The sequence below is a fragment of the Rissa tridactyla genome, chromosome 2, assembly GCF_028500815.1.
Source record: "Rissa tridactyla isolate bRisTri1 chromosome 2, bRisTri1.patW.cur.20221130, whole genome shotgun sequence".
Lineage (NCBI taxonomy): Eukaryota > Metazoa > Chordata > Aves > Charadriiformes > Laridae > Rissa > Rissa tridactyla.
The window spans coordinates 69,280,546-69,352,634 of record NC_071467.1 but is presented as its reverse complement, the minus strand read 5'-3'; positions in this window follow the sequence as shown (position 1 = coordinate 69,352,634).

Here is a 72,089-nt window from a genome sequence, read left to right as displayed (position 1 = left end):
GGCTGGGAAGTTGACTTAAATTAATGGTGTCAATTGTATTCCCTAATTGTGTTTTTCTCATCTTCTAGATTTGTACTTGACATCCTGAGCTACCTTAACTCAGCAGAACAGACAAAAATTAGAATTGAAGATACAAAGCAGTGCGTTTTACTAAATACCTATTGAAATCAGATCCTAAGCATCTTAAATATGTGAAATGTTTGGAAACTTTTCATCCTAAATGCTATTTATAAAATAAGTCACTAAAATGTTAAAACACATGCTGATCAAAGACTCGCAGAAAAGAACAGTAGACTCTCATTCTTATACTGACTCATATTTAGTCTGTGATGCAGAGTAAATGATTTCATATGCTTGCAGACCCATTGACCTACTTGCAAACTCAGACTAGTTATATTTGCCACTTTTGCAGAAGCCTTTTTGCTGCTTATGGATGGGAGAGTTCTGTCCATAACTAATAGTATTTTAGTTTACGGAACAGAATTTGAGGTAAAGAAACCCTGAGTAACTTACTAGAGGTGGTAGTTACTGCCTCTAGAGGTAGAGAATTTGCTGTCAGCCTATTGAAAGCTTACTAGTTGCATACTGCTGGCTTGCTGCAAGACTATTAGTAAAAGGAGCAAATGAATGCAGGAATGTTTTTGTTAGGTGGGCACATACAGTATGAAACGTGGTTTATTAATAGTTTTTATTTTATTAGATGAAAGCCTGGATCATGTAATGGCACTTGGGGAATTAATGCACAGACCTTTTACCATCTTATCAAAGTGATCTTCTTTCAGCCATGTCTTTCAGCACAATCGTCCAAAAAAACCTGCAACAACCCTTTATTTAAATAAGTATCCTGCTAGCCATGAATCCAATTCCTTTATTTTTTCACTTGTCTGTTCACCATGACCACCAAGGCAGCAGTTTGTTCAAGAACTAGAGGCTCTGGCAGACCCAACAGCAGATCAAGACTCAGAATGTGTCATTTCTTCAGAACAATGTGCTGTGTATTTAAAATAATGGGAAGTTCCCAGTTCACATAAAATTCTATGAGCATTTGTCTCAGTACAGCCTTTAGGTAAAAACACCTTATTTGAGCCTTATAATCAAAGGCATTGAGTAAAAATTTTTGGCTGCAAGTTTGTGGTTCTTTTTTTAAATAAAAAGCAAGAACATCACCAAAGCAAGACAGAAAAGCAGATGTTCTGCTAAGCTGGGAGTTACTCCACAATTTTTTAAATATTCAGTTTTCTGATAATCTAAGGTACTTTATACACTCACTAGAGTTAACTAGCTCTTGTTATAAGCTCACATAAGGAATTCAGTGAATGTTTAAAAATCAGGGAAAATAATTCAGCAAAAGCTAAATAATGTTTAAATACTTAAACATAAGCATTTCTTTAAAAAGGTGGTTTACCCCCTCATTTAATGAAAATGTAATAAGGCTTGTAAAAAACTGCCCAGATTGGTGACAGGAGTAGGGTTAAGAAGGTTTGGATTGGTCACTCTAAATCTGAACTCTCATAATTTGTGTTTGTGGAAAGCAAATTCCACACGTAGTAAATTCTACTAGTGCAAAAATTAATTCAGGCATCCATTTAGTCGAGCAGTCTGTCTCTGCAAGTGGTAGAGATGTTTCAGAAGACAGCGTATAAAATGCTGCACTGTTCCATAGAACTTCTCCCTACCACCAGGTCACTAGAAGCTGATTTATGACCTTAAGTGGATAGTTTTTATAACTTAAATTCATGTGGTTTTTTTTTTAATTATTTATTGTCTTCTTATAAAAATATGAATCCTATAAATTTAAAGGTCTTGGCCTTGACATCCTGTGGTGGAGAGTTTCGAAAGCTAACAACGTGATGCATTCATTGTAGATTGTGACTAATTAGTAAATGAGTGAAAATAAAAATTCAGTGATGTTTAACTCCCCAAATAGTCAAAAAAGTAATCAATTTTTAAGTAATATGTCTAAGATATATGCTGATTGAAATAATATGATCCAATGCGGATGTCAGTGCATATTGGAAATTAATTTCTTACATGTTTATAACTTTTTTTACTGTGGTTATGACACACCTTCTGAAGGATTTGTGACCATTAGCAAGTGCACAATGCCATATGTCCTCATGCGCATGGCTCTGATTCAAAAAAGGAAATAAGAAAAGTCTGAAGGACACAGATTCTGAAATGAAACAGGCAATTCTCACAAGATGTCCATCCACATTTTTCACATCTGAAACATTTATAGAGTTCAGAATACTTCAGACTAGGATCCAGACTTGTAAACTGAGACTTCAAGGTTTTTGAAATTTGGCCATCTTCACTTAGTAAGCTTCAACCGGGAACCCTTTAATATTGACTTCATGTTTCACTTGAATAGCAAAGACATATGGTATTCTTTTCACATTGCCATTTAAGCCACCTGTCCACCAAAAAAGCACATACATAGGTAGAATTTCCACAAACCTGGGAGTGAAATATTTTCCTTAGCATTTAGGATTTACTTAAAAAATGTTATGCTCTATTCTGCAAAAACAAGATTCTCCTACACTGTGATGCTGTGGCATAAGGACAGACCTCGATCCTGGAGATATACCTCAAGCTATATCTCCACCATATCCGGATTTTTATGCCTAATAGTTTTTAAGGAATCTTATTGAAATAGCTCCCTTCTATTATATTTCATGCACTGAGAAAATATTAGGCTATAGATACTACCTTGTCTCTTTGGAAAGCTCTCAAAACCGCAGGCTTCTAAAACATGCTGGCTTTCCTAGTTACCATAGTGTTTATCTCATTCGAGTAACAAAGCTTGAAATCCTTTAATAATACCAAAAAAAAGGCGAGAAAAAAAAAGAACCTCTGATAAAAGGATTTTGAGTCTCCTATAATAATACAATTCAAACCAAATTGTTTTAATTCAAGTATTTAGAATGCAGTAACATATTTCAAAACCATAATGCGTTTGTAGATAACCCAATTTCTTTGTGTATAGAAATCTCAAAAGAGAGATGTGAGTTTGTTACTTAGTTTTGATCATTTATTTTGTATAAGTAATGACTATAACCTAAAATACTGTGTGGTGTTTTTTTTTTTTTTAATTTCAGTAAAATATCTTCTATTCCATGTTTAGCACATGAAAAGACAGGATTTTTTTGAAACAAACACAGTAACTGCAACTTCTCTAGAAGGGCTTACAGTAAATGGATTTGATTTAGGTACAGTACAGTGACAGCAGCCTGGATGTGCAGCTGACTGGGTACTTTCTACCTGCTGTCCTTGATGAAGCCTAAACAGGGTGATGAGATATTTCCGGAATAGCAACTCTGAGGATGATCCTTTATGACAGGGGAGAACCCAGTCTCTCCTCCATGTCCCTCCATGCAGGAGCCTTCATATGGGTCTCACATGGAAGAAATCTGCTGGAAATGCCTTTCCTACCAGCCTTTTGTTTTTTCAAGGTGAAATCTACAATCTTGCCCATCTCGTTCCATCTGTGTGGATGGAATATTTTAAATGCTGAATGTTGATTTTACTAAACCGCTATCGATCTGTCCATCCATCCATCCATCATATTTGAGAAGCCGTGGCAGTCTGGTGAAGTTCCCGCTGACTGGAAAAGGGGAAACATAATCTCCTTTTTTAAAAAGGGGAAAAAGGAAGACCCGGGGAACTACAGGCCGTCCAGTCGCACCTCTGTGCCCGGCAAAATCATGGAGCAGATCCTCCTGGAAACTATGCTACGGCACATGGAACGTAAGGAGGTGATTTGTGTCAGCCAACATGGCTTCACTAAAGGCAAATTGTGCCTGACAAATTTGGTGGCCTTCTATGACAGAGTTACAGCATTGGTGGATAAGGCAAGTGGAACTGACATCATCTACTTGGACTTGTGCAAAGCAATTGACACTGTCCGGCATGATATCCTTGTCTCTACATTGGAGAGATGTGGATTTGACAGATGGACCACTTGGTGGATAAGGAATTGGCTGGACAGTTGCACTCAAAGAGTTGCAGTCAATGGCTCGATGTCCAAGTGGAGACCAGTGACGAGTGGCGTGCCTCAGGGGTTGGTACTGGGTATTGTGACCAGTGCTATTTAACATCTTTGTCAGCAACATGCACAATAGGATTGAGTGCACCCTCAGCAAGTTTGCCAATGACACCAAGCTGTGTGGAGCAGTTGACACACTGGAGAGAAGGGATGCCATCCAGAGGGACCTGGACCAGCTTGAGAGGTGGGTCTGTGCAAACCTCATGAAGTTCAACAAGGCCAAGTGCAAGTTCCTGCACAAGGGGCAGGGCAATCCTAAACACAAATACAGACTGGACAGAGAATGGATTAATAGCAGCCCTGAGGAGAAGGACTTGGGGATGTCTGTGGATGAGAAGCTCAATATAAGGTGGCAATTTGCACTTGAAGCCCAGAAAACCAACTGCATCCTGGGCTGCATTAAAAGAAACGTGGCCAGCAGGTCGAGGGAGGTGATTCTCCCCCTCTACTCGGCTCTGGTGAGACCCCACCTGGAGTACTGCGTTCAGCTCTGGAACCCCCAACATAAGAAGGACATGGACCTGTTGGAGGAGTCCGGAGGAGGGCCACAAAGATGATCAGAGGGCTGGAGCACCTCTCCTATGAGGACAGACTGAGAGAGTTGGGGTTGTTCAGCCTGGAGAAGAGAAGGCTCCGGGGAGATCTTATAGCAGCCTTTCAGCTCCTAAAGGGGGCCTACAGAAAAGATGGGGAGGGACTCTTTATCAGGGAGTGTAATGACAGGACAAGGGGTAACAGTTTCAAACTGGAAGAGGGGGAATTTGGTTTAGGTATTAGGAAGTAATTTTTTACTGTTAAGAGAGTGACACACTGGCACAGGTTGCCCAGAGAAGCTACGGATGCCCCACCCCTGGACGTGTTCAAGGCCAGGTTGGATGGGGCTTTGAGTAACCTGGTCTAGTGGGAGGTGTCCCTGCCCATGGCAAGGGGTTGGAACTAGATGATCTTTAAGATCCTTTCCAACGCTAACCATTCTATGATTCTATAATAAACACTTTTTTATTTAGTGGTTGTTTGTTTGGTTGTTTGTTTGTTTTTCTTGGAGTGGATATTTTTCTTCCCCACCAAAGTTTTCAGATGTGCTCAGCACCTGTGTAGTGAAGGTAAGTCTGGGAGAGGCAAGGATGCATATAAGCCAGGATGGTCTGTTAAATACAAATAAAATGTTGGGATATGGGATAAGTCCTTGACCAGAGTTTAATTAATAGTAGAAGACAGAAGGATGTCTCTGTATTGGATCATGCATCTGGAGGAGAACTTTTTCCAAGGGATTGCATGGCCTAGCACAAGTGTCAGGGTGTTTGTCTCCCAGGCTTTGTCTCACAGCTAGGAACGGGCAAGGGCCTGAGAGGAGGAGAGAGGAAAATCTGCCTGTCTCTCCTCAAAAGGTAGAACAAAATAAATACCAAAGATGGCATATGTGGTGATGCTATGTCAAATACCAAAGGTGGTATATGTGGTCATACCCTAAAGAAACCAACTGTAAGGTTATCCTGGTTCTAAAGACACCTTGGAGGTTGAATCTCTTCCAGGCACAAGTCTTTAAGTACTGTGGTAATGGATGAGTGGAAATTCTTGCCAGCTCCCCTGTGTCCTGCTCAAAGTCTGACTGAATGGACTTAGCAAGGGAGAAAAACAATGTGAAGTTGAAGGGGAGGGTGGAGGGGGGAATTGTTTCCCTGCAGCCCAAAGCTATGATGTGCAGAAGTTATGCTGCTGTAACCAACCACTACAGAGCTCCTCGGCATAGTGGCTCTACATGATGCAGAGACATAATAATAGTCATACTCACAACGTGCTCCTCCCAGCTTCCTTTTTGGACCCTTTTGGAAAAAGACAGAAATTGTGCAATAAAATTCAAGGACACATGGAATTAGAGGCTCTGTCTGCAATTTGCCCAATGGCACCCTTTTGGCCTCGAGATCCTTATGTGATGAGATTTAGTATTTGGCATAAAAAGATTTAAGGTTTGAGGGGAACTTCTTTAGCATTTGTAAAGCTTCAGGCAGTAAATACAGACTCATTTAGATTGTTTATGTGCCTGAAGTTTGAGAAAGAACTGTATCAACTGAAAAAAATACATTACAAAACGTTATTAAAATATGCATTTACATAAAAAGCAAGTTTGTTCCTGTCTGGGTGCTTTGTTTCCTGCACATGGAAAAGACCACATTAAAATAAACAAATGAGCATTTTAGTTAAATGATCATACTCAGAAATAGTAGAAGAATAACTTGACAGCAAAGATACCCCCTGCGAGCTTGCTCATAGCATTGCTCCTGGCTGCTTACTCTGTCTTCTCCCACACTCTACCTGTAGTAGAAGAAATTGTATACTCCAGACATGACTGTCGTAGGCCTTTTTTTCTTAATTTTGCTCTAGTGACTGCAATAGGCTGAACTACAGTCTAACTGCATTGCTACTCAGAGAGTAATATATCAGAGGATAAAGAGGAACATCCTATACAGTTAAGCTTCTAAAATGCAAACCAAAACATCATTATTGCACTTTCTGCAGAGAAATAAATGCCTCAGAACTTTTCCAGCTATTCCTGTGTGAGGCTATCTCACAGCTCTGAACAGTATTAAGATGGAAATGAATCATGAGTACATGGATGAAATTGCTGGTTGGACATTCTCTGTGAAGCCGCCTTTATTTAGGAGTTTCCTCTTCTTCAAGCCACCAGTTCCTACTTCTGTTTACCTTCTTGACACATTGTGGGACTGCGTAAGGCACAGGTTCAGCTGGTGCATTTATATGTACAACAGAGGTAATTACATAGGTCCTAGTCCTGCAATTGAGCCTATCTGGATGGTTTACACAGGAACAGCTAGGTCAATTTGTACTGTCAGGTCAATAATTACTGTTGGGCTGCAACTCTTTGTACTGGATAAGGTATCTTTAGTTAATCTGGAACATGAAGAAATCATCTTTGCAGTCTAAAATTTGTCCTTAGCATTCTCATATGTAAGTAGCTTTATAGCAACACATACTATTCTAGCAGCCTCAACAGAATTATTCAAATTCCTGATGTTACTTTGATGAGAACTGTGCAATCAGGATCTAGAGAAAATGAATAAAATACGTAAGTTATCATTTAGCTCCACCATTCAGTGTCATATGGAAATTTTCCAGTGAAAAACACTTTAAGTTTCCACAAGTGAGAATCAACCAAGGAGCTTCACCATCAGTCAAAGAAGCTTTCTCAACTGAAAGCAGTGTTCTCCTATCTGCGATGAGAATACCCATAATCAAGACTCTCACATTTACCCAGGATGGGGGTTAGCTTCGAGCATCAGGGGAATTCAAGAATGGGCCACAGTGTCAAACTACAGCAACGGGTCACTCTGTATGAGCACCTTGCGCTAGAGTATCCTCCTGGGGTGGAGCCAGGAGATGGCATTACCTAGTAGGCATCTTCATCCTTGTGGACCAACTAAAACAGACCAGACCACTTGGAACTAGCTGTGTTCTTAATCCCATAATAATAAATGCTCTGACTGCTCATCCCTACTCTCTGCTGGAGTTACCCCTTTAGTACTTGGTCATCAGAACGATCACCTTTAGTGCTGAGTTACTGGAAGAACCGTTTCTGAGACATTCCTCAGCTGCTTCAAGCAGATTCAGACAGGTTATGGCACACAATCACATTAGTTGTTTAAATAATATGTCTGATTTTCCTTTAGATTAATTGGAGAACATCCTCACGACTTGCTCCAGCATTTGACTGTCAACGTTGGTAAATTCCTGGTGGAAGATAAAGTTAGGGATGGTAAAGATTTCCATTCTTACAGCTAGAGGCAGAAGACATAAAAAGGGAAATGAAAGAGCAGTTTTGAGGATATGAGTAGCAACTAAAAGGTGGCCAAAACAAGCATCTCCATGGCAGAGGATCTCCATGTAATAACAACATAACTGGTACATGCACACAGTACAATGACCAGTGAGCAATAACAGGAACCATTTCAAAACTGAAAATGGAGTTACAGAAAATGAATGTGGGCCTGTTGTACCATCACAGGGCTCTATCTTTCAGAACTAGTTGAAAAATTGTAATAAAGCTATCAGTTTTGTTAAGAAAGTACAGTCACACATTCAAATGTACGTTTTGTATGCACAGATACTGTATTTTCAAAGGTAGCATCTGCTTTTGGAGCCATACAGAAAGTGATGAAACTGTAACAGTAACAAGACAGAATGAAAAATCTGGGTTTGTACTTTTACCTAAACTCTGCAGGTATATTTACGTATTTGTGTTGGTTTTTTTTTTTGCTTTTGTTTTTTAATTGCATTAAATGTATAGTGCAACTTTTATTTACTGACCAGAAATATTTTAATTAAACAATATTAGTAAAAGCCGAGAAACTGCACAAGTATAGCATTCTTTGATATTAAATGAATGCATTAGATGTGCCGCTTTTCTACTACAATCTAAGTAGAATACTGTTTGATCACTAATAAAATACAATAACCATTCCACTCATGAGATTAGCCTGAGAAATCACTTGCTGTTATGGGCTGAATTATTCTGTTAATCCATACTCATGGGATTAACAGCGATTATATCCTTTGGGAAATCATGCAGCTTTCTAAATATATTTCTAGTTTTCTTCAGAAGTACTGGTAGGAAAACAAGAAGTGAATGGAATATACGGAGTGATTTCCCATGGTCTTTGAAAAGCAATTCATCTAATTGTATTACATTTACATAACTCCTAGGCCTTTTGCTTAAAAAGTGGGCTTCCTTTAATCCATCTGTCGTACTTTATTCTACTACAGGATAGAAATCACAACATGCTTCAGAGAGTTAATCATTAAAGACTATGAATTGGAGTTTTATGCACAAAAGGGCATAGGTACTGGCACAAATACACATTATATCGTCTTATCACACTATCTGCTACACATTTAACCGCCTTTGATCTTATCTAATAATAGATATATTGCTGAAATAATCACCATTTAAATATATTAGGTTGTTTGACATAGGTACTACACACAAGGAAAATCAATAATGATTATACAATCACTAGATACAATGTAAACTGCATACCGCAAATGTCTTTACAGGGTTAGATAACATCACAGAAATCCTAATGAAAGTCAATAGCCATTAGTTTTTAGAAGCAGCACTTGAACTTTTGGGATTTTTTACAGTAACTAGTCCAACCTTAGGTGCAAGATTTTAAAACAAATGGAGATCAAAGAAAGAATGACAAGTAGATTTAACAAAAACGCCTCTGGACCTGGTCAATATTTGCTGTGCTTTTGAAAAACTAGTAAATATATATTAATCTTCTGTAGTAAGTGGAATCTATGCTAGCAATATTATCCAGAACCTTCAAGTGAAAGTATTATTTTCAAGTCTTTTTTGCGATGGTAGCTGAGCTAATAGCCACCACCTGTTAGCTCTCACAAATTAAAGCCAGTGTGCCTACCTAAGAGATAAGGTTACTACATGGAACTCTTTAGCAAAGCTTTATTCCACAATCTTAAGTTGCACAACAAAACAAAATGACAACAAAGCCTACAACTGCTATTAAATACATGTTCAAAATCAAAATGCGGCTTGTGAGTAATGCTTTATTCTGTTCAGCCCATCTGAAAGTGCACTGTAATATTCTTGTTATACTTTCGGAAGCTACATTCCTGTCTAATTTCAATGTATACATACTTGACAGGATTTAATATTGACGAGAAAGAACAATATTTTGACTTGAATGGTGCAAAATTAAAATTAAAAAAAAGTAATCCTTTTGTAGAGAAACTGTAGCGGTCATGAGAGAAAAGTACAAGGTTTTATCAGAAGCTGAGAATTAAAATAATTTCACATGTTTTGGCATAGCAAGAACACGAGGACTTTCAGCAAGAGGTGCAGCATTTACCTTTAATCAAAGACAAGTGCAGTTTTATCTCTACACAAAATCAATTGGTAGTTCTTGGTACTTGCTAGATGTAAAAGAAAGTGCCCAATATAATTACACTGACATAAAGGTCCTGCTGCTTTTCTCACCAATAAGACATAGAAGAGATTCGGTAGATAAGCAGGCTTTGAAAATAGTTGCAGAGCTGTAAAACAATTTTGTCTCAATTAACTGCTATTTTTAGCAACATTCAGAAGGCAATACAGTATTTATTCTATATCTCTATGGCTTTGAGTCAGACAATTTTCAAATCTCAATGTATAAGTAAACACCAAAAGAGGATAAAAAAAGTTTTGTAAAAATATAATCCACTCATTCCTGTCTTCTTTTAAAATTAAAAGATTTTGGAGGTATAGAACCAACAGTTTATAACCCTTATCTTCTATCCACTCTAACATGGCTGTCAAATTTACTGTTTAAGCTTTTCTTTGTAATCACACTATTACGCACTTCATCACCTTCCCCACCCCCATCATTCGATCTAATGGTTTTAAAGGGAAAGGAAATTACTTGTCTTCACTGCCAGCACTTGACACTTTTATGGGTCATTTGTAATGAAGCTATTCTTTGGTTTTAATGGAGACCTTGATTTGGACCAGTGTGAATAATTGTCAAAAGGTGATTAATTAAATAATCACCACCACCCTGTAAAATGGATCAACATATTACATTACACTGATCCAAAAGTTATTTTATTCCTGCATTAGACTTCAAATTCTATGCATTTAAACAAGCCTTAAACTGGGCCATATAATTTACTACACATTAATTATACATATAGTGTGGCTAAAGTAAGGAAAAGTGTTTTACACCTTTTTTAACTCTGTAAAATATGCTGCTAAGGCTTATAACAATAAAAGATCCTTTGGGGGACTAATATTCTTGACTGACAATACACACACACATACACACACTCACCTATGTATATAAATTAAATAATATTATCTACATAAACTTAACATTTAGAAAGATCTCCGTGTTTTAGAAACACACAGTTTCAGGTGAGACATAGATTTTAAACCCAACTCCACCTTTAGCTAAATCCGAACAAGAGACAAGCATATGGTTAATAGCCTGTGCAGAAGATGGATAGATATGTACTGTTAAATCATGAAATATTATTCTTTAGTTTAGACAGTCCTGTGCAGGTTTATGCACTGCTAACTCTTCCAAGTAATAAACTTTGTTAGAGCCATAGCTTTTGTTATAGCTTATTGCCTTCAGTTCCTTTTAGACAGTTGAAATACTGTTAGCAATACTATTTATAATTTGCTCACGGTCTATATAAATGAAATGTCAGGATTTTGAATCACAATTTTTGAGACTAAATAAGATAATGCAGCATTTTGGTTGCTGAACATTTCCAGAAGAAATTAAGCTTAAAAGTATTGCTGTTTAAGGAATAAAAAGGCACCAAGCGAAGTACATATATAAATAGTCATTGTGGGAAACGGGAGAGAGAGAATTTTTTTTTTTTTGGAGCACATTTCTGCACTTGTTCCAGTGTCTACAAAATACTTCAATAGACTGACAACAGAGTCACATTTCAGAAAAACATTAAATAGCACCAACACGTTAAATGATGATAGAAAAGGCAATACTTCACAGAAATATGTAGGTGTCTGCTGTACACAAAAGGCAAATAGCTGTTTTGAACTGTGAAGACTATTTAAAGGTTTAGTGTACACCTTGGATTCCTGCTGCCTACATAAGTACAGAGACCTAAATCCACTGCATACTGGGACTAACTGATCAAAGCAGTAGTTAAATCTATCCATGGAAAATCTAAGTAGTCTTTGGAGGCAAGTCTTTGAATGCAGATTAGTGATTTCATTGAAGTAGTCAATCAACTGCTTTTTTCTGGTTGTTAAAATGTCACCGAGTGAACACAGTAGATAAAAAAATGATGAGCAAAAAATAATATTTCAACTTGAACAAACTTGCTATTTGTAGACTGGATCACATGAATCTGCTTCAGTCAAGATCATTTCAGAGGTAGCTACAGGAATGAATCCCACAAAGGGACTAAGTTTAATCATCCAATCCCAGACTGTATTGATTTTGGAACTACTTGCAATGACTATATAAATAAGCCATTTCTTTGCAACTGTATCTGGAGCCGGTCATGAACCCAAAACCTTCACAACCTGGTCCAAAGTGAATTATGCCCTGCAGAAATAAATTAATAAAACTAACACAGCTAGGCTTCTCTACCAACTTATTTTCACGTTTCAAGAGCTTAAAAATATAAAATCAATAATCATTTAGTCATAAGGGTAAATGAAGCGACATAACATCAAAGTATACCCTTTAGCCATTCAAGTCATTCTAGGTAATTTATCTCATCAAAAGGCACTGGTAATAATCCTTTCCACTCTGAGACAAGCCGCCACACAGCTGCTGTATTATCCTAGAGTAAACAAGTTTGGAGAAAATATTAAAAATCAATATCTGTTTCCTTCTATCAGGCCAGATGGCATCCATCATAAATCTGCCTTTGTAAAGAGTTCTTTAGGTTTAGCAGCCAGAGTGTGAAAGACAACTGAATTAACAATATAAAACTCAGGCCAGTTTAATAGGAATTGACAGCTGGATTTCCTTAAACTTACAATATTGAGGCAACTGAACAATTTGCTAAAATTAAACAGACATGGGAAACAATCCATTGCATTAATGTGCTATCTAAAGGAGGCTTTGACTAATCTTAGACACTCCAAATAGTAACATTAACTTCACAGAATCCATAACAGCACAAACATAAAAGACTCCCAATTGTCATTTTTTGCATTCCTGTGGTTCTCATGCCACAAAACACAGCAATCACCTCTCCTTTGAGGGTCTGCCACACAGTCCTATTGCTGTCAGGGAGCACTTACAAAAAGTTTTGAAAAAAGGAACTCGATTACAACATCCTGAACACAATAGTTGCAATTCTCAATCAGATTTTGTAGCAGCTGTTTAAATCACTGTTGTATTGAAAAAACAAATCTGCAAGTTCATCTTGGCCCTTCACGTACAGCTTGAATGTCAAATGCTTGTAGGCTGCTGACTGCACCACAAAACAGCTCTCCTCATCCTTCGGCACAAACTAGGGCCTCAAAGTGAAAAAGACTGCAAAAAAGACTGTCATATTTCATGTTTTGTATCCTGCTATGGGATATTTTCTTGAGTATTGTCAAAATGGGTTATCACGTGTCCCTTTGTAAACCTGCAGAATGGGATGTGCTGGAGAGGGCTCTTAAACGCTTCCAGTTCAGACTGCACCAGCTTCCTCTTACTGACATGTGGACTACTCTGCTCAGTCAGCCTCTTTCATCCTCCCCTGCTGTTTTTACTTAAACAATCTTCTGTTCCTTGGGTTCATCCAGAATGTGGGACTTCCAACCCTAGACTTCAAATGTTAAAGACCCAAGAAAAACTCACCCTGTCAGTGTTCAAGGTGACATCACTGCATGTGGCTTTTGGATGGATTTGAGAATCTGTCTTCAAACAGAAACATTGCTGCAAGCTTACTCACAGTGTGGCTAATCACCATGCCATGATACAGCTTGATGCCAACTCAATTTCAAGGTTTGAAGCCATAGGAATCTAGGTGTCTTCTGGTTCACACATGACAGAGATATTTATGTGCTGAAGGGGCTTCAATTACTCACCGACTGTAGTATAACTTACTTGTGACATTATATTCCAAATTTCATCAGAAACTTATGCTTTTTAATCAATCCATCACTTATTGTCAGTCATCTGTATTTTCCCAAAGTAGATGCACATTCATTTCTCTCTGTTGGAGAATGACTCAGACTTCACTACAGTACTCTTCCTTATGCCTATATAGCCCCAGAGTGTAATAATTTACAGTCTTGCCAAATCTGTGGCCAGGAGCAGATGAATTATTTGTTGAGCTTTTTGTAGTTCCATATTTGGCATTAGCTAATAAAACTATTTGCATATTTTCAGTTCAGTTACACAAAATCATAAACATCAGGTGATAAGGCAACATATCCGCTCTCAAGAAAACCTGAGAAAAAGCATAGCCTGTGCAACTCTTTTCAGTCTTAGGGGGAATAAATGGCTGAATACTCCGGGTGCTGAGGAAAGGGCTTGCGAATGGAAAACTGGCAGGTGCCTGGGGCTGAGGGCAGGCTTTTTTTTTCATAAGAATTGGGAAAAGCTGCTGGGATTGATACTGGCCTCCTTGTCTGTCTCTGGCAGTGCAGCCCAGCTGCTGTTTCTTCTTTCAGGTACAGCAGACGTAAGGGATAGAATGATCATTTGCCTGGTTGCCCAGAGGATTCACTGGCTCTCCTAGAGCAGCTTTGATAGGGCTGTGGTAAATTCTTCATTTTAAGTCAAAAGCGTGAACTCTTCCAAATCTAAAACCTAGGGGTCCTGTGTCACACAAAGGACAATACCACGTGAATGCCAGTGGTCCCGTCTGCCATACAATTGTCTGGCTGGCAGAAGGAGCAACTGTCACCCATCCTTTAGTCTCAGCTGCGTATGCCATGGTTTAACTTATTTGCAGGAGCCCAGGGCAGACTATCAAATAAGCCAGCATCATTCCAGAGATAAGAGACTTGGAAGGCTTCCAACTTTTGGGATTCTTCTCCCACTCCCATGCTAGCTTCTCTCCTTCTCACAAAGATTCCCGCTTCCCTCTGCTCTCTGATCCTGTTATTGGGTTCACAGCACAAGTGACTTTGTAGTGAAATTTGCTAGCATAATAAGTTTCAGTTAGTAGTTGAGCTGGAGGGCAAAGAGAGTCTTGTGACATGATAGCATTTCCCTATGAAATTGCACCTACAAAGAGAGCTGGGACAGAGAAGCGCAAAGCTGTGGGAGGAGGGAATAAGCTTGAAGAAGCACCCAAAGAAAGCAAAATTAAAAAAAATGTGGTCCTCTGAAAAAGCCTGAGTAGAGATTGGCAAGATGAGTTAGATGTTTAGCACAGATCTGGATATATTTCTGGGAATAGGATCTAGATATCAGATGACTGTAAAGGTACTTTACAGTATCTAGGTGATTCAGGGCAGTGTTCCTTATGCATTTCCAGTCTCCTCTTTTCAAATCAATATCAGTATTCTCATTCACATAAAAGGATACAGAATGAAGGACTGATTGTGCCAGAGAAGTCATTAGATTTAAGTTATTTTCCCTTCCCGCAGATCTTCCATAAGATAAGATGGTTACATTGAAGGTAATTATATAATATATGATCATTTAAATAATAAAGATGTGAGACAAACATGCTGGTTATTTCCCCCTGAAAACTATAATCATTATACCATACTACATTATGTCAATGCTAAAGGCAATGGAGTTAGTTAGGTTTTTATTAAGCAGAGTTCTATAATTAGTCTGCCTATTTTATTTTCTCCAAATAATGTTATTATTGATGTTATCATTCCTCTGAACTTAATGGTAGACAAATAAAGGTAATTATTTCAATAAGTATTGTCAGTATTAAACACTTTATTAGGTGAAGTAGAAAGATTAGACAAGTTTCTTCTAAAATACAATGGCTGAAATAATATTCTCTAGCATTATTATTCTTATATATTTTGAATTTGTTAAAAGCACTACTAACTCACATGATTCTGGTAGGTATCCTGAGTTAAAAATGTTTCCAGTCATTCACTCTAGAGGGCCTAAAGTTTTGGCTTAATATGGTAACTTACAAATGACTAGCCAGACTTCAGATGCCTACCTTTCAAAAAACATACTCCTCGCTTTTGCTGCCAAGTTCAAGTTGTGTGAACTGAGGACACAACATTTGGCACAAATTAAAGATCTTTTGAGCAAAGAATGAGAAATACACTGTAAAAGGGTAACAACTACCCCACCTTGCATTTACAGTTGAGAACCATTGACATTTTCTTCATTTTGATTGACAGAAATTCTGAATTTGTGTCACAGATACTGAATTCACCTGAACTTCAGAAAGTAAAGACATAATCGTCAAGTTTTGATGTAAAAAAGATACACACAATGAGAATATCATGCAGTCTCTTATACATGAGGGACATGGCAGATGATTTAAACAGAACTTTTCACAATCCTGCACAAAAATTGCAATGGGCAGATGATCAAAAGCTCAGAAAGAATAAACACTTCGTCTTACCTAGGAATTGGCTCCAAGTTAACAACATTCTGTGGCCCAAGAGCAAAAAGGCTGATAACGGGCTCAAGGCTCAGTATAACACAAGTTTACCTTCATCACTGAGGATGGATACCTCTGATGTAACTTTGTCATTTATAAGTATGATGTCTAGTCTTGATGCAGTCATCCTATGCCCCCTCTGTGGTCAGTGGAAGAAAATGGGCATCTCAAGAGATGCTAAGATAAGCATCTAAAATAGGACAGCCAAACTGCCCTTAAGAAGCACCTACTTCTCTCCATTGATTGTAAGGGCAGCCTTAAGTAAACAGCTCAAATGTAGACATCAAATTTTGTCTAAAACTCCATCAGAATCTCACCATGGGGAACTGATATTCAGCCTAGAGACCAGCTAAATGTATTTGCCATATCTAAGCTTAATCAAAAGCAACATTATCTCCATAGATAAAAAGACTGAGACAATGCTAAAAGTCATAAGGAAGCCTTTTTTTTTGCGACTCCTTCTTACATAGAAGCCTATCAAAAAGGATAATTTTACAGAAAATAACAATCTCTACAATCACAAATATTTATTTATACAAGCTGATGGTATTGAGCATGAAAGTTACTTGTACACTACAGATCACAATTATAACAGAAGTCTTTATGCCTCAGTAGACAAAACTGACCAAATTTGCATTCAACGGGATGTTGTCTTGTCAGCTTGAGAGCTGAAGGTCTGCCACAGCAGTGTTCAAATGATGCAATTGCTACATTGAAGAAGGTATAGTCTGGATCAGTTGGGTGGTAAATTGAACAGAAAGTCGTTGTCATGGGAGTCATGAAAGACCTCAGAATTTACTTCTTCCAGAATGATTACGGTTAAATCCATGATAAGCAATCATGCTTCTGTGAAAAAACCCACAGTTTTGAACTCCAGCCCTTTTCTGGACATTATTGCTCTACAAAAGAGTTTATTCCCTGTGTTGCCTGTGTTCCCTGTCTTTCCTGTGTTTTCACTTTGTTGGAAAGTTAGTCATTCACCACATGCTTACATCTAATTTGTTGAAATACAAATCTAGAATGGGTTTGTATAAACTGCACATGGTTGCTAAAGATCAAAAGTGACCACCCTTCTTAAAACCAACTATCCTCTCTGCTCCTTTAGCATTTGGGCAAAAAATATTTCCAAACTTTAAGAACAGCCTGATATTTAGAGACCTAAATGATATCAATCTCAACCTCACAGCAGCTCCTGTTTATCGTGCAACCCTCTTAGTTTCAATGAAACTCTCTCTTGGGGAAGAGCATTGCCCGCTGTAATCTACCAGCATCAATCAGTCAGTTGGTGAACTAGTCAAAAGCCCATCAAAGCTAGCATTAAAGTAAGGCATCACATTTCTTCTTGTTGCAAAGAAACCTGAAGTACCTATTCCTAGATAATTCTGGGCAATTTTATCACCAGTTCCCTTGATACAGGCACTCTCTACATCTCCTACAATCCAAGATTTCTTAATTTACTCACCTTAGAGCATACTAAAATTATGGTTAATAATTTAACAGAAAAGTTTAAATTCAATTCATGTATGCACAAAAAAGCATGTATATGGCACAATCCTAATTTTAAAATGGAAAATAAAAAATTCATATGAACCCATAGGAGAAACCGAACCTTGTTATTTTTAGAACTTTTTTAATGAGCATGAACTCTTTTGTACTTTTGATAAGTATCATGAAAAATTGAACAATCTTAATTTCCACTTGTGGTGATTCTTTCATATTAGACATTTATTTACACAAATTACTGGTCCTAAATTGAATTATATTCCTGCAACTCCTCTGCTTATTGAATACTTTTAATCTTTAATAGAAATAGAGCAGCTTTCCATTTACACAACATACCTGTATTATGAAATCGGGACATAAAACAATATTGTTTTTAGATGACTGAAAAAATTAAATGACAGTTATTTGATATACATACACATATATAATCTATAACTATACTATACATGAACAGATTAATATTCTTTATTGAAACATACTTTTTAAATATTCACTTTTCAACTTGTCAGAGACATAGGTTACACCTGCCCAAAAAGCTGTGAAGTTCTATGTCAGCAGAGACATTTAGAAAAAACTTATAATTGCTTATCCTATTGCTTCAGTTGAGATTTTTGTCCACAATCTATTGTCTTTTACATGAGAACTGCCTCCTTTGCTATCTACAGCAAGACCAGTTGTGTTAAGACTGGTCTGACTGGACCTCTGCATCTGGAGAGCATTCAACAGTATGAAAGTTTTTTGTATGACATAGCTGGACTAATGGTTTGGGTTGGAAGATCATCTAGTTCCAACCCCTTGTCATGGGCAGGGATATCTCCCACTAGACAAGGTTACTCAAAGCTCAATCCAACCTGGCCTTGAATGCTTCCAGGGATGGGGCATCCACAACTTTTCTGGGCAACCTGTTCCAGTGTCTCACCACCCTCACAGTAAAGAATTTCTTCCTAATATCTAATCTAAATCTACTCTCTTTCAGTTTAAAACCATTACCCCTCATCCTATTGCTCCACTCCCTGATCAAGAGTCCCTCCGCATCTTTCCTGTAGGTTCCCTTTAGGTACTGAAAGGCTGCTATAAGGTCTCCCTGGAGCCTTCTCTTCTCCAGGATGGACCAACTCAATGCCCTCAGCCTGTCTTCATAGGAGAGGTGCTCCAGCCCTCTGATCATCTTTGTGGCCCTCTGGACTTGCTCCAACAGGTCCTATCCTCCTTATGTTGGGGGGTCCAGAGCTGAATGCAGTACTCCAGGTGGACCTCCATGCACTCCAGCTGGTTATTGACAGAGACAGCGACATTCCCTCTTCATCTCCCCTGCCTAAAGAGCCTGTATCCTTCCGTTCCAACACTCCAGTCATAGAAGCCACCCCACCATGTCTCCATGATGCCAATGAGATCATAGCCCTGCAGGCATGTGCAGTCTTTAAGTCCTCTTGTTAATTCCCCATGCTATGTGTGTTTGCATAGAGGCAATTAAGTTAGTGCCCTGATGAAGCTGACTTACTGGCTGGAGTGTCTGGAATTCCTTTGTGCCCCACTCCAGGTGCTCTCCTGCTGCCCCGTGATCCTTCTCCAGACTCTAGGCATCTATTGCTGGCATAGGCATTAAACTGGTAGGCATGGGATGCATTGAGGTTCCCCTTCCCTGGCAACTTTAGTTTAAAGCCCTCTTCACAGCTTTGCAAGCCTATGACTGAAGATGCTCTTCCCCTTCTCTGACAGATGGACCCCATCAGTCCCCAGTAAACCTGGTTTCTCAAAGTAAGTCCTGTGGTCTAAGTAGCTGAACCCCTGGCTGTGGCACCAATCCTGTAACCGTTTATTGATTTGCCGGATTCGACTGCCCCTTTCAAACCCCTTCCCTTTGACTGGGAGGACTGATGAAAAAAATACCTGCCTCCAGAGTTCCTTAGCACCTCTCCAAGAGCTCTGTAATCCTTCTTGATGCTCCTCAGACTGCTCCTGGCTGTATCACTGGTGCCTATGTGAAACAACAGCAGCAGATAATAGTCAATGGACTGTACGAGTCTTGGTAGTTTCTCGGTGACACCCCTGATATGAAGCAGTACTTCCTTTCCTTGAAACACAGGATGCGAATACATTAGCAATAAGTTTGATCACCAGTTACCCCACAACATGCCAAAGCCTTAATGAGGAATGACTAAATTATTCATCACAGTAGAGCTAGAAATACCCACGTTGAAAGAGCTTGACGGATTCAACATCCAAAAAGGCAGTTGGTCCTTTAAATGTTCTCAGTTTTTTCCAATTGTCATGATGATCAACACATTAGCCAGGCTGACCTCGGGCCTCAAAAATACAGTTATACACTAGATGATAGAGTGTTTGGGCTGTGACTGGAAGTTTGGGACTTGAAAAATGGAACTGAGGTCTCCTAGAATGTAACGCTATTTTTGTGCTGCCGAGGAGTTTGACCTGGCAGTACTAGCGCAGGATCAGCAGAATCAGAATTCTTTCAGGAACCTGGAACAGAAACATAATTTTCTTCTGATAGGCCATTCTTCCTAGGTTTTGGAAAACTGCTGTTATGATCCATGCTTTCAGCTTCTACTACAGTGACTATCTCTTGTCTTTTCTCCAGCTCTTACATCTGTAACTCATTTTGGTTTATCTGCAACATCTGAAGCAGGTGCCAAGATAATTAGAGTAAATTAATTTCTGGCTGGAGCTGATTTACCTTGATTTGATGTGCATCTAGCAATTCATTTTTTTACAGTAAATCACAGGCACCTGCACTCCACTCCACAAGAAATATTTCCTGATGTTGTATATGGTTAGTTAGCTAATATTTTGGTAAGGGACTTCTGAGCTTCATAGAGCTCCAAAGTATTATGACATCTTAATAGACTTTATAAACGTATTTCAGAGCTCTGCCACAGGGCTCATGGTAATTGAAACATGTACAACTTTCATAGTGCTGATCCAAAAATACCTGTAAACTTCTCAGGTTTAGGAATTTAGTAACTCCATAGTTCATGGGACTAAGAAGTAAATGTCTTTTTGCAAGAGATCTATCTTAAAAAACACACTTAGTATTGTTTTGAAGTTCTATACACCAAACAAGTTTGTTCAAGGAGTGACACACACATAGTTTACATAGTTTACAGAGCCCTTAAAATAAATAGTTCTGATTCCAGGAATGTAAAAGTTAGTTAGTAACTGTTTAAATATTTATAAACATAGTTGAACGTTTGATAAAAGTAGTCAAAATCTTTGGGAAAGAAGATGTTTTTAAAGTAAGAAAAAGCTGTTCATTCAGTTAAATGTAGAAGTGAATTTATAAATTAAAGACAAGAATATTCATGTTTGCATAGTAATCAATCTTGTATTTTACAGGTGCTGAACAGAGCAAAAGAAAAGTGCTATAAACTTTGCCACAATGATGTTTTTAGAGTCCTTGTTCATACTTTTTTAAGTAAACAAACAACTAACATGTTTTGAGTCACAAGCAGTCCTGACAAAATATCCACCAATGCCAGGATTAAGCTACCTTCACCTCCATGGATTCAGAAGAAAGCTACAGTAATAACTCCTAGTCTAGAAAACTGCATTAAGGGACAGACTAGAAGAACTCAATCTGTTTTGTTTATCTGAGAGAAAATTGAGTGGTTACTTGCTTCTGTGTTATATAGGTAGCTGAAGAGAACATTTCTGATGGAAGGATCCTTCATCTAGCTTGAAAAGGTGTGACAGGATCTTTCAATTGGAGGGTAAAGTGAAATAAATCCAGACAAAATCTGTATTTTTAACGGAGAGGACTGCTGTCTATCAGCACAACTTGTTAATTACAATGATGGCCTCTGCAATACTTGAAGTCTTTAGATAAATGTTGGTGACTGTATAAAAGACATGTTCTGATTAAATCAGGATATGTAGAATTCATGTAGGAATTCTTTAGTGAAAATCTCAACCTTCTGTTATTCAGGAAAGTCAAAAGAGACTGCTGTAATGGCATACCCTGATATTTAAATTCTCTTTCTCTTTTTTGGCTGAGATTCAGGTTTCATTTCGTGCAAAGAATTATGAGGTCTGCAGCTCTAGAGGGGTATACAGGATCCTAGATGACCATATACAAACCCAAGAAATTTGAAAAATGTTGTCCTGGTTTGAGGTAAGACAGAACAATTTTCTTTTCAGAACATATTATTTTCTAGAATGGATTTTAGCAAGAAAATGAAGAAAGGTAAGTCTGGTGGCTAAGACAGTTTGTAGGGAAATTTTGTGGCACATAGTATTGTCAGTCTTTGAGCAAGAATTCCTCCACACTAAAGAGAAGGAAAGAAATCCTTTTTGAAGCTTACACATAGCCCAGAAATTTCTTGCATTGCTGCATTTGCACAATGACTGGAGCCCACGTATGCAAAGACATCTGAACCACTGCCACATTCCCTTTATATCAGATTCAGTGCAGCAGCTTCACCACAAGCACAGGTGAGGTCTGAGGGCCTGGCAACATCCTATACGAACAGTCCTACCACGAGTGCTGGGATACAACCGATGTGACTATGTTATCCATCATCTTTTGTGGGATCACAGCTGCTTAGATAATGCCCTGAAAGCTGTTATTTAGGAATCTGAGGCTGATTACCTGATAGTACTAGAGAAAATAGAGCTCACAGGAGCAAAGGAGACCTAAACTACCCCATGTTCATTTTAAGGAAGAAAATACAGGAACGAATACATTAACAGTAGCTGAAGTATAAATGAGCCACAGCATTTTTTTCAGACACTTACTGTCTCATTGGCCCCAGCAATGACAGCAGAATGTGCAACCAGGGTTCCTGCTTCCCAGGGCTCTAGGATGCTGCCTGCATTTAGATGCACCTTACACAGGGTGAAGATGAGACTTGTATTTGAGCTAAAGCTCAGTGCAGACTGCCAAAAAAGTGCATTGTGCTAGGTTCTGGGTTCCTGGCATGCCCCTGAATTCAAAGCTCTTTGGGATCTCTTTGGGACCACAGGCACTGTGTAGTGGTAGCATCTGTGGCTTTGGGGCAGATTAATTACCCCACTTGACTAGATGAGTACTACTAGGTGAGTAGCACAGCTGGTATCCTGCTCCTGGCTCTATTCAATGTGCATAGCCAGTCTACAAGAGTCAGTCAGTCCAGAATATCCAGCGAAATTCAAAGATATGTTCTAGGAGTGTAAGTCAAGTTGTACACAGACTTCATTGCATGGAATGGCTTAACGTAGACATATGAGTGTGGAAGGGTGGCCTTGCCAAAGTTTTGAGGATGAGAAATAAGACCTATGCCGATATGAATTCCCTTTGCAATTTTATACTCCTTCAAAGATGCACTGGTACCATAAGTGTGATTGTTATCTGGGACATCAGACTCTGCTTTGCTGACAGTTGCACCAAGTTCCCAGGACTTGCATACAGCACCCCGGTCTGGGACACTGATGAAATCTGAAAATCCCATTGATAATGTCTGAAAACTCTCTTCAGTTTTGCCTCTCTTCAGCAGAGACGCCACTAAATTTAAGAGCATGTTTCTGGGGATGAACATAACAAATACCTTCTGGTACACTGATCAAAGGGTAAATGCAGCAGGGATCATTGATCTGAGTCTTCCCAGGTGTCATGGTTTGGCCAGATTGGCCAATCAGAACAACAGATGGCCCTCCCCCCCTCTCCAAAGAGAGGAGAGGAAGAGACAAGATCTACAAGTTTAGAAAAAAACTAAAGTACTTTAATGAAAATAATAATAATAAATAAGGAAATAGTAAATAATAATAGAATAATAACAAAAAGTGTACAATATATACAAAACTGTATCCAGCTCCCAGCATGACGTTGGGAGCAGCGTCACCAGCAGACACAGGGAAAGTCCCAGACTGGAGTCAGCAACAGACAGAAACTGAATTCTGGAACTAGAGTCAGGAATGCTCGGATCGGGATCAAAGGCAGACGAACACACAGGGTCCTCCTCAGACGTCGGCCATTGAAGAAAAGAGACTTGCTCCTTTGATTCCTTAGCTTTTATACTGAGCATGATACACGAACATACCCTGTTCGTCAGTTTTGGGTCACCTGTCCTGTCCACTCCTCCCTATAGGTGGGACCCCTCTACGCTTCTCCGCTTCCGACCCTCTAACGGGGCAAATAGCGAAGTTAGCTGACCTTGGCTGTTATAGCAATAGGTATAAGCAAGAGCCTCTGTGCCTACCATTCCTTGGTATAATCAGGTCTTATCGCTCTGAGAGTGAACAGTTTCTGAACAATATGCTGTTACTTTCAGAGTTTAGTCAGTTAGAAGAGGCCCAGCTAAAAAGTAAAATTACAAATCAGAAAATTGGTTCTGTTATGCCTCAAATCAGGACACCAGGAACTGGTCAGAGGTGGGTATCTTCCCTTCTCCACAGTAGGCTTGTATAACTTTATGAAACCCTCTCAAATACAGTGGTTTGGCTAGTGTAAGTAACATTATGATGGTTATACACTTAAGCACCTTGCATAGCACTTTTATGCAGTAATATGCTAAATAGAGAATGATCTATTTTCTATCTTTGCTAAAATTTCTCATTCATCATTAGTTTGTTAACAGCAAGCTGGCAAGGAGCTGGTCAAAACCTTTTAAAGGGTGAAGTAAAAGTTATCAAATAATTAAAGTTTTCCTGTGTCCTTTGTTCTGTTGTCATGATCAAAGAAAACATATATTTTTGAGACATAGGTAACCTTTGCAGAAGTTACAATTTATGGTTTCTATTATGTTGTATAATTTGTCTGTTTAACCTAATTTACCTATTGTTTAAGTAACTTTTTCTAATCTGTCATTCCTATTCTCACACTTGATGCAATAGAGATATATCAGCTTGTTAATATATTACTTCAGGCAGTTAAATAAACAGGATAGATGTTTTGGACAAAATCTTAGGCATACCAATATTAAATTTCTTCAGAACTCTAAGATAAAAATGCTAGAAATCACCATAATGGTATTCATTCATCAGCTTACTTCAGTTTCCTCTTTTGTTGCTTTAGTTTCTGCCTTATCTCCATTGCACAAGAATAGAAGATCTGGGATGAATATCTCCCACCAGCTTTTAAAAATATCCAGTTAAATATGTTGATGTCTAAACAATGTCTGTATTCCCTTTATACGTCAGCAATGCTAAACTAGGAGGAGCAGTAAGCCAATGAATACACTTCTCCTATGCTTAAAATATTTCATATTAATCTGTTCTCTAAGTTATTAGCTTTTTAAAATTTATAATTTACAGTTTCCCTGTTGTAGTTGATTGTTTAAAAAATGATTAGACAGCATTTGTGCTTGATTGAATAGGATTTTCTGAACTGAATATTTTTGTGCTTGGAGTAATCTGCTTCTTTTTCCCTCTTGAATACCTCACTGTTGATAATTCTTGCACGGCTGTAAAGTACTTATTGGAGAAGAGACGATTCTCAAGCGCTGTTGGAATGTGTTTTTAGTAAGTGTATTCTGTAGTTTACTTTTATCATGTGAACATGGATTGGAAAAGGAGAACTGAAGAGGCACTAGCAAAGCAGACTAACGTGGCTGAAGTTAGGCTCTCTATTTCCCTTGTATTTATGAGTGATATGGATGAAACTTGACAATGCATATTGGAAATTGTCATGGTCAGTCAGGCCTTATTATAATGTATTAAGAGTTGAAGGTATATTGATGCTCATATCAGAGCGAACCCAAAGCTTTCGCTAAACTTGGTGGTTACTGTTTAATATTGACCATATTGTTGGCAGGCAAACTGAAACTGGAGTCTCATTGGCAAGTACAGCAAAACATACAGCAAGATTTTTGTGCTTTCTCCTAGTATTTATCAAAATATTTCTCAAAATATTTTCCCAGACCTTCCCCATTTGAGAGGAACTTCTCTTTATGTCCCCAGAAATTCTAGTTTGCTGCAATAACACATTGCTTCTGCTGATGCAGTATTTGTGGAAGACTTTCAAAATACCTACTTTTTCTGAATGGCTGAAGTTTTGAATGCTAACACTGTAAGTGGCCTCAGCTGAGGTACAGTAACTTCACTGATTCTGACATCCATGACCAGAAGTTTAATATTTAAGGTAGTAGTCAAATAGCATATGATATCAGTCACAGACTACAAAGCACAGAGCAAAGTGGAGCACCATGACAGCATCACAGTGTGATGAGCAGACAAAAGATATAGGAATAAGGGGGCAAGGTCATCATAAAAAAAATCTCCTAACCAATTTCTTGCTGCAGCAGGCCACAGAGGTGCTGAATTCCCTCATTAAGTTATTCTAGGTACATAGATCATAACTTTACTTTCAGTGGCATCTTAGGCCAACTAAAGCTGTAATTTTCTCCCCTCTGTTCTTGACTACAGTTTCTGTCTTCATGCTGTGCTTCTTCTCTGCCAACACAAGTGTGTGTGTCCACACAAAGTGAAATGGATTGAGAAACCGCTCTGGCTGCTAGTTGTACATGGAGTCCTGATCTGGTTTGGCATCTGACAGACATTTGCACCAGCATGGTGGAGTAGGCAGCATGGAGCAAGGACAAATGGCCAAGGGTTGGAGTTGATGTGGCAAGAGAGAAGGAGCTGCTCACTGCCTTTTACCTCCAATTAGCACTCAGCTGAGATGCGGAGGACCAAGACGGAGGATGTCCTCTGCTAACACAGAGTGATGGGATAGAAGTGGTTATGAGTTTCATATCCTCTTTTTGCTACAGATGAAGAATAATTTAAACGTTGCTGTTCTGTGGACTTTAGCCTGATTATCAAGTGTGTATTCTAGTAACCTGATATACAGAATGACACAAAGAATACTTGCTTTGTATATAGGCCTGGTGCCAAGCAAGAAGAGTGAATGAGTAGGTACCTCCTTAGGCTTATGAGAGTTTCTGGTCCCTGATGTGGCTCAGATGAGATCAGATGTGGATCAGATGTACCAGCAACCTGGACCTTCCACATTCTAACTGAGACCTTTGCACTCATGATAGGAAGGTAGTGCCCACACAACACTGTCTGTATGAGAAATGCTTGACACCTAACACAAGAAACCTGTTCACAATTGCAACTGTCAAGGAAATAAATAAGACTGAACTTCTCAGATCTGAAGTCTTCCTTAGTGACTGGCTTAGCTGGCTCCATCTTCATTATGTCAGGTGAAGTAGAGCTTACCATCCAACTCTTCTCAGATATTGCAGTAGGGAGCTTGGGGATCAAATCCAGAATGAAATATAGGCACAATGAGACTGTGCCACAACAACTGAGTTAGGTGACCGGCTCTAGGACATTATTTCACAGTTTTGAAAGAGAAAATGTGGACGTTTTACTCACCTAAGCTGGGATTTGTACTATCCAGCACATTCAGTGCAGTTTTTCCAAAACAGCCTATATGAAATGTTGGCTGTTCAGTCCATCCTCCCTTGTCTGCTTTGGTTATATATCTGACATATGATGTGTGGAATGCAAAAGCAGTCCAAGGAGTAAGTTTTTTGTTGGTGGTGGTGGTTTGGTGTTTTTTTTCTTTTTTTAGCTATCTTTTGAAATGAACCTCTCTATAGCACTTGGTGTCCTCTGGATAGTCCTGGCAAATCAAATCCTTCGGTAGACATTATGACAGTCTTACCTTGTGATAGACATGCCTAGGCACGCTATTTCAAACATACTATAATGGCATGCACACCAGACGACCAACTTTTAGCAATTGTAATGTTAATCACAAGTCTCCGTCCACCTGATATGCATGATAGCAACACAAAGTCCTGGAAGCAGTTTTAATGAACCCCTCCTAAATTTCACCTTTCCATGCCCGTTCCTGTCTCCTTCCCATTCTTATGTTGGTTGGGATAGCTGGGGTTAGAGATATGTCCATGCTTTACTCTGCAGGAGACTGGTATCACTCAGGGAAAATTCCCTAGGGAAAATGTTTAGTCATGGATCACATTTTGTATTAGTTACTTTTGTGTAAAGTCTCCTAGGCAGACTTTGCTAAGTCAACTCTAGGAGCTACGGAGATACTTAACCCAATTAGGAAACAGTAAGTCCATTGATTTGAAATGGACTTAGTTTGAACCGCTTACAAGAGTAAGTGCTCCTTAATGTCAATAACAGCTGCAAAAGTGAGCTCTAAATTTACAAATGTGCAATAGATGCCTCAATGAGACAATTCCTTGATCTGTTCAGCTCTGACTGAAAGCTCCAAGAAATAAACACCACATAGAGCTTGTTGGTAATATCCTGCTGAAATGTTTTAGCAATGGAAAAATCCTTTTTTTTTCCTCCTGAACTGAAATTTTTTATATACTCTGATGTACCACCCTGGCACAAAAGTGACAGTTACTTCATCTTCCCAAGAAGATAATTGTCAATGGTCTTGTAGATGAGCTGGCATATAGGCAGAAGGCAGAAGATCCCAATCACCTGCCTCTGGCATCTCTTTCCTCCTCCAAGTCTGGTTGCAGGAGGAACAAGACACCCGTGGCATCCACTTTTTTGTGTCCTGACTCAACATGTATTTTTTTCTTCTAGAAAATGTAACATTTTTCACAGACTAGGATTTGCATTTTAAATACAGCTTTGGTGTCAGAACATCTGCCATATCTTGTACAGTAGCAAAAAAGGAACATTTCTTTTATAGCATCTGTTACTATGTTGATCATTTAGGTCGGAAATTATATGCAGTGGTCACATGCTTCATGTAATATTGTAGACATTCATGAACAGGTCATCCTGATTATGACTTTAGCTCTAGTTAGCACTCAAATCAACAATCCTAGTTCGGGTCAGAAAATGCAAACAGTAAAACAGCACTTGAACTTCATTAGGTGCACTGGCAATATAAAATCACTGATTCTCCCACAGAATTATTAGTTTCAGCCTCACTTATGTTTCCTTATATACTCCTCAGGGTTAAAGCTCCACTTAACTCGGTTAGAATGTTTTTGAGTGACAACGCTCAGTTAAAATTCGGCCTACTACTGCAATGAAGACAAAACACAGAGGAGAAAAAGAAAAATAAAAGAAAAAAAGAAAAAAGAAAAAAAAAGCTGTTTGCAGGGTCAGAAGATTGAAAAAATTGTTCTTTCCTGCTTATCTTAGCATGAGTTGGTATAGGAAAGTTGAACGGCATTTTATTGATTCTAGCCTTTAGTTTCAAAGAGAATCATTGATGTTATATTGATATTCTCATATGTAACTACTGTTTAATGCCATGATCCTATTTATTAAATGTTCTTGTAGCAATAAAGCATTTTTAAAGGAAAAAATCATTTGTCTAAGTAAGGAAAGGTAAGGTAAAACCTATGCAATTATTCACCTTTTGATCTTTAAGAAGCTTATTTTCTAAAGAGAATGTGAGTGCTGTTTAGCTTTTGGTTCAGCTAAACTCAAACCTTTGAAAGAGATGCTATGCATAAATAAAACAAAAAACCAATAGAATGGCTGATTTTCACAGCAGTGGAATTTTGTCAATGAACTGAAGCTTAGTGTTATTAAACAATAATTAAGCACTTGAAGCATAGTCTTTTACACTTGCTAATCTTGGTGACTGTTTACATGCTACTGTTTGTTAAATGGCAAAGTTTATTGATTTGGCAAATTCAGTACCACATTGTATATTTTTATTCAGTCTGTGTTCCTACATGCAGTTCAGCATTTTTAAATGTCAACTGCAAAGTATTATTGATCTGTAATTAAAAGTGCAGAGAAAAATTAGCATAGTAGAAGTTTATGGTCATTAGTACAAGTACTGTTAGGCAATTATTTAGCTTGCTTTAACATCTCTTTTTTTCAGTTATTGACATACAGTACAATACTCACCTGCACACTTTTATTTTGTTAAAAAGGTAAGTTGAATAGTTACCAAATAGTGGCCCTTTATAGGGTTTTTGACATCAGCACTTTGTGGAATTATCTAAAAATCTTTTCTCTGAAAGTTTTTCTTAAATGGAATATTAAAGGAAAACATAGATAGCAAGTGCTATAGGTATACTCACTATCTAGAAACACTCATTGTCTAAAACCAGAAACTGCATTTTCTGTATGAATAGAACTGAGAAAAAAATGGAATCGGACTTTTCTTTCTAGCTTGGGATGTAGATACATTGATGAAATACATACTATGTAGCACATATGTATTTTTTTCTCTAATAATACTTGTTTCTTCTTTAGGTACAGCATATGTTCACTGAAAATGTTCTAACATGGATTTTTTTATTTTTTGGTTCATCTCGAGATCAGGTGAACAATAACTGCAGGTGACTGGCAACTCTTCAGTGGCCTGAACAAACAGCTTTCCACATCCAAGTCCAGTTTCTCGTAATTGGCACAAATTGTTGACCTTGCCATTGATTCAACAGAGGGGCTGGGTAACTTGAAGAGAGGACCAGCCAGGACGAAGGGAGGAAGAGTGTGCAGGAGCTGCTGCTATCGTGCTGTCATGCTGTCTGTGAACACATAAGAGAGAGGCTCCTAGGCCCTTGCCCCAGCTCCTTCTATGAATACTCATTCTGTAGTATGCACACTTACTGTACAATACCAACTCACTGATGTCTAAGAATAATTTGGAGTATATGGAGTGTATATATATGGAGACACTTGTAAAATTACCTGATGGTTGTTTTGTTTTGTTTTTCTTTTTCATTTTTTTCCCCTTCAGTTATGTATCTCATAGTTCTCAGATACTGGCAACAACCCATTTTATATAGATTTTAAATTAAGAAATTACAATCATTGAGCTTCAAATCTGTTCATCGTGAAGCTTTATTTCCTTCTGACCTCGTGCCTCCCCCATGCAGCAGTTTGCCTGGTGGGACTGTGTGTGCCACCACGTCTCTGAGAAACCTTCCATAGCCAGTGGTGTAGGAGCCGATATGGCTCAGAATATCACATTAAAAGATGCAGTCTGGCCATTGAATCTGCCCTAAGAAAAGGCTGCAGTTTTCCTGAACATAGGTAACTTTTCATGAGGCCATGGGCCAGCATATGAAATGCAGTTTGGAACTGCTCCTCTGATTTGGCTCCCTCAGATGACTTCAGTTCCACTCAACTGTATTATGCAACTGCTAAGGAAACAAATAAATGAGAATTTCCATCTTTGCTGACAGGACATCCTGGGTACTTCGGTCTCTTTGTTTTCTAGTGGCCTCTGAGTTTTGGGGCATAATTCTAATTTACAGGAGACGTCAACAGTAAAAACAAAAAGGCTTTTAATTCTGCAAGAACTGAATGAGGAGCCTCATGACAGTAATGATGAACGATCTTTTTTCCCATTGTTTACAACTTGTCGTGCTTCTGCTGAAACCTCACCTGGACCTAAGTCATCATATAAAGACTTAGTTTTTACTTTTAGAGATAAAGAAATGCCTCACCCTCTTAATTACAAGTTTGCAAGGAAATTATAAGGAATTTAGAAAGATGGAGCTTAAAGCTCAAGAAAAAAAAACAAAACAAACAAACATAGAACCATGTTTTAAAAAACTATTATGTTAAAGCTAATCTCATGACTGCTGTGGCCCAACTTGTTATCAGGCATGTTAGTTGTGAGGAGAGAGACAAGTACAATGTGTTACTGTTCCCAAATTGAAAGCCGCCTCAACCTGACTTTTTTTATCCACAGTATGCAAACAGCACAATACCTCTATGCAGTAAATAGGTGCTAGCAAGATAGTACTATCTTTGCTCAAATGCAGAATTTCCTAAATTCTTTTTCCTTTCCCACCCATTACTCTAAACTATGGTTAATATTTTTGGTACTTTTTGGAAACAATAGAAATTGTAGGGGTTTTTTTGAGACCATTTCGCTGACAACAGGAGACTCCCTCCAGATTACTGGAAAAGTTGAAAGATCAGCTAATTGTAAGGAATTGCATTCATATGCCATGCCTATTTCTTGCTTTGGACTAGGATTTTCAGCAAAGGGTAGTTGATTAATGTACAGAAATTGGTTAGTACTGTATAATGTTTATAGCACAGCACTTTCTGTCCTTGTTCTCCATCAGAATTGTGTCCAGAAGCTACATGTGTTTCAGAGCATGATATTTACAATCAGTTAAGCTAAAACTTGGGTTTGCAGAACCCAAACAAACTCCCAAAGTTGTTAGCATGGACAAGGAACCATTAAACAGGCAATTCAAAATCCCTGAAACTTTTAAAGCCCCCAAAATTAAATAAAATATTTGGCAAAAAACTGAAGTCAACACAACTATGTGTAATACAGACACTGAGATTTTAGTTTTCCTTTTCTGATAGCTATAGAAAAATATTAGAAAAATATTTTGAAAACAGTTATTTTGAAAGTTTAGTTGTGAAACAAAAGACTGTGAAAGTTATGAAATTATTTTATTGAGTGTAGGGTCTTATCCATCCAGGAATCAAAGCCCTTTTTTGGTCCTAGTGTAGAATCAGCTAAAATGCAAATATCTTGTCTTGTCTTGACAGGAACATTTGCCAAGTCAAATTAATATTTTTTAAACATAAATTTTGGTTAAAGAGAGATTTTTAGATTTCTTGCTGAAAACAGAACGAAGGAAAAAAATACAGTCTTCTTAATGTGAAGATCGTGGTTGTTTGTCTCTCTCTGTTGACAATATTGAAAGTAGCAGTGCAATTTCTGTAACAGCATCACATTTTCTCATCCCTTTTTTTGGTGATTGGTATTTGTAGCATTAAATCAGTTGGTTTTGTGTAAAACTCAGAGAAATCAGGGCAAGAGTTCCTGTGAATTTTTCACACAACTTTTGGTTATGTGAAGAATAAACATTTCCTCTGATGCACATAGTGAATCTAATATACTACACAGGTACCATGGATGAGGGGACATTTAGATTAGATATTAGGAAACATTTTTCCACTGAAAGGTTTATTAAGCATTGGAACAGGCTGCCCAGGGAAGTGGTTGAGTCACCATTCCTGGAGGTATTTAAAAGACGGGTAGACATAGTGCTTAGCAATATTGTTTAGTGATGGTTTTTGTTAGTGTTAGGTTGATGGTTGGACTAGATGATCTGAAAGGTCCCTTCCAACATAGGCAATTCTATGATTCTATGAATATGGGTTAGAGTCACCAGGAGAGATTCCTGACCCACAGCATGCAGCACTGAAGATCTTTCATACTTAGCTTAAATTGACACAATCACCAGTCACCATCTCACTTACTTAACCATTCAGTGGCAATATCATATGGAAGAGGACTGGAAAATAATGTTGGAGTAGAACCCCTGGCCCAAAACAGGTTCACTTACCTAGCCCAGTTCCTGGATTGAAACATCTTAGGACAGCAGGACTACTACATGTAGGAAGTGACATTCCCTATACAGACTTTTTAACTTGTGCACTGAAAACTTGCTTCTTCAGAAGCTTCAGGTGGTGAGGAAGCATATTCCCTTTAGTTAACGTAGTTTTGCTGTCTTGTTTTCATCTTTGCTCTTTTGTCATATCAACTGCAAATTGTGGTAATATGGTGCTTTGTTTTTCTTTACAACTCATTAGCGTGTAACATACTGCTTTTTATCAACATACAGATCTTTGAAATACTGTAAAAAATACTAAAATATGACACAATAATATTTTTTAGGGCCTGGAATTGAGAGGTATTTTTCCAGATTTTGTAGCATGAGTGAAGTAACATTTAGCGGTAGGGCATGCAAGATAAATTACTGCTCCAAAATCTAAAAGTGCCTAAATAATTTTTTTTTTTAGCCCACAACATGCTAACTGTACAATGTGACTATGTAACAGATCGTTTCAGATCACATTGTATTCTATATCCTTTCCTTGAGTGGCATTATAAAAAAAAAATCTCAATATTGCAATGTTAGAGGCTTTTGTAAATCCTTTTGAACAGTATTCTGTTACTTTGGTAAAATACATACACATGCACATACACACACACACACAAATAATCATAAGCATTTCCACTGTAATAGTAACCTTTCCATAGACTTTCCAACTTGTCTGGTCTTCCTTGAAGGTCGATTGGGTTTTCAACTCTGTTATCTGCTAGGTGTTTGATGGAGTGGTCCAGATAACAGAGGAGAGAGCAAAGGAAAAAGAATTTTTTGAAGATCAAAAGTGTCTGTTCATTTTGTTATCTGACCCTATCTGTTGTCATAGTAACAGGTTTCTTTTAACCTCTGCCATCAGATGATTTGTCTCTATCTGCTATGAATTCTGCTTTGACTGAGTAGCTGCTGGTAAGGTATAAAGTGGGTACCGTGTTTTCCAGTTTCCTACTGCAATATTAAGAACTGAAAGATAGAGGATGAATTCTATTTTCCTGTTGGGTTGCTCAATATTCTCTTTTTCAGAAATATTGAACTGTCATCCTAATTTGACCAAATAGATAAAACTTCCAAAATGGTCATATAGTAGTCTCAGTTCCAGGGATGATAGGGTAGAAATGAAAATCCAGGGCCAAATCCCGAGAGGAACAGCACAATTCCTGTTTAAGGCTGCAGAGCCTGAAGTTACTCATTAAATGCTCATTGCCTCCTCACAAAAGCAGGAGCAGGTTGTGAATGGCTTAGCCACAAAGGGGTCCAGAAGAACCTTATTCTGTGCTGGATGTGCATAATGGCAGGTCACCGTAGTAGTTCCTATTTTGCATGGACTATTAATTCTCTCTTCCCCTGGGTGACCTAATCATCATCCAACATATGGAAGGAGAACACAAGATCATAGAACTTGAACTGAGTCATCGTACCTGGTTGTCTGCCATTGCAGAAATCACAACATATTCCTCCTTTCAAAAATAGAACAAACCAATCAGCTCCACTAAAAATTACAAGCTTTTTTTTCTTCCCCCACGCCCTCAATTTCCTCTGTTGAAAGGCTGTTCCAGAATCTCATGGCCACCATCAACAGGCAAGCCTTCAATGCCTTATTTTCATTAGGTTCTCTGCCAAGTTATTTCAGTCTCTTGTAAGATGGACTCTGAAGCCAAAGCAGAGATCTGTGACACTTAGAAATTATAGCTGTATTAATCGGGATATAATTAATAATGGATGGTTAAATATAACCGTACCAAAATAGTTTAAACAACAACAGTATACAAATATTTTGCAAAATGATGCCAAAAGCGGTGGCACAGCCAGACACAATGTATAAGCATTTTACATAAGTATGCGAACAATGCTACCATCAAGGGGGAAAGATGTCTGTAGCTGCAGGTAAGAAACACCCACGTAACAAAAAGTTAGAAGACAAAGAACAAACACATGGGCTAGCTGAGGACAACCCCTTTTGGGAGGGGGGTAAATAGCATTAAAAATCAGGCAAAAGCAAGGAAAATTGGAGAACAAAGAAAATGAGTCCATTTCTATTCCAACATCTCTCCCAAAAAGAGCTCTTGAGCCTCATTACCTTGTAATTGTGCATGGTCACAGCTAATTTGTACGCTCACAACTAAAGATATACATATTAAGAAATAACAGTTTTCCATATGTAGTGAAAATAATTAAAAATGTGTTAAAACTGTTAGCAAAAAGTGTGTTATTAATGAAAGAATTTGGTAAAGTTTTGTTCTAGCATTTAAAACTGGCCTCATTTATTACTCATGGCAAAGTGATCTCTAACACTGATATATATAGATAGATTTTCAGTTGCAATGACTCTTCATTCTTCCCATAATTATAGCAAAGTTTTTGCTTCACTGGACTTTATCTTTCTATAACACACGTGACTAAAAATTATTTTCTGCAACGGTCCCCTCAGTCTATAGGCACAATTTATAAGACTTATCTCCACATCCACAGAATTTCAAAGCCCTGATTTAGCTACCTAACAAACTACATTCTGTACTCCATGCCTCAAATTCTCAGTCAGTCTGAAAGGCTGAAGGTTTTGAATATTTTCTTTTTCTGTGGGCTATGGTAGGAGCAAAAGAAGTGTCATTCTTTAACTAATAATTAGATGCATGTGTTCGGTACTCCTCTGATAGGGAGTCATTGTCTATAGATTCTTGCTCAGTTTTGAGATCATGCAACACTAAATAGGAAGAACTCATCTTTATATAAAAAATATAAAAAAGTTTGAAAGATGGCTGAGATGGCTACTAGAACAAATTGTAAGTTATCAATTTACTAATAGCTGTTAAACCCAATTAATTAAACCGATCTAAACAAGCTGTACTCAAGTGACTTGTCAAAACATGTGGCAATGATAAATGAGCCTGTGAAGGTGAGGTCTACTATTTGCAGTGATTTTTTAGTAATATGAAAACCTAGCAGATTTATCAGACCGGTTTCCTGAAGAAATATGTTTTATAAAGTCAGGGGATCTGAACATCTGTCTAATGTCTTTTGAAATTACTAGCAAATTTCTAGCAAGTTTGGTACACGAATAGAGATTTCAAAAAATAAGAATTTTCCGCAGGCTTTGAGGTGGCTGAATGGAGAAGGGCCTGCAAAAATGAAAGATGTACCATGATTTCTAATATTAGAATCAGAAGATCCACACGGAAATGTGTTATGGAGGCATTAATCCATTAGACATGGAGCAATTCAACCACAAAAGTCACAAGAAACCAGGCTTCCTAACTTCTGTAATTCATATAACGGTTACAGCTGCTATTGATACTTGCAGTTGTGAAAAAATCCTGATTTAGGATTCCTGAAGTGAAACACCCCTGGGCTGTCAGATGGCTGGGCTGTGATTGTGCTATGCACAGCTGAATGCTGAGAGGTTCCTGAGCGTTGTGCAGCAGGGAGGAGGCTTGCAGGTCTGCTAAGAATAATTGGCAAAAGCGAGAAATTTGTTCTGTTATGCAATGTATACATGGCAAGAGAAAGAAGGTTTTTAGAACCTCAGATTGATTGCCCCACGCAGAGGAGTTTCTTGAGCTAGATATGCATTTGAGTGGGGTTGTCTGTCAGCGAGGGCCTTTGATATCAAGCTAAGGAAAGAGACAACCAGTGGCTAGCTCTCCAGCGAACACCAGCTTTCCTGAATACCGGGCAGACCATTGCCAATTAACATTTCACAAAAAACTAGCTGGTCAGAATTGTCAAAATAGCTCTTTTTAATCACTGGGCATGATGATGTAGGTGGTTAACAATATTATTATTTTTAACTAGCAGGAAATTTATGATGAGAAATGAGTCCTTTGAGTGGGTTTACAATAGTTACTGGGAATCCACATGGGAAACTTGCCAGAGAAGCTGTTCTTCATTTGCTAAGAATAGATTTTAAATAGTAAAGTGGTAGACTTTCTTAAGATGTATGCAACCATGTATTTTGGGTGTCAGAAGTTAATTGGTGGATTTCAACTTGACTCCTGTAATGTTAAAAAGAATTTTACATCTGTATTTATTTGATGGCTGGGTTTATATATTGACCTACATGCCTGATTTTACTTTGATAATTGATAAAAATTATCATTTTGATAGTTTTGTTCCTAGAATTCTGGTGTTTCATTGAATATTTGCTATTTAGTAGTGCATTCTAGCAGTACCAATATTTTCTCCTGTAGGTGAGATACCTGTAGCTTCTGGTCGAAGAGCAGACTGATTTCAGGCTGCCTGCAATGCAAATCCCACCTAGTCTTGTATTTCATGATATCACGAGCTTTCTGGAATGACCCTGAGCCACTTTATTTGCGTGACATCAGCCATGCGACTATGTAACATGGGTAGCTGTGATAAACAATGACAGCTGGAGTGCATGCTCGGCCACTAACTGCCATAGGTAGGTGTGCAGCTAGGACTGTCCTGAGAGGCAGCAGAAACACAGATTTATTTACCTGACTTACCTTGCCACAGGAATGGAGAATGAGATCAGGTTCTTGCATCTTGGAGATGCCAGAAGTATAGTGGAGAAACACTCTTTTGGATGAAGGCGAAACATCTACATCTGAGTACTCGTGCCTCCAATTTTCTACCCCACCAGCATAATTATTGCTGGCAGACAAAGTTTTGATTTAGGATTATGGATCTCAATTCTGCAAATGCTTATACATGTGTTTAACTTCAAGAATGCAGATAGTTCCATTGTGGTTTATGAAACTAGCCATGTGCTTAGAGTTATGTATGTGCATAAACGTCAAGATTGCTGCCTAAGGACATAATTTACCAGTAAGCTGTAGGAAAAAGAAATGTCTTCTACAGAGGGCAGCTATTTCTTTCAGAAATGCCTACATGGGATATTGTTTTTACAATTATTTTTAGATTAGTTACTTTTTAAAAATCCTGGTTTATGGGATTTTCTTTTGAATGTTTTATGGAAATATCTTGCTTTTTTTATTGAGGTATTTTCTGGTGAGAATTTTAAAGTAGTTTTCAAAAGCTAGTCGGATCCAGCTTCTCCTCTTTAGAGCAGGCGCGGGTGGGCCTGGTTCCTTTAGATCTGCAAACTGGGGAATCTACAGGCAGGTCAGATCTCAGGAGAGGAGTTTGTCATATGGAAATGTTTAACGGTCCAGCTTATATTCTGTATAGTCTCTCTTTTATCTTTTCAGGGTTTGAACATGATCCTTTCAAAGCCAGATAACCCAGAAAAATCCTCACGACTGCTTTGCTCGCTCCCTGATTCCTATAATCACAGTCCAGAAGGAATACGTTACTATGACAATATCGTTGCAATAGTTTTGTAAAGTGTTTTTTAATTTTTTTCAAGTCCCTCTCAGTGCTGAAGTCCTTTTCTGTTCTGCAAAATGATACTTTCTGTCATTTCGCTTATGCTACAATCAAGAAACAAAGGAAATAAATAGAAAAATATTTTGCTACATGAACAAGCGCGGCCTCTGAGTATTTATGTAAGTAGAGGAACATGGTCAGAGACACCCATTTAGAAAACCTCTTCATCTGCATGTCCAGCTACATGCTGCTGAAATATCTTTAGACAACTTTTGTTTGTTCCCAAATGTCTAATATGACATGAAGAGCACATTGTTGTTGTTGCATCCCTTGTTATACCGATAAGATCATCATCAGGGACTACAAACACTGATCCTCTCTTCCAGTTAAATTGTGCTTTTGAAAACATTATGCTTATCAGCAAGTGTCTTCAATAGGTAGAAGAGGGAGAACCATCAGGCAACAAATAACAGAAATTGTGGCCAAAATTTTTATAATATCTTAGGTCTATGTCATCAATGTAATCCTCTCATATATTTTTGCAAACTATGATAATGTTATCATATATGAGAAGTAAGATGAAATAAAAATTGATGCAATTTAAGGTTTTGATTTTTGAATTTTTGTATCCTTATGTTCATAAGGGCATAGAATAATTTGTTGTAAGGTTCTAAAGGTCCTCAGGAAGTCTGCAGTCAGACTCTTGATCAAAGCAGGGTAAGCTACAAGGTCAGACCAGGTTTCTCATGGCTTTATCCACTCTGGTCTTGAAATCCTTCACAGATGGAGCCTGGCCAAACTCTTTGGGCAAACTGTTGCAATGCTTGACTGTCCTCATGTCCTGAAAGCCTCATCAAATTTGCACAACTCTCTGGGACCAAGATTCCTCTCCCTATCCTTAGTTTCATTCCTAGATTTTTAGCCTGCCTTAGTTACTGATGTGAGGGTGCAAGTTCTGATCTGGAAAAAATCTCAGGCATCAGTTCATTGAAGTAAATGGAACTTCTCTCATGCTTGAAATTATGCTTCATGCTTTGCTATGGTCAAGTCCAATCCTGAATGGTAGAGTTGCATTTTGCAGGGAACATTTTGCTGTCTACATTTTGCTGTCTACTGCCTGCAGTGATTAATTGTTTTTAAACATTTCGCTCATGAAGGTGGCTTCATTGTTATGGTTGCTACAACTTTCTCAACCCAAGGCAAAATTCCAGGTCGAAAGGTGTGGTTACGCATAAGTATTAGACTGATGTCAGGAGAGAAGAATACATCTACCTGCAAGTAAACAAAGGACTGTGCAGAGATACCTTGCAATTGCATGTATATTTTTGAAAATATTTTGCATATAGTTCTTTGGTAATCAGTGATGCTAAGAAGCTAGTGGAGTGTTACCCTGGCAAAACTGTATTGTTTCTAGTTCTCAAGACGTGCTATTCAGAACTCAGATGGTGATTATGTAGTATACCCCTTATTTCTACCTTGATCATAATCAAGTCAAAGTGACATTCTAAAGTTGGCTCATAGGGAAGACATTTTATTCTGCATACTCATGATGGATTACAGGATGTACAAAATGCAGTATATAAAATATAACACAATATAAGTGCTTGGAAACAGTACAACGTATTTTAGTTTACATTACTAGATAAAGCTTAAATGATCATAAACCCTTTGAAAAAAATGGTAGGATAGAGAAGCAAATTTAAGGTCATATGGATAGAATCAGACACAAGATTATGTTGGATTATATATTATAATATTAAGTTCATAATGAAGACTGGATTCTAACAGCAGAGAGTGGTTGTAATGCTTACAGAGACCTCAACATCACTGATGAAGAAGCAGAGAGAAAGAGGTAAAGGACTTGCTCTGTCCGATGACCAACCTTCTGCTGTTGGCAGAATTTTGACTTTTAGAAAGACAGTCACTGGTTCTCAGAGACCATATCTTCCCCTATCTTTTTCCAGGCAATAAGTACATTATCAGGATGATCAAAAATTCTCTATCCTCTGATTTTTTTAATCTTTTGCACTTTTCCTTTTGATTTATTTTACTGAGCAACATGGGAACTTTCCAGAAACGCTACTTTTGCTGTAGCACCATGTCAAACTGGTGCTAAGCATGGCCAGATACCTGCTAAGGATAAAATGGAGGTGGAAACCACCATTTGTACCATGCACAGATAACTTGTAAGGTAAGTAAGGGAGCCGGAATCTGGGTATCTGGTAGATACAGGGAGATCAAGGCATGTGGGAAAAAGGACCGGAAACATATGGGGTGCAGAGACCACATGGGGAGTGGGAGAGCTGGCAGGACAGCTGGTCCCCAGATGATATTGAGATCAAATGACTGAGTACTTCAGCATGGCTTAAATAGTTAGGAAGTGTGGAGATGGAACTCTCCCTCAGACACAAGAATGTGCATGTATTGCTGCTCTAATTATGTCTCCTTCCCTGAGCATGAGTATCAGAAGAAACTGAGTATCAGAAGTCACTGAGATGGTTTCCCCATAAAGATCAGGATTTCCTCAACCAACCTATAAAAGTGTCTGAAATCTCCTAGTCCTTGGAGAAACCATGCAGTTTAGAGGCTATGAACCTGTAGCTCATATTGGACTTATTCATCCCAGCAAAACAAGTCTATCTAGTGTATCTGTTATATCACTGAAGACATGCAACCGTTATTGCACTCTAGTAAGCCAGTGATATTCTCAGGGATTTTGCAGAAACTGTGCACTAATTGCTAATGCTGCTGCTGCTTCATTTCTCTTGCTCTGGTTTGTGACCTGTGCCTGTGATGTTCACTGTGAATATGATTGCTTATATATGCTTACAAATACTATAATCACATCTTTATTATGTTACAGAGGCAACAGAGGAGGTTCAGTTGTGAGCTACTCTGTTTCAGCCCATGGTGGCTTACAGAGTTTGGTGCTTTTAATAAAAACTGCTGCAGCTTGTTTAGGCTTAAATATTTCCCAGCTCTGGTTGTTTTTTATAAAGGGAAACTTATTCAGAATTTCTGAGGAGAAAAGTTGCACTCTACATGAGGCAGAAATCTCACTTTCCTCCTCTTCCTAGTGCAGTCTTTTAAAATCTGCTGTTAATATTTGGGATCATAAGAATAATTCCTGTACCAAATGTACTCAGTGAAAAAAGACAAAGTAAACATATATTGCTGATAAGGAAAAAACAGACTTCACATTAAGTGATCAAGCTGGAGATTTGACTCTCATGTGTATAATAGATGACCCTTTGTTCTGTCTTAAATTCACTATTATTAGTCAGCTAATGCTTTGTAGGGACTGTAGTTGCTGGAAATGGGCATTTCAGAAAGATCTGAAATCACATTGTAGGTTAGGTGTCCCTCTAAGCGTCTACAGACTGTGAGATTAAGGCCCAGAGGGGAAGCGGCTTTCCCAAGATCACATGGCAACCTAGAGAAAACTAGAGATAGATCACAAGACATCTGGACTGCTTTGTTGGGGGCCTGTCCACGGGCTCACAGTCTCCTCCAGGAAGCCTGTCTCAGGCAAATCTTTGCTGCTCCGTGTCCAGGCCTGTGCTGGTTGAGTGCATCTGAGCAGACCTCATGTTTGCATGTTCCCAAGCCTACCCTTACTCCTCTTCGGCCTTTCTCTTCATCCAAGAAGCAAAGTCCAATGCAAAGCTGTAATTCACACACCTCCAAGTGTCAATAAAGCACTTCCAGTAACTTATTGGTGGATAGAGACTATGTGTGGAAAATTTAATCTACAAAATGGATCAGAAACGTTGCTATTACCAGAGAAGAAGGAGCTGGAAAGAAAACAGTTAGGTAAATGCAAGTGTGAAAGCCTCTGCCTTACCATTACTCTAACTGCTATAAAAATATTGCCAGTGGGGTAATGAGATCAGTCTGGCCACAGCTGTCATTGTCTTTGAAAGCCAGCTAGTAAAGCATGTCTGTTTTTACCTTGCTGTATTTGCTATAAAAAAACCAACTTTAAATTGTGCTTTTGAAGTGAGAGCAATGGGTGGAGGACTTCTTACCTAAAGAGAGCACAGGATCTGTATTAAGAGGATTATGAACAAATCATTTTTATTCCATTATTTTTAGCCTCATCAGTGAAGGTGGTTTCATGCTCTAACAATGTTCTTTTTAGTATCTTCACTTCACAGTTCATAAGACCCAGGTGACTACTCTTTGCAGGAAGTTTTCACATGCTATCCAGTTACAGCATATTTATTTGCCCTCTTGAAGCCATGTACTCCGTTGGAGGGATCCAACTCCCGCAGGAGAAGACGTGCCTGACCAACTGACATAGACAGGGCTTAGTCTGCAGGGAGGGTTGAATTTCCTTAGCATGACAATGGCCCGGGTTTTATTGGCACAGACGGTTTGTGTCAAGCATGTGAACATATGTTCCTGAGGTCTGCAGGAGGAGCAGTTACAGATCTCTTAATACCCAGCTTGGGTTTTACGTAGGCCTGCTCCTCCCACTCAGGAATGACTCACTATGCGTCTGAGTTTACTGGGGGCTACCTACTCCGGAGAGCTGGTAACCTGGCTGATTATGCGCTGAAATGTTTGACAATAGCTTCATACTCCATGTTTTAATGTTTCTGACTTACAGTTAGTTTAAAATTTCAAATATAGTGCCCTGAAACCCTCTAAACTTAGAAAAGAAAAAAAGGGTATCTGTTTTCAGTACAATACGCAGGTCCAATTACGTCCACCTGACTCCTAGTTTGATTTCAGCCCAAACAAATCTTACATTTTTGGCCAAACCCAAAAAAACTTTTTAATATCTAAAGACAGAAATCAAAATACTTCACATTAGGTACCAGCTTTCTGTGTTAAAATTAAAACCAGTCTCCCAAATAAGTAAACAGACTTCTCAGGATGGATGACAGTTGAAAACACAAAGAAACAGTGTGCCTGAAATCCTGCCCAGTTCAGCCCTAATGGACACAGAGACCATCATCTGCTCAGGATCTGCAGCCTGAAACCATCTGAGCCACCAAAGTTGTGATTCATTTATCTTAACTTGGATATCTAAAAGTAGGGTAGACATCTAAGTTTAAGCCAGTAATTCTGGGGTCCCCTTGTAGTAAATGGAAAGAAACAGACACCTTCAGAAGACTATTCATTTCCTGCTAAGACAGAGATCTGGAAATAGGCCGGATGAATCGCACTCAATAGGTGTTTCTTACGGTTTTCTTGTTCTCTCTCTAGGAGCAAAAATGCAATTGTCATGGCAAGAATAGTGGATTCAGAGAGATTTGGCTCACACACACTTCAGTATACTTGTTGCCAGAGGCAGGGTTCAAAGAACAAGAGATTTTTGTCTAATAGAATTGACCCCTATGAAATGGAAGAATGATAATTTTTTTCCATCTAGGTTGAGAGAGAAGATGTTGCTCATGATATGAGTCTATAATGTGTATAAAAAACTAACACCAGTCAGTGAAAGACAGAAGACCATGATGATCTTATATGCCCTCTCTCAGAAGATGGTTACTCCGGTGTTTGAGTACTTGGGTGAGGTAGGCAAGGGGAAAAGATATGCCAAATCTATAGATAACCTGTACGGTATGTGATATGTCAAAAGTCAACCTCATTTTATCTCTATTCTGCCTTTTCACATCCTACCTTCATGAACCTTTAGACACTGGAGTCACTTTGGGCTCGTAAGATGTCCTGTCTCAGAGAAGCTGTCCTCACATATGACTTCTCATCACAGGTGTAATCTTTCCAGAGTTGAGACTTTGGGAAATTTAATTTTAAACAAACAAACAAACAAAAAACCCCAACTTAAATCCCCTAAAAACTTTTGAAAGCATTCAATGACATACTGATTACAGTTGAATAACTCAGTAAAAAAAAAATACAGCAGAGATGTTTGATTGGAAGACTTGTTGAAATGATTTTATGCAATTCAAAGGTAATACCTACTTCTGCTGCAGAATATAAAAAAATCACAATTGGCTTACTGGGAAGAGGATCAGAGCTTTTGTTATGCAGTAGAAATAATAAGGGCGTTAACAAATATAGTGTAATACGGCCATGTTTCCTCTTAAAGTTTCCTATTTGCTTCCACCCTGTTTTCTGCAATTTAGTTTTCAAAATGTCACAAATAAACCTCCTGGTTTTGTGTATTGTTTCTTAGGAACAGCCTTTGTCTTGCACTCCAAAAGCCTTCAAAAGTATATTTAGGACTGTCATGAGAGAGTTAATAAAAGCTTGAAATTTAAAGATGTAGGAGAGAGACAGGATTTAAGCTGGCACTTGATTACTGTAGCATTTTCCTACAGATGAATGGACTCTTCTGGGGTAAAGATAAATATTCTTGAATTTTTCTGAGAGGTGTTTGAATTATTGATATTTCCCGTGAAAACACAGGGCTGTGCAATAAGGGCAAAATAGTTTTACCAGCCTTGAAATAATGCCAGCTAATACAGCTTATCTCTAGTTAATTGGAAACAACAGCAACAAACCTGTTAAAATATTTCATTGTAGATAGTGTGGCAGTTATAAGAATATTTCTTTCCTCAGACCTTCACTGCTGATGATTTGTGCTCATGACTTAAAATATGTTCAAAAGAGAATATTGGTTTGACACCGGCATGTCTAGAAAGTCTGGCCACCGCACACTTGCTGAGACTAAAAGAGATTTCTCATTAAATCTACTGGATATATTAGACACATATCCAATAGAAAAGATTTGGGATTTAGTGCACAGGTATAACCATAAGGAGATATTTTTGTTTATATTGCTAGCTTAGGTGATTAAATAATAATTATATTAGCAAAAAAAAAAAAGAATTTCTTAAAAGAAAGATAAATATGATCCTTTAAAAAAGTATACAAAATGTGCTTTAGTAATTCCTAAAAAAAAAACGCAAACAAAAGCAGAAGACAAGCCCAACAAATATTGTTGCTGGACTATTATAATTTTGTAGCATTTGAAAAACTGTCAGGGTTCTTTCGGTTTTGTCCTTTTTTCAAATCATCCTAATGCCATTTTGGCAAGTTTGATATTTCATTTGAAAGGAAAATAATAAAGTGTTTTCTTTGTATTGATTGAAGAAATATAGTGCTTATTTTTTGCTTGGTTTTCTAGTAGTTATTCAATAGGTTAAAGGGCAATACCATCTGTTTCCTAACAGGACATTTTGTGTAAGATTTGCAAGTCCTACAGGTACCTTTAAGCATGGATAAATATGCACTCATGGTTTCAGCTGGATAGTTTTTCACCACCAAAGGATGATTATGTTGTGTGCCTTGAGACATAGGCTATAATATATTTCCTGTCCCTTTATTGCATTTTGGAATCATAAACAATGACTGTTTGGCTCAAAGCCATTTATTCAGCCCAAAAAGACATTATTTGCACAACAAAAATCAATAAAAATGTTACTAGGTCTGGCTGGATACTTTGCTTAACTGTGATATTTGTCTGTCACTGATGGCATGCCATCTCTCGTAGGAGACTGGGGCCAAAACAGAGCTATTGATCCAGTCATCAGTGATGGATACTGGCATTTGGAACGGGCTGCTGCAGAGAATCTCGATTAAAAAAAATATTTCTATGTTTTGCCTGCAGCAGCGTCAAGATAACCTGAATGAGGAGATTTTCTCTTTTATATTGGGTTTCTCCTCTTGTGGTTGTTAAATGCTCTGGACCAAAGTTCATTATTGAAAGAATTAAGTCAATCTATGTTTAGCCAAAGGCTTTGACATCATATCAAGCTCTCCTGATTTAGACACAAGCTAGTTGTCCTTTTCATCACCTTAAAAGCGTAGGGGAAGTGTTTTATACACACCAGTGATAGAAGTGATATGCTGGGGTGTGCTTACACTTTTTTTCTATTGTAAAACATCAAATTATGTCTAAGAAAAACAAGACAAAAACTGATTCTCACACATTGTTATATAAACACTGACCTATCCTTCGAGGCACTGAGTACTCTCAGCTCCAGCTTTATCAAAAGTTTAAGGTACTCAACACTTAGAAACTCCCAATGTTTATCTCTAGGTTATCTAATTATGAAACATCACTGCAGCTGCTTAAGAAAATATATTGCAGCTGTAATATAGAAACATTTTAGCTTATTATCATTGAAAAGTATTTTAAAAAGCTATCTGACATTTTAAAATGCATTTTAATATTTTAAAATCAGTTTTTATTCACCAAATTAATGGATTTTAAAAAGTGTAATATTTTATGATAGAAAGAAGAGAATAAAGCGGCCTTTTCAATCAGTCTGTCAGAAACACCTTCAAATTAAAGGTGTTCACATTCTTGTTTATTTCCTTTTTCTCTCAGAGGTCAGAACTTTCACACGAAGTGTGGTCATCCAAATATTCCAAGTGTGACTGAAAGTAGGTACACTTCCTAGAAATAATATTGTCATTCACAGAATTGAGGGGTATTTAGGAGTAAGAGATCACTTACTCAAATCAGCTGTTTTATATGTTATGACTTCAGTTCTGAATAACTTACAGGCATCATACTAGCCGTTTTGATTTTGACAGGACCGTTTGAACTGCATGAAATCAAGCACACATGAAAGTCTCCTTAGGATCATGATCATTGAATGGTGGCCAAAGACATGGAGGCAATGTAATTTTCAAAGCACTGAGTTCATTTTGAAAGCCTCACCTTCCATCGTGTACATAATTAAGAAAATTAAGTCTCTATTTAGAGTAAACTAAATTCCTATATATTATCAAAGTTGTAGCCACCACTATTATTCCAACAACTGTAACATGAGAATCCTGTTGATGGTTCGAGTGGCTACAAAAGCATCTAACTTGGTTGTTTTGGAAGGAGTTGGTAGCAGTTATGTGGGGTTTGTTTAGCTGCTCTTAATTATAGTTCTCAGGCCAAAGATGAGATACTGGGAAGAAGTATACAAACCTACACAAATTCTGCAAATTTGTAATTTTCAACCAAGAGTATATTGAAGAGAAAGTCATGAGTAATACCATGTTTGAAATTCATTCTTCATATGTAGTGTGAATCATGAATTTGTAACTGAAGATCTTGTATACCGGCCTGATGAGAGAAATAACGAGAGTGTATTGGCAACTGGGTATATCTAAACAGGAGAAAAGATACTGTTTTGCAGAAAAAAAAGGCTTGGAGCACTTCCAATGAAGAAAGTTAAAGTAATGACCACTACATTATGCCTCATGGAAGTTACAAGATTTATTTGATAATCAATATTAGTTCTAAAGAAATAACATGACAACTGATGAAGGAATATTTTCTTTGTCTTTGCAATGTGCTTAGAGGTGAAAATTCTAAACCTTCGTACTTGTGTTTATTATTGCAGGTTATCATTTGGTCTGTCTTTTTAGGTTGCTAGAAACCCTGAGAGAAATTAAACTTTTCATCCAAGTAGGGGGCAGTTGGAAATAGACTAAAAAAACAGGAGTCCCCTGATTGGTTCTTTAATGTGGTGATGCAATGACTCTTGACCTGCATTACCTAGTTCATGCTCAGACATGGCCGCAGGTTACATTATGACTTGCTGTATAGGTTTCCCTTCCATGTCTTCTCAAAAGCAGCATCATCAAAAAGAGCTGATACATAACTGGTACTCTATGACAACGTACATCTCCCTTACCACCTAAACCCACTTCCTATTATCCTGTCACAAATAATAAAAATGAAAATCTGACTCTTAATTAGCATAATTTTGAAAATTATAATCATTTCTCTTTCACATCAGAGAACTTTCCCTGGATGCATACAGGGCTCTTACCACACTGAGTGCTTCATAATTTAATGAAAAAGAACAACAGTAAATTTCTTCTCTTTTTTTTTTCTCTCTGAAGAAGCAGTTTGAAGATAGTAATTTATTTAGCTTTTCTGTTTCAGAAACATAATTATTAATAATATTATTAATCTGAGCAATAATATGCTAGAGTTGTTGCTTCTTTGTCTTATGATATTTTTGCATATTACTACAAATGCAGTTATGGTCAAACAGTCTATGTCATCTGACGATCTGACCCATTTCAAAGAGAGGCAATTGGGCTTGAATGAAAACTCGAGGCTTACACATGAAGTGTGTTGGGAATGCACTTTCATGTTTGCCATCCTGCTAGAATTTTTAAAGTACACCTCATACTTTGAAAATTAGATGTGTTCTGCTAGCTACCATTTTGACAGGCTTTCCAGGACTGAAATCTTAGATGAAATTGTAATTGTTGGCAATCATGGTGCTACAATATATTCATTCTTTTTTAGACGAAAATTAAAAATGACTAGCATTAAGGTTCTATGTTTTAGCCATAATAAATTATATGTATTTGCGAGCTTAGAATGAAATGTATTCCACATTCACTTATATCAATAATAAAAAACTATATCAATTATGAATATGACACTATAGATGTCTACACATATGTTTTTACATTAGCTGTCTGTGGAAATATCCTATTATTATTTAGATTTTTTTTTTCTATTAGGGTTGTGTGCTGTGAAGACTAATGTAAAAATCATGTACATTAACTGAGTTCAGTTCTTCAAATGGAAATCTATTCTAGCATAATAAGGTAGGTGAATTAGCCTTATCTGAACTAAAATGTCCAGTGAACTGAAATTACTCTTGTAAAGGAATGAGACTGTTGATGCTATCTGATTTTTCTAAGGTACAGCTGTGCATTCAGTGGCAGGAGAATTGCAAAAAAGACCAATATTTATGACAAACACAAGAAATAGGGTCAAATCTCTAACAAACTTTACAGAAATGCATTAAATATTTTTAAGTAATACTCATCAAGTAGTTAAAGTACTTTAAGCAGGCATTACATACAGATTACGCTTAAGGAATCTAAATAGGGATTGTAGCACTTGGTAAAGATTTATTAAATACTTTTCTAGTCCAAAATCAATGCCATCGATTGTCATTAAAGTGGCAAGCTAAAAACAATGAAGTGGTTTCTAATTTTCGGGCTCCTGCTGGAGTCTGCTCTATCTCTTCCTTTTTCCAGTTAAGAGCATCATTAAATGGTAAGAGCAAACAGCATATTGAGAGGCCAAGTGTTTTATTAATTCATCATCAGAATTATCTCAGCACATTAATATTAATAGCTTCAAATTGGATTTCATTTAGGAGGTGAAATAAATATGCTGATAGTAAAAGCCTACATAGCCAATGAATCTTCTGAAATGGCACTTATACAGAGCAATACTCAAACCAGATTTGATAAGTCATGCTGACTTCCTTTAGCATAGGGGCACCTTCCAGGTAAAATTTCATTCTGGTCTGGAACTCACTGAAATTTTAAACTCTAAAAAAGCCTTGCTTTCTCCTTTGGAATTTTGTTGCTTACATGACAGACAAATGTGGACATGTATCACTCCCTTTGTCTGACACCTTTTTCATTCCCTTTGTTGACTGTTTTAGACAGTCAGCCCTAAACCCACAATGTGTTGGTTTTCATAATAGCGTGTGACTACATATCTAAGAGTATTATTTTGTGTTTACATTTGCTGTGACTCACAGCTAGTGCATATTTCTTTGTCTTTGTTATTATTAAATTCTCTAGACCCATAGACTTTGTGGCTGTTTGCAGGGAGAAGCACTATTGCCAACCAAGTACCGAAGAACATGAAATGTCCCCCATTTGCAAGGATACCACATGGCCCAAGGAGGAGATGAGGGGAAGAGCAGAAATGAATCTGTAGCTGTGCATAGACTTCACTAAAGGAACCGTAAACACTTCCTTATCTGGTGAGTCAGTGGTGATAGCTCAGGCCTTCCCTCTCCCCTCTGTCCTCCAGTAGACCTATACCTTCCTGTTGGCAATGCTAATCAGTTGGCTAATGCCGATGGTCCTACACTAAACTGGAAAAAATGGCCACTCAGGAGGAAAATGTTCTCTCTCTTTTTTTTTTTTTTAATAAGGTGCCACAGTTGCATTGTGACATCTAACCTAATACAGCCTTTTTGCAGAAATGCCAGATTCAGCCAGATTTAGATGATACAGACAGCTCCACAGCCACATTCAGCACTCAGTTATTTCCTGCTGTTTGTGGCTCCAAGGGCATACTGACATTTATTAAGGACTATTGTCACGTGGAGATGACCCAGTCATGGTGTCATTCAGTCATTCAAGGAGGCTGCCCTGGGAGCCCAGAAGGCTTCCTAACTTCTGGATGCTTCTTATTGCTAGCAAGGAGACACAGATTAGTCAGACTCAGGCACAGAATATGCCTGGGGGTCTAGTTACTGGAACCACTGGATATTGAAAGACTAGTTTAATTTTTCTGTTCTACACTGCTTCTCAAGAGAAACCTTAAAACAAAATTGCACCATGGAAAACATAATGCTGCACGGAAAACTGAAGTCATGTTCTGAGCCAAAGTAAAGGATTCATTCACTGCAGTGAGTCCTCCATTTTGTAACCCGTACTTGAGGAGCATAGAGTCACCCCTGCAGAAATGTGAGAGACATTGAACATGGATTGGAACTTGCTAATGTATCCATCCACTGGTGTATATCTATGTCTGTATGAAGGATAGGGTCAGGGAATATCTTCTCACTTATCCACCATGCAGCTTATGTAAGAAGAGGCGGAGAACAGAGGCAGGGCAGTAACCAGCTCCTCTCTCCCACAGCCGTAGTGTGACAGCAGGATTGTGACACTGAGTGAAAGTGTCAGGGCTTGGGCTTTCCTTTGACTTGGCAATTGAAGCAGCCAAAGCAAACTGGAGAATGTGGCTCAATTAATGTGTTTCTCTCCAGGACTCTCTCAGTTCTCTGAATTTTTCATAGGAGGAAAGCAACAGTGATCAGTAGAGAGCAAAACTAGCCACATACTTTGACTTCTCCCAGGCAAACGACGGTAAACCTGCCCAGAACAGGAGCATCGTGATCAGGAGCCTTTGAATATTCTGCCTACATCTTGCAAGGTCCTCTACCATAATGGCTATGCATGAGGACTGAGGTGTAACTGGATGGATTTTGGCACTGCTGAGAATGGAGAGGCAGCTCTGGCAGCTACAAAGTGCCCATGACACGGTATGGCTTCCTAGCCATCTTTTAGCTAAAGTAACAGGAAGAATAGCTTGAAGAAGGGTTTGCCCTCTGCTAAGTCACTCTTAAAGGGGTGGATCAACCTCCTATGGCTGAAGGTACTGGCTGTCCCTCCAAACAAATGAGAGACATGAAGATTTGTTAGTGCTTGAGGCACAGCTGCTAGTAAGAAACAGTCCTTGTTTTGAATCATCCCAAAGTCTGAATCTCTCGTTTCAAACAGCCCAGCTTTACATGTCGTATAAGCATTTTGCTGGGAGCTTAGTTCAACAGCCTGCTACAGTCTACATGAGAAAATGGAACGGTTGTTTCCATGCATGATAAAATCCGTGTTAAACAAGAATGAAAAGGCTTCCGTGAGCGACTTTTTTCCCCCTCTCTTTTGCTACCAGAAATGTACAAGGAGATTACTCTTGTGGTTGTGGCTGTGGACTGAGAATTACAACATGATTTCCTGGCACTAACACAGATTTGTTGTCTGTTCACTTAATTTGTCCATGTTTTGGATCCCAACTGACCTCACAGAAGGATTCTTTCTTTAATGCAACCACAATGAAGATGCTTTCTTTAATGTTCGTGAGGGGCTTAGAGTCCCTGGTGAACACAGCCATGCAAAGCCCTTGAGACGCTGAGATTATATAAATTTTATGTAGGTTGTCCTTGTCACCTCAGAATATCTGGGCTCTTCCCCACCAGCAAACAAGACTTGCAGCCTACAGACTTTCAGAAGCGATAATGAAACTGTGGATTTGAAGCATTTATCTGCCAGTCTGTGTTGGCATAAGCCTCAAACATTGTTCTCAAGCTAGCGCTCCTGAAATTTATTATGAACTAAAAGAAGTTCCCAACAGCCTGCCACTATTACTGGAGAAAGAATGTACAACAGGGACTGCCATTTAGGCCACCATTTGGGACGGCATTTTGGAGCTGCTGCCTGGAGTTGATGTCCAGAATAATGAGGCTGACATTCAGAAGACCCACCCAGCAAGCAGAGGCAGAAGCGATCTAATTGTTACTGCTTTCTTTCAGACTTCCCCCCCCCCCATCTTTTCCTGGCTTTTCCCCAAAATAAATTACTCTAATTGTAGCAAAAGTCTGGAATGGAGAAGAGTTATTCTGTTTAGTTTGTGAACTGGTATTTTCAAGTTTCCTTAATGACTAATATAATGGAGAGGTTATTATCAAAATATGCTGGGTTTAGAGTATATTAAAGCTCTCTTAGGACTCAGTTTAGTATCTGTTACAGTTCAGCCAAACCAAACACAGCATATTCAAGTTGCTTCTTACTTTTTTGGTGGCTGTTTCCCATAGTACAACAGGGAACCATATACCTGGTAAGACTCTATTGACAGTCGTCTTTGCTGCTGGTCAGAGCAACAGCAAAACATTCGTATGTCACACTAGGAAAATCAAAAGGCTCCTTTTTGTCTGTTCATCGCTCCTCTTCTGAGGCAGACAGCAAGCGACCAGCTATTTATGAAGCCATATGTATCACTGGCTACCTCTTGTCCTCTCTTCTGTCACTTGAGCTCTTCTGCTGTATGGCAATTTTCTTCTCCCTTCCATTTCTCATTTCTTCACTGCGGTGATGCAATACCTACACAGTTACGAGGCAAGTCCACGTTAATGTTTAGGCAAAAGCTGATACTGCTGGAAGTTTCTTGGGGCTGCCATTTTTCATCTTTGTGCAAACAGTTCTATTTGTACCCTTAAGGTAAAATAAGTTTCTGCCTTTCCTTATTCTTCACAAAAAGTTGTACATCTTTTCTACATTTTTTTAAATTGAAAATTCAGTGCCTATTACCAGAGAAGATTTTTTGGACAATAAGGACGTTAACAGGACTACAGCTTCGTAAATACTAAGGAAAACAAACCTGATTTACAGAGGAAGTTATTCTCATTCAGGAAATTTAGAAGATCTTTGAACTATATTTGCCTGCATGAACACCTATTTAAACTTAAATAAAGATAAAAGTTTCCCTCTGAAACACCCACAATTTAAAACTCAAGTAGTGGCCTTCCACCTGAGATCGATGTTGACATTTCTTTTCAAGATAAGAGTCCTTGCCTAGTTTACTGATGCTGGTGCAGGCAGGGCTAAACTTCTATGCAGACTATTTTTGCTTTGGGGAACAAGACCCTGAATCTCACACATGGGTCCGCACTTGGTCATATTCATTCTGGCTCTTGTTAGTATGTTACAAGTTTGATATATTTTGGCCACCAAACAGATATTTATGACCTAGATATCTGTCAGTCTGGCTACTCCAGCCTCATGGTTTGGCCCACATTTCTGTTGAGGTTCCCAGATTTCCTTGCAGACTTGTGTAGTCTGCAGAGAAATTTCTCTTGTTTCAGCCATGTGCTCCTGGTGGCAGAACTTAGCTAAACGGGTTTACGCTCTTGTGCTATAAACAAATTTCTTTCAGGCCATGCAGATTCACATTAGAAGAAAACAGGAAAACCAAACCTGATCTGAATCACGTTTTGAATGACTGGAAAACTGGAATATTATCAACTGGTGTGAAGGAATTAAAAATCACATTTTCTGTCAAATAGCTATAAAATAGCTTTGATTAAACAGATAAACAAGGAAACACCAAAAAAACCCCCAAAAGAATTATATAAGGAGACATTGTAAAAATGGATGTTACTTGACTCTTAAACTGCTCATTATGGCAGAGCATTTCCAGTATCATTGATGAAAAAAATGAAAAATCTTTTCCTTCCTCTTGATATTTTATCTTTGTCTGTTGGAGCATTGCTACCTGAGTTGCAAATAACTTCATTTATGTACTGCAAATGTCTGTGTTAGTGTTTCAAAGAACAGTATGCACTTGAAATTTCATTCACAACAGAGATGGACAAGGAAGGTTCAACACTGATTGAGGGACAGCAGTGAAACAGAAGGAAAAAATGGTTGTATTCTAATATGAAAGGAAGCTGATAATGGACTATCTCAAGAGGCTTTATGAGTGCTTAAATATTTTCATTGATGAACTGGATGAAGGGCTGGAACACCTTTGCTGAATTGCTCAAGACTGGTTGTGTCTTAGGATAAGTCCATAATAATCTAGCAAATCTAGGAGAAATGTTATCAATGAACAAGACAATGCAGGTCTTTGAGTTGATCCTGTTCTTAAAAGGCTTTTGAATTGAACATACTACAGTTGTTCAAGAAAAATCTCTAGATCTTAGTAGCTCAGTGAACACATCGTAGTACAGTTCAGTACAGTGTCACAGCCAAATAAACCAAACAAGATATTTAGTTATTTTAAGTAAAGGATACATAACACTTTAAAAATTAGGCTTGCAAGAATATATATGTGCATGTATGTGTTTAAACATACATATTTTATGTATATATGTGTATTACACGTGTAGGTAGCTCAAATTACAAGTATTTATAGTTATGAAATGTATCAATATTACCATTGTTTTCTTTTATTTTGGTGACCATATGAAGTCTAACAGATGTTTTCAAATATCATCTTTAGTCAATGTATGTTCCAGGCCTCCCTTGGATCATTCAAAAAGCCACACTGCGTTCTTTTCATTTACTGAGAAGATATATCCATGACTAATTTTTACATTCTTTTGATCTTGTACAAGCATATTTAGTTTTGACAGTCCTTGTCTTTCCTTGTTTATCAAGTAAATGTATTTATAGGAAATAATCATATCCTGGCCCAACGTTTGTTTCACTAGTCTCTTCTAAGATTTGTTCTCTAAAATCCCTTATCATCTGAGTAGGCTGGTTTTGCATTGAAATTACCATTCTAAACATAGCTAATCAGAAGTGAGTCTGATATTCTAATGTAGTCTTAGTAAAGACTTGTACAATAGAATTAATTTTTCCTTCTCTTTACTTAAAATACCCCACGTGTTGCCTCCTGGAATTAAATTGTTTATGGCTATACAGCATTTAGATTGCTTTATCATCAACAGCTGTGTCCAGTTCCCTTTTCATTTTGTTAGTGAGACCCCAATCTGCAGCAAAGTTTCTTCTAATTTGTCCATTGAACTTGTGATTTTGCACCTTGTCTTAGTAAGATGGTTAATAATACCCTCCAATCCTTGCTGCAGAATTCTTGGTCTTTCTAAATATGAGTAATGGACTGCAACTGTGATATATGAAAGTTTCATAAGAATACACCTTGTCCTTTCATTAAGGTGATTTGTGATCATATTAGCCATCACTGATAGATGGAGGATAAAGTTTTAGACATCACCAGTGGAATCTGCTGTCACAATTTTTACACACCTACGAAACGTATGCTCAAATTGACAAGAATAACTGATGAGGAGGAAGTAGAGGGGTATATAGTGATTGGCAGAGCAAAAATGAAACAATGCAAAACTCTTGTGCTGAAACATTTATAATGATGCATTTACAAAACTCAATGAGAAGAAAGCAAGGCCAAAAGAAAAGCAAAAATATTTTGATCATTTTTTACTATTCTATCATGCAAAGTATGAAAAGGGATTTCTTGCATTGATTGAGAGGCAGATATAAATAAAATGTTTATTTTATAAATAAAAAGATTTCATAGGTCGAAAGAAGAACAAGATCTGAATCTCAGCAGAAGATGCCTATTTAGAGACTTCTACAATCCATATGGCCATTGAACGAGAGGAGGAAACTGATGATTCAGGTAGAGTTGTGGCATCCTATAAACATTCAGCTCAACACAGGCAGGACAGCATTATAACATAAACACTTTCTGCTAGAAACAAGGTAGAAGAAATGTGTCAAGATTTATCAACAGCAAGGTGATGTGATAGCATCATCTTGTTAACTTACTTAGGAACACAATCTCTGCCACAAATAGATTAAAAACTTTTTCAAGCAGTAGCAACAGCCTGATGTACCCATATTTCGTTAGTGTTTTTATTGAAGACTCCTGTGTGATGGATTGGAAGATGAAAGTTGGAAATTCCATTATCAGTAGGAAGAAAAATTGCCACATGGTGTCTCTTTTTTTTTTTTGGTGTGGGCAGGGAGGAGGGGGAAGTGGACAGGGGTGCAGGAAACATTCATTTGTTGTTTCCTAACTGGTTTAATCTTTTATGTGTTTCTTTGCTACTATACTAAAAATTACAAAATGTTGGCTTTATCTTCCTCTGGAATCTTCACAGTCCTTACAAACCTTGATACTATTTGAGAGTACGAACTACATGAACACTCAGTGGCAGTATTCTGTGGTCCTGAAGGCATGTGACAAAGTGGACAGACGGGGCTCATGATAAGTGGGTCCACTGGACAGGCGCTGAAACTGTGCAATGCATTTTACTAGGTTAGATTTTTTCCCATCTGCAAAACAAAACTGATTAATTTTAAGGTGTTCTGGAATCCAGGGTCAAATCAACACTGTGTATGAGATTGTGCATTATGACAAGACATTCCCATTTGAAGGTTTACTGAACAAGCATTGGTCTCATAAGCAGCAAGGGGAGTTGTCCAGCTTGCAGGGAGTAACCTGCAACTACCTCTTTCTTAAATAGAAGAACGGCAGGTATCTTTCTGTTTGTCTCAGCTCTTCCTTTGTTCTTTGTTCTTTAGGCAATCAATCTGACAAAAAATTTATGAAGTAATGGAGTATGATAGTAGCCAAATGGTTTACACAGTTGTTACTCAGTTGGTTCTAACTATTAAGCTAAAACCATAATTTTGCATTTTCAGTCTGTATACAGCACTAATTCTAGATACAAGTGTGAAAAAAATACAGAGCATTTGAGAATAAAAGAAGATTTCTTAACTTCGTACACTGAAAGGTACATTACATTTTGATCATGCTTCCCACTGCAGTCAACCTAGGAGTAGCAGCCTCAAAAGCTAGTGAACATTCAAGAATTGTCTAAACTAAAGGAAAAAGTAACTAAAGTAACTGACAGATCCAGTGAAGCAGAATACTCAAAGAAGATTAATCAGCTGGAATTTGCAATAACTCAATCGTTGTACCAAATGCGATCAATGATAACAAAAGAAACATTTAGCCAAAAGGAAAACAAATATCTGTGGTCCTGGCAGGAGTCATTTATTGATTGAACTTGATTTGTCAAGTGTTTTTAGTATCTAAGACTAGACTCAGGCTGCGAGTAGTACGAGGCTTGGTGGCATAGGGGGATTATGCTACAATGCTGTATTTGTTCTTCTTTACTCTTTGAAGAAACTTGTCTTTTAGACACTTAATTTCACTTGCTGTCTTAAAAACATTTTATACTTAGGTATCTTTGTAGAAGAGCTCATATGTACAATATAGAGTCAGTTGTAACAGCTAAGGCTATTCCACATGGATCTTCAGCATATTAATTCTTATTGAAGTCTACGAGACAGAGATTCAAGGTTAAATACATTTAAGTGTTGTCCTGACTACAGATGATTTTAGATTATTCTTTGACTGTTTTCTTATATCAGAACCCGTTGTGGAGTGTCTTGGACCTGCTGTATGAAAAGTGTAGAAAGGTCTGATCAAGGTTTGAATGTGTTGATATGGGCATGCTGACAAAAGGAGCATACACAATTTAGCAACTATTTTTAAATTGCCAGAACTGCTCTCTAGAAAGCATATGTTCTGTTAGGACAATAGCTATTAGGTAATAGATATTATTCTGGAGTAGCAAAATGAAGTAGTATCTGAAATATGAAAGTATGTCTCAGACTTTTTGTAATGAGTATAAAAGGGTATTAGAGCCAAAGGAATGCAGTATATCAGTATACACTCCAAAAGCAGTAATTAGTAATCATTTGAAATTGGAAGTCTCTTAGATTATAAATTATCTGTTGTCTCTATCATCAAATTACAAGGAAACTGGAGATGGGGAGATAATCCCATTTGTTTGCAGTGTTATGCTGAAGAAGGACTGTAGAATGAAAGTACACAAAGAAAGATTTAACGAGGGAAGAATTGTTTCCAGAGTAGGTTCAACACAATCTAAGGTGTTGAAAATTGGGAATTGGACAGAATCTGAAAAACTGAAAAGAAAAGGGAAATTAATGGATAAATAAATCATTAAAAAATCCTGTATACAGAAGAAGACAGACCAGATGAGAATATGATTCTGGATGGACTTATCCCTAGAGAGTTAAAAGTATACATTAAGGTAACCAGAATCATCCCTGAATTTAAATAAACCACAAATGAAAATTTTATTAAAATTCACTGCAATCATTAAGATAAAAGGAAAATATTTCAAATGTCAAAACCCTGTAGAAGAATAAAAGGAAGCAGCAAATCTAAAGAAAATAGCCTTGTTTGTTTTCAACCATAAGGAGAGTTCAAAGAAATCTGATTAATAGTTCCAGGAACTGTAACAATATCTTGAAACTGAGCAAATAATTTGTAATGAGTAATTTATTCAAGGTAAACATTTGGTCATAGGCAAAGGTCTGTCAAAGATGCGCTAAAATTCAAGCAAAAGAAAACTCCTAGTTTTGGAAGTCTGAGCATCCAAATTCCAATTGAATACTTGTGTTGTTGCCAAGTAAGTGGAGAACAGGATGCAATCGCCTAGAATACTTGCTGATAACAATCCAAAGAAGGTGAATTTTGTTTTGTTTTAGCGTATTTGTTTTTTTGATATATTTGAAACAGGAAAAAAAACCACAACAAAACCACTTTCTTCCAGAATCCCTATTAGATGTAAGTGTTATCCATTTCCTCACATGCACTTCTGCCTTAGGGATCTACCTATCTACATATCGATTGATTCATCAGGGACTTCTTACAACAACTAAAAAGCATGTAGTTTTTTTCTGAATAATGAAGTACATGGCTTTTTTGACCACATCCGGAATGATACAGGCTATGATAAATCCTATGTCTGCCCATTGTTTCTTATTTCTATTAATTTCTATTCTATTATTTCTAATAATAAATCTAAATCTTATTCGATTTAGATTTTCTAATGGTAGTCTATAAATGCGCCAAAATACAGCTATATAGCAGAATAAACTGTTTTTCATCTTCTGACTATGATCATCACATGATTAATGGTTTCTCACAGTATCAGCCTGATAAAGTCTTTTCCTGGTAGAAAAAGCTGATCAGCTTTAACCTGAGTAAATTTCAAAGATAACACACCTAATTTTGACGTGAATTAACTCCACACTATTTTATTTATTTAATAAGTGGAAGGCATTTTATTTGTAATTGCATCTCCCTACCTTCTTACTCATTGGGAGATATTTGACAGTTTTCCTTTATTGTGGCAGCATTTTCAAGATGAAGCTTTTGACTGGTACATATGCTAATTTTAAAAAGATGAACTTTTTCTATTATAGTGTTACAGTGTCTAACAGAGAGAATTTCCACAATGTTCCTGGTGAATAAAGATGTCATTAAAATCTGAGCTAATAGGCACTGAACCTGTACTCAAGTGATGTTTGACCTTCAAGACTTCGTATAGTCATTGCTGTAGCTGTATGCAGCTGTAGCAGAGCTTCAGGAACCTTGGATTTTTTTGCTTTGGTGAGAGTGAAAAGCTGAGACTAGAAGGCTAAGCAGTGAGAAACAAAGGGCTTGAATAAGACATGAGAAAAAGGCTTGCATATCTATTGCTAGAAGTGGAAATCTGTATTACACGGGAGCATACAGAGTTGTGGTGTGTAGGAAGAGGCCCCAGGGGACTGCTTCTTCATCCAACCAAAATTAATTGAAATAGGGTTTTGCATAAAGAGAAAATTTTGTAGTCACCCATTTTGTGAGTTCAGGATGCTCAGTTTTCACATCCAGCTCTTTACATGTACCATGTCATGAGAAAGAAAAGAATATTGCATCAAACCAATGATGTTCTGGGATTTACAAACTAACCAGTCATCTTGTTATACTGGTGTATTTGCAAATTAGGTTCAAAAGTCTTCAGTAGCTAGGAAAACCTGTACCAAGACCCTTAAATATAGTTTGAGTCTAGGGTCTGGTTTTCCAAATAAACCAAAAATAGTTAAACATCAGAAGTTATCTATGGGGCCTTCATCCTAAGGTCTGCCATACCAAAGTCCTTTCTCTTTCTAGCTGGAGGATAAAAGAGAAAAACGCAACTACTTCCCATATAAACTTGCAGAAAAGAAGAGGACACCCATGTTTGTCTACTATCTAACCCATAAGGTCTTGATTGGCTCGTCATCCATCCCAAGGCGGAGACCCGTGTGTGCCAGCTATTCTTTCACATAAAGGGCAAGTCCCTCTCCTTTCCTTCCCAGCCTGCCTTTCCTAAGGAGCCTATACCTGTCCATTGTAGTACTTTAGTTATGGGAGTCTTTCTACCACATCTCTGTGACCCCAATATGATAATGCACCTGCACAGAGACCTCTAATTCCTCCTGTTTGTTCCCCATGTTGCATGCATTAGAGTACTGGTGCTTCAGATGGTCACCCAGTCATGCTGATTTTCCCCCCCAAAAAGTGTAAGAGCTTTCCCCATAATGCTGCTGTCTTCGCACTTCCTAATTTGTGTGCATATGCTTGAGGTGGACCCTCTTTGCATAATCTGACTACTGTCAAACACTGAGGTTTTACTTGACTAATTTTTCCTCAAAGGATTCAGTCAGCCATCTGACAGACATTTGATAGATATTAATTAAGTGTATGAAATAACATATTTGACAAGTGTTTCTAGTTGTTTGTCTCTCCTAGAAGGATCTGGTTCAGAAACTGTCTAAAATACAAAGCTGTTTTGCTGAATATTCATTTAAAGATATTTTAAAATAAGTGATGCGTAGCAGTTTTGTAAGTAGTCAGTATAGACTTCAGGATAAAGAAGACAAGAGGCTGAAGAAATGTTTCACCTTAGGTGGTAGACTTTTAGATCTAACTCAAAGTGATTGCATGCATTTCTGAAAAGGAAGTTTGAGCATGCAAACAGTTTTAAAAAAAGCCTCCATGCCTGTCTCCTTCTAGCCTGGAACCTGAACACAGCTACTTCCCACCCGAGGGTGCCTGAAAAAGTAGCCAGCTATGGGATCAATAATTGGTAAGACTCAGAATTCTCAAAGATCTAATCTGTTGCATCAGCACTTCATGGTTCTATTTGACATTTCAGAGGAGTTGTAGAAATGTAAGTTTAGATAACCTAGAAATACACAGAATCAAATACGGTTTTCCATTGTTCAATATGCAGTCCTTGCAGCTCGTGATTCTATAATAAAAACTACTCAATTTACAGACTGAACAAAACTCAGCAAATTGGCTCCTTAGGTTCAGTTCTCCTTCAGTTGTCTCACCCAAGACACTATAAAGAACTGCCTTGTAGGCTTTAACTGTGAATAGTATGCTCTGATCTACTCCTGCAACTTCACAATATTTGAACTTTCTGTTTCCCAGGGCACTGCAAAAACCTTTTGCTCCTGTTACTCTTGAAATAAAAAGCAGTGTTCTTTATGAATTTTTAACACGGCACACTTTTCCTGCCAGTGCTTTCAGGCAAGTCACGTCAGTATCTGGACACTTGAATTTGAAGCTCAAAGCCTGACTGCCTCTATTTGTAAACAAGTGTGAACAGCATGAGCACAGTAGTGTCACTTCCCAGTAAATTCAGTGTTAAGAAATTACAAATGTATGTACTATAGAACAGTTTGACAAAGCTGTATTGAAATACATTATTCATAGTAATCTTTTTCAAAACCTGACATTTTTGAAAGTTTTCCATTTTGTGCATCATAAAATTGTAATGTTGGTTTTGAAAATGGGAAATACATCATCAACAAAAAAAGCCGAATGTGTTTAGCCTTTCGCTTTCAAAGAATCTGTTCCAAAGAAACAAAGTCTGTTGCTTTTTCCTCACCTTAAAGACTGCTCATTTTTTGTCTAATTATCACAAATGAATTACAGCTGATCTTTATCTACTGTGGCATTCCCAGCCTGCATTTTTTGTGTTCGTGTGTGTGTGGTCAGGGGAAATAATATGTGTCAAGACTGGCTTATAAAATCAGTTCTAAGCCTTTAACCTTCAGCAGAACACTGAATAATTGAGGGGTCTATGGACACTGACATTTATGGCAAAGCAGGAAAATAGATGTCTATTGATGGGGCTGTATCTCTGATCATAGTTCATAGCTCCCTTTCAGTGGTGGAGTTAACATTACCTGCTTGATGTCAGGCACTGCAGTGATCGCTGCCAGATGGTCCCAGGCTGATGGTCCCAGGCCTCCTGTGCCAACGATAGCTGTTTTCCTGATATGATCAACCTAATTCAATCACTGTCAGTACTTATTTCTTCCCTGTTTCTCCATGCTAGTCACTTGCTGACTTTTCCCTTCTGTACTCTTTAGTTTTGAAAGATATTAGCGCACGGGAAAATAAAAGCGAGCATTTGCCAACTTCAATCTTAATAAACTTCAGGTTTTGTTCACCCCCCTTCATTCCCATAGCGGTATTTATGAATGTAGTTTGATTTGTAAGAGCTGCCCCTTGAATGCAGGAAAAGTTTATGTGCTTGAGAATATCATTGTGACCTAAATGGAATAGTCATTTTGTTGAGTTTTACTAACTCGTTGAATTATGTTTCTTCTGTCAGAAGACTTTATCACACTTGTGAAAAACTAAGTGGCTGTTACAAATCTTATCTGGAAGAGCTGTTACAGATTTTATAGACCTCTGTTAAATGTATGTTAAATATTCATTCACGACTTTCTAATTTTCGAAATATTTTCTTTCCTCTACTGGGAAAATGTTACATTCTGTAACAGTTTTCCACTCTTTCTTTAAAATATTACAGAAAATGAATAATTACTTCCTTTTCTCTCCCTTTTAATTCATAAACAACTGCTGTGAAGAATCTGTGGAAGATAGTCTCTAAAAGAGAGGGCAGCTGGAGAAAGATACGATTCCAGCATCCCTACCTCTGAGTTGCGCTGTAACCTCCACCATAAATGCACTTTTCCAAGGAACAGAGCCTGGATCTGCAGAAAAATCAGATTAGCTCTGGAGCATGTATACTGATGTGGGGAAAAAGACAACATCTTTTTCCCCTTATAACCTTTCAAAACTCTGATCACCCCCACAGTGGTCGGTGTCCATACCACAATATCTTGTTTTGGTATCGCTGTTGTGAAGACTTCCAATGGTACTGTCCATCATTTTATGACAGCTACTTCCATTTGATTTACACTGGAGACTGACAAATTTACTCTTAACTTTAAAATAACATTTTAAAAAAAATGTTATGTAGGAGACTAATGATCTTTTCAATGTCAACTGCTGAGAAGTCCCGCAAATGATAACTGTTAATTAATACTTTCCATAGCCTAACATTCTTTCTGTCCAAGAGACAAGCTACTTTGGGTGCCCTGAAACCATCTGCTCAGCTTTCCAATTCCTACTTTTTCAATTTAATAATGAAAAATGACATGAAAATGAAAGAATCCTACCTTACTTCCTCCAGTAGTTTTGAGCAAAAAAATTCCAGTCCATGAGCAAAGTAACATCTGTGTCATAGCACATAGCTAACAAAAGCCTGTGCTAGAGAAATTGATGGGTCCTTTTTTTTTTATTTTTTTTATGTCAAACACACATTTATTGAGTTTTAAAAGCATAAATTGCACAACTGATAATTACATCAGAGATGCAGCAAACAAAATGGATAATCAGTGAACCAGTTGTCATATTTCCAGTGTGTCACCAGACACACTGATGTATACGCCGATATACAGCCTCCTTTTTATGGGTGATAATTTACAGCTTTCTGCTGCCACTCTCCAACGCTGTCACTCGAGCTTCTGTCCCTGCTGGCCCAGCTGTTCTGAGAAGAACTGAAGTGGCAGGTAGCCCATCACTATAAGATGCACATTAATTTTACACTTTCTTTCTGAGATGTATGTGTGTTGCTGGTATCTCCTTCAGAATAATACAGCTATATCCAAAATCCTACAGTTACTGAAGATTACTTAGACATAAATATAAACCTTTAAGTATACCTTATAAATAAATATAAATCTACAGCTTCACCTGCAACTATAAAATAAAGGTCTTTATAAATATCTGCCTTTTACATATGGCTGTGTGTATAATATCACACATCTATAGTATATAGTGTATATAGAGAATATCTGTGTTGGTATGTATAAATACCTATCTATGGATATATAAAGATATATTTCTCTGTGCATATATAAAAGTGCAAAGACCAGATGTTTAAAACCTGTGGATTAAGCCCCAACATCTGTAGTAGAATGGGCAGCCACACCTCCAGTAAAAAAGTCTGCCACAAAATTCATTACAGGAGGCAAAATCTTCAGAAGGGGATTCCGAAATGCAGAGTGGGAAGCTGACAGGCTATGTGGCAAGGAGCACTGAAGACGCGGGCTGGTTTGACTCTAATGCTTAAATCTCATGGGAAATGACGGAGTTTGGATTCTTTCAGGGGGAAGACATGAAGGGGCCTTGACATCCTGAATCCTTGATGTGTGCTGGTCGACAAAGGAATATCAGGCACACTCAAGATATAGAAAGGTGCTGGCTACCCCATTTTGTGTATTCTGATATGCTCAGTGTATTTTTGTTATCATATCCCTGCCATTTGCAACTTCTTTTTCTTTCTTTAATTTTGTCTGATACTTGCTGAAATAAACATGAAGATGAAGAAATGGGAAAATTATTCAAGGTTTTAAAAAAACCAACGCCTTTTATCTGTTTTACAAAGGATCTTCTCAGATCAAATTTATCATTTATTTTGCACATTCAGTTATCAACATGTATAAGAAAGAATGAAGATACCTGCTCTCTGTAGGAGAAATCTAGTTTATGTAGCTGACAGTGCTTGTGCCCTAGAGGTAGTCATTATTGTGTTCTTTGGTAGTAGTTATGATTAGGATGAGTCTTTAAATGCGATGAGGGGTCTTCACAACCTCTTGACTTTGCAGAATGTAGGCGTAATCTCATTGGCTGGAGAAGCTAAACATTTTACCCAGGTTTTTCATAGAATCATAGAATCCTCATGATTCTTTGAGATCATCGAGTCCAACAATACACGCACAAAACAACCACCTAAAATCTCTGTCACTAGAGCATGCCCTGAAGTGCCAAATCTAGATGTTTCTTAAATACCTCTAGGGATGGTGACTCAACCACCTCCCTGGACAGGCTGTTCCAGTGCCTGACCACTCTTTCAGTAAAGTAATTCTTCCTAATATCTAACCTAAACCTCCCCTGCCGCAACTTCAGACCATTTCCTCTGGTCCTGTCATTATTCACTTGGGAGAAGAGGCCAACACCCACCTCTCTGCAACCTCCTTTCAGGTAGTTGTAGAGGGCAATGAGGTCTCCCCTCAGCCTCCTCTTCTCCAAACTAAACCCAGTTCCCTCAGCCTCTCCTTGTATGACCTGGTCTCCAGACCCCTCACCAGCCTGGTAGCTCTCCTCTGGACACGCTCCAGCACGTCAATGTCCCTCTTGTACAGAGGGGCCCAGAACTGAACACAGCACTCAAGGTGAGGCCTCACCAGTGCAGAGTACAGAGGCACGATCACTTCCCTGCTCCTGCTGGCCACGCTATTCCTGATACAAGCCAGAGTGCTGTTGGCCTTCTTGGCCACCTGGGCACACTGCTGGCTCATGTTAAGCTGGCCGTCCACCAGCACACCCAGGTCCTTTTCTGCTGGGAAGCTTTCCAGCCACTCTTCCCCAAGCCTGTAGCGTTGCTTGGGGTTGCTGTGACCGAAATGCAGGACCCGGCACTTGGCCTTATTAAACCTCATACAATTGGCCTTGGCCCATCGATCCAGCCTGTCCAGATTCCTCTGTAGATCCTTCCTACCTTCATGCAGATCAACACTCCCATCTAGTTTGGTGTCGTCTGCAAACTTACTGAGGGTGCACTCAATCCCCTCATCCAGATCATCAATAAAGATATTAACCAAAACTGGTCCCAAAACTGAGCCCTGAGGGACACCACTGGTGACTGGCTGCCAAGAGGATTTCACCCCATTAATCACAACTCTCTGGGCATGGCCATCCAGCCAGTTTTTTACCCAGTTATTTTCATATCTTCTGTTGGCTATCACTTGACTTTCAGCAGCAGTTTGAGTCCCAGGTCTCATTTTTTGACATCTTCAGAGTGTCATGGCCAGGTACATCAGAGACTGCATATTAATTCATGAGCGACTGTTCAGAACAGTATAACTGACAACGCTTGGGGTGAAGTTACTGAGAGGCTGAGATAAACCTAAAACTCAATGGGCATAATGACTAAATTACATTCTTCCTAAAACTGGTCCCTTCAGGTCAAATTGCCAGATTAGCAGTGAATTGCTGGGGCTGGGTAGCAGTGTCGCAACAGCTGCAATCTGTGCTTTATCTTTTCTAGGCATAAATGGACAGAGCACAGTGAAGCACAGTGTATGTGAGGTCTTGTTTGCGAAAGGCAAGATTAAGGATGATAAAATAAATGTAAAATCCCAATTCATAACAATTTGCCACCCCATTGGTGTAACATACTATTTATATAGAGAAAAACTTAGTAATGAGAGAAACTAGTTACTCCTCAGAACTGTATCCCATGGGGATTAATTAAGGAATGCTATTTGAAGACCTCTGAATGGATAGCACACAGTTCCCATGTGTATTGTCCATTTGCTCGTGTTACAAGGAGAGATGGCAAGTAGCTGATGCAGAAGTGTTTGCTATTATGTATTAATTTAGTCTTTAGTAAGTCTTACTGCTTTCATATATTGGGCCAGAAAACTGCTAGAATCTTTCCATACTTAGTTCAGCAGAAACAGCAGTGTCTGAAATAAAGGTAATGTATATGTGTCAAACCTGAGTACGTAGTCCCTCTCATTTTTCATCCTACAGTTAGTTTTGAAAGGTATATAATTTCATTTTTACTGCAGAAAAACTTGCAACTCCAATTTACAGCCTACATAGATACAAGCATACTTGCACTTTTTCGATCTTAAAATTGTGGCTGAAACTTGTGATACCGAAAGATCGATTTGATTTCATACCGTACAGTGCCAATGAAAGTTCTGCAGCTGACAGAATGTCTCCTGGTATTGGTGGAAGTTCAAAATTCTCAGCACTTCAAAGCATAAAAGCCTGTCTAATTTTTAATCTCTCATCCTTTGCAAATTATCTTTATATTCTAATTCATGGAAATTCTTATTGAGTAATCAGTTTTCATTGTAGAAATTATCATGTAGAGGTCTGTATGTGCACAAATGATTTTAGGTGTCAGCAGTACTACCCAGAAGATTACATAAATGGTGCCCATGAGTTCAAAGTAGATTACAGCAATCAAAATACAAGCTACACTGCTTGTAACCCTTATGTTCAAGGTATCCAGGTTTTGAAAGTTGTTTTAATCTATGACACTCACAATGTGACTTCATTCTAGCACAGAAAATACCAAATGTTGAGGAGTCACAGCATCAACAGAGAAATGGCACAGTATCGTAATCTGGTTCAATAGTAGGACTGTGGATTTTAATAGCCTGACTTCCTCCCTTATTGAGGAAAAGAAAAGGTAAAACCATCATAATAAGACTCCTTGAGGTGGGGGTTAGATGCACTGTGGACAGCTGTGAGCAAAACATAAATTACCATCCTGTAACTTGGAAAAGCAGAGGCAGTGTGAAAGTTTTGCACATGCTGGAAGGAGAAAGAGCCAGGAAAATTAGTCTAAAAAGGTAGATTTTCACTTTGCAAAATGTGTTACCACTTGCAGAACCGGATCAGATAACTCTCCCCATCCACTTTCAGTGTTCTGTGTACCTTTTAATCATTATTGTGTATAATCTGATAACTAGTAATTGCAGTTACAAATGGAATACTTAATTACTTAAGTAAACCCAGTAATAGGAGAGGTTTGAAGAAAAATGAGCAATACTCGCTCAAAATGAATACGATGAATATATTCATTTTCTTTCTTTTTTTTTTTTTTTTTTCCCTGAAGAGGATGATACCTTTGGAGATTTTATGTGTAATTCAAAGTAAAAATTACTTGCATATCACCTATTTTTTCCCCAGCATGTAATCTTTACAGGCCATGGATTGTGATTCATAGCATTTCAAGGCTTCTGTAGTGGAACTAAACCATGCTCAGGTTTTTGCCCCCCTCTAGTCTCACTATCCATATCATAAGTATTTCTATATAAAGAAGACTTACAGAAAAATTCATTTCTAAGTAGCTAAGGTTCATTGTCATAGTGACATTTTAAGCTGTTATTCACAGTTTGATTTGTTTCATTGCAAATTGCAATGGGGTAATTCATTCTGAGTGAAATACATGAGAATGTAAATACCTTTATCAATTAAAAACATGGTATTATTCACGTCTGCTGCTGATAAGATCTGCGTCAAGATCTCATCTTCATTGGACAAGAAGATTTATAGGATTTACATGAATTAGTGTCAAACATCATCTGTTGAATGAAAACTCCTAAACTCCATGTAGTTCACCAGGACAGAGTTTGTGCTTCAACAATTGCTGCACTCATTGGTGACAGCAGAAATTATTCTTTTGTCTTCTAGCTCTCAGCGACTGATTTGCCATATCTTTCAATATACAAAACAATGGAAATTGGAAGGGTTCACTTGGAAAATGTTTCATTTATTCCTCTCAGCAAAGTGATTCATGTTTTGAATCCGAGGTTTGCAGTTTTGTGAGTCAAGCCTGTTTAAGAGGGCAACCCAGAACATCATACAGATAAGTAAAAGCTCATCTCCCTTTTTCCCAGGTAAGTAAAGGGTGAGAAAAGGGGCACAGTTAAAAATCAATGCCTGCATAAGCACTGCCATGAACTGCTGGGAAAGAAAGTTAGTGTCTTTGTTTAGTACCTGCACAGGAAGGATTGTGCAAAATTATGCAAAACAACAGAAAAGATTGATCCCTTGTACCTCCGTATCACTATTCTTTTTAAGCATTTGTGGTTTGCGTGTTTTGCAGAGAGAAATTCTGTCGGAGACTTACTCACTGACAGAGTAACTTTTGCTTGTTCTTTTTTTCAAAATGGTTCGATCAGATGCAATAACTAGAAAACTAGGAATAAACTAGAAGAAATCTATGACCAGTTTTCCCATACAAATAAAATATACAGAGAAGCCTCTAAATAGGAGAGACCAGAGCAACATTCTCTGTGATTTGAATAGTAAATCTACAGATTAGAGTCTTCTCAGGTGTGTCGTTTAAAATAGAAGTTTTTCTCTTTTCATGTGCATTTTATCACCACTTAAAGCATTAGCATGAAATGAATGTAAGTAAACAACTGTTGGGATTTTTGATTGCTTTTGGAGTCAATCATTAGATAAGTTGACTGGTAGAATATTACATTTTGCTAGATCCAATTATAAACTGACGGGGGGATGGTGCAAGCAGGAGGGTGAATTGTTGTATTTAATAAAGCATCTGATATTCAAAATAGATTTTTTAAAGTTTAATTCTATTATCTGATCAAACTGCTGTGAAGAAAAATCCAATAGTTACCTGACTTACTGAAGTTCTTAAATTATTCTTTCCCATACTTTTTTTTTTCCTTGAAAAGCTGACTTTATTTACATATGTTGCACAGAATCAGAAAAAACAGACAAAATTATGTACCTATAAAAATGCTCTTTTTAACCTTTATGGACTACATAAATGTAGAATAAAGCATTTAGGCAATTCTAAGAGACCTCTGAGATATCAGGTAGGAATCTCATGGGACAAGTGTTCTTATTACACGTGCCACCATGTATGATTTAGTACTGACTGACTTGGATGCTTTGCATCAGGGATTTTCAAACTGGCAAGACTAGTCTGATGTCTGAACATCACCTATTGAAATTACTATGAAAATCTGCATATCAAAGATGTAGATAATACAAAGAAATACATCAATATTTCTTGGTACTGATCTCATTTCACTGATTTAGACTTGTAAGACTTGGTTTGAACTTTTAAAATAATCATAATAAAAATATTCAAAAGACACTGGAAACTGTATGATGTCTGCAAAAAAAATTCATATTACAACATTTGAGTTAGATAAACTGTCCTCCTATACGTGTTGCTTAACAATGTGTAGAAATGGACAATATCCTGGCAGGGTAAATCCACAACCATGGTTATTTCACTCGATAGGATTTCCAACTCTAGCCTTCTAGAGAATCAGTGTGGGATTCATGTTTTTTGGATGCTGTGGTTTTTTGAACCATCAAGTTCGGGAATGAATAAATAGGTCCTTTTACATCAAAGTAACAACAATGTGAGCTTTGTAATCTCACTGTACTTGACTTTTCTGTCTATTTCCACCATGCTATCCAGCCAGAGTTGTGTTGTACCCTGAAGAAACGAACAAGATGATAGTTTTTGCTTATCAACTGGTGGAGATAGAAGTCAAACATTGCACTTACATCAGAAACCAGGTGAAGCAGAAAAAATCTACAGCTTATAGCTTGTTGTTGCACTGCTCAGATTATATATGAATAGGAAACCACAGGACTTGAACATAACTCCATTTTTAAGGCAGTGTTTTAACTTTTCTACATCAAATCAAGAAGAGGTAATTGTTTACTTGAGAAAACTTACATTGACTGCTGCAGGATATGGTGCTGTCCTCATTCCTGATCTCTGCTATTCAACTGGACCCCAGCTCATGAAAGAGAAAAACCTCTTCCACATGTCTAGGAGGTGTTTCAGGTATTGCAGGTTTTTCAAACCAGGGCACTGGGAAGAACAGTGCCAGAGGTAACATCCTTAGCAAATGCTTCCAATATGTAAGTTTAGCTTATATAGTTATGTCAAGATATGAGTAGTTCTAGATCATTCTATGCAAATAATAGTTATAAAAAAAATCTTTAAAATAAGTCCCAGTAGTATCTGAAAGATATGAATGAAATTAGGTCAAGCGGTGTTGTTTGTATATTGTTTTTCAAAATTGCATTCATTTAGTAATGTTATTTTTATTTAATCATCTTTGAGCGGAAAGACTGAAGATTGCATTGTGAAATACTCGCTTCTGAAAAGAGTATCAATATTCATAATGTTAAATGTCGTTCCTACTTACATGAGCAGCATTGCTTTTTGATGTCTCAGCATCCACTGAAACAAAATTAGAACTTGTAGTCTTGTTACCTCTAAAGCAGGTATGATCTCCTTGTTGCCCTGCATCTTTCAGTTCTCTCTCACTCATTTTAATCCACCTGAATGTGATTTTTAAATAATGATGAAAAGCAACAGCTACAATTTAAGTGTTTGCTCTGACATGGACCTTAAATGGGTTTTCAGGCATTAGATTCTATGGGATGTTTAATCATTTTCTCTAGCTAATGTAAATATTTTCCTGTATTTTTAAGCAGTTCAGTCTATCTTAGTAGGCTTTGTAAATGGAATATTTCTCTCCCTCCTTATGTTAAGTTAGCTGACTGCTTTCTGCTTAGTTTCGAACGCAATAGTATTAACTCATAAAATTAATTCCCATTTTGTGGGATTGTCAGAAATGAGGATTGCTCTGACCCCTGTTTGAACTCATCAGCTGAAATGAAGTTGTTCAGTGAGCTGGAGAAGACAAAGCTGAGTTCCAAGAAATTAATCAACTCCATCAGCCTCTGCGATAGGCCTGAAAATGGCACACATCAGACTGACCCTGAGCAGCTCTGGATTCCCTCTGTAAATGAAAGTCATCATTCCTGGCAAGGAAGATACTAAATTATAGGCTTTTAAATTTAATTTTCAGTTTACTTGTGTTTTCGATTAGTGTGCCATGTTTCATAAAGATGGTAGTACCTTTAAGTAGTAAATGCCCTTCATCTACCAGCTCAATCCCTGTTGTAATAAAAAGGTAAATTTGAAGTAAAAACTGTTAACAAATGAAACATGTGGTTGTTGGGGTTTTTTTTTTACTTTTTTTTTTCCTTTCTCAGTGACACCTTAAGCAACAATACCAAATTATTTTCTTCATACCAA